A 71,687-nucleotide genomic window follows, 5' to 3' on the forward strand; every position below is an offset into this window, starting at 1 on the left:
TCACAGTTCTTTTGTTCACTTCTCTTAATCTTGGTCAAGCCTGTAAGTCCCATCTGACTTCTTTACTGGTAATATGGGTGTATTAGGGGGCACATAAAGGGTTCTAATGTCCCCTCCTCAAGTAGGTCCTGGATCAGTGGCTGCAGTCCTCGTCTCCCCTCCAGGGAGAGTGGATATTGTCATACCTGAACTGGATAGTTCTCATCAAATATTTTCATTACTATAGGTTTCATGTTTAATTTATCTCACTTTTTCGTTTTTGCCCACATCATCTCATGAATTTTCTCTCCATTTTCTTCCCTTACTTGGAGAAGTTTAACTACCATTTTCACTTTCTCTGGGAGCACTCCATTGTCAAACTACACCTGTAAATCCTGTCCTAATAAATTTCACCCTGCTTCTGGAGCTAATAGAACATCTCTAATTCCTACTTTTTTTTTATTCCTTCAAACTTTATTGACATTATAACTGAGGCTTTGAAACCTACCCCTTGTCAAGGTTTGAAAAAGACAAGTGTCAGCTAATGAAGGCAGGAGCTGCCCCTGAAATGGAAAATGTAAACCCCCTCCCTCCAGATTGTTATAATTTTGAAATTAAGGGGCCTCTCAGGCACAGATGTGGAACTAGGAATAACAGTTCTTTATTGAGGAAGAAAAAATAAATAAATCAACAATGCAGTAATACAAAATAATGCTGACAGAGTCGGAAAACAATCTGAAACCCTGGGGGTCTGGGTGTTGCTAGGAGTGCAATGAAAATAGTGGCTGCATTCCTCCTGCAGTCTTCCTGAAGACAGGTGTGGTTCTGTTGGAGCAGTGATCCTGTAGAATGGTGTAGGTTTCCTCTGAATATCCAGGGGTGGTGTAGATAGGCCTGGTCTACCTCTGGGAATCCAGTGGAAAAGGCAGCTGCTCCTCTGGGAATCCAGTGGAAGGGGCAGCTGCTCCTCTGGGAATTCAGTGGAAGGGGCAGCTGTTCATCTGGGAATTCTGTGGAAAGGCTGTTCTGGCATCCCAAAATCTCAGAATATATCCAGTTAGGAATGCTTGGTTTCTTTCCTCTGGGGCGGAGCATCTCACAATGGGATGATGCAATAGTTATCAGTCTTGCAGTGATATATAATAGCCCATTAACAGTAGATGTGTCCCCAGAGGGAGGATTGTTTTGTGGAAGAGATAAAGAAAAACTGCCCAATTAACAAAAGATAACTGCCACTCCTCTAACAGAAGGGAATAGAACACATACATTACCTTGCAGTCTAGGAAATTATCCATGCCTTATTCTATTTCCATCTGCATCACAATGAAACCTTACACGCGGTTCTCACTTATGACTAGGTTTCCCTGTAGTACACAATGGCTTTCTCCATCTTTCTGCATTACCTATGAAGTGCAACCAGGTCCTTGAGCAAAAACAATCCCATGGATGGGTTTGTCTTTGCCTGAGGTGGGATTAATCCAAACAGTCTTTCCTAAAATACCTTTCGTGTGTACCAGAGGGACTTTGTCTCCATCCACTGTGTGCAGGGGTTCAGACTGGGCAGGACCAGCTCGATTGATTGACCGTTGGGTGTTGACCATCCAGGTTTTGCTAAGTTCACTTCCCAATTTCTAAAAGTTCCCTCACCAAGTGCCTTCGGGGTAGTCCTAAGTAGTCTATTGCATTGTTCAACTTTCCCAAGAGCTGGTGCATGATGGGGGATATGGTACACCCACTCAATGCCATGTTCCTTGGCCCAGGTGTTGATAAGACTGTTCTTGAAATGAGTCCCGTTGTCTGACTCAATCCTCTCAGGGGTGCCATATCTCCACAGAACTTGCTTTTCCAGGCCCAGGATGGTGTTCCAGGCAGTAGCACGAGACACAGGGTAGGTTTCCAACCATCCAGTGGTGGCTTCCACCATGGTCAGCACGTAGAGCTTGCCCTGGCGTGTCTAGGGCAGTGTGATGGAGTCAATCTGCCAGGCCTCCCCATACTTGTACTTGGACCACCGCCCACCATACCAGAGGGGCTTCACTCGCTTGGCCTGCTTGATGGCACCACATGTCTCAGAGTCATGGATAACTTGAGAAATACTGTCCATGGTTAGATCCACCCAGCTTTGAGTTCAGCAAGTTGACTTGATCCAACTTCCCCTTCCGTAGCTTGGGCAACCTGTCATTTGGGGCTCTATATCGCTGCTTTCCACTTCTGGTTCATCCCTATGATGCGACAGGAACCGTCAGTGAAAAGAGCGTAGCATGTTTCCCCTCGTGGCAGCTGGTTATACGAAAGAGCTTCTTCAGCCCATGTCACTGGTTCTTGTTCCTCTTCATCAGTGAGACCAAAGTTGTCACCTTCCATCCAGTTTATAATTATCTCCAAAATCCCAGGGTGATTCACGTTTCCAATACAGGTGCACTGTGTGATAAGAGCAATCCATCTACTTCATGTAGCGTCAGTGGTGTGGTGGGTGGTGGGAACCTTTCCTTTAAACATCCACCCCAGCACCAGTAGTCAGGGTGCCAGGAGGAGTTGTGCTTAAGTGCCTATTACCTCTGAGGCAGCTTGAACTCCTTCATAGGCAGCCAAGATTTCTTTCTCTGTTGGAGTGTAGTTGGCTTCAGAACCTATGTAGCTTCGACTCCAACATGCCAGCGGTTGACCCTTAGTCTCCCCAGGCACCTTCTGCCAAAGGCTCCAGGACAAGCCATGGTTCCCAGCTGCAGAGTAGGACACGTTCTTCACCTCTGGTCCTGTCCTGAGCGGTCCAAGGGCTACTGCATGAGCAATCTCCTGCTTAATCTGGACAAAGGCTTGTTGCTGCTCTGGGCCCCACTGGAAATTGTTCTTCTTGTGGGTGACCAGGTAAAGAGCGCTTACGATCTGACTGTACTCAGGAATATGCATCCTCCAAAAACCTATTGCACCCAAGAAAGCTTGTGTCTCTTTCTTATTGCTGGGTGGAGACATTGCTGTGATCTTGTTGATGACGTCTGTAGGAATCTGTTGCCGTCCATCTTGCCTCTTCACTCCCAGGAATTGAATCTCACGAGCTGGTCCCTTTACTTTGCTCTTTTTAATGACGAAACCAGCTCCCAGGAGGATTTCGATGATTTTCTTTCCTTTCTCTAACACTTCTGCAGCTGTGTTCCCCCACACAATGATGTCATCAATATATTGCAGATCTTCTGCAGATGTTCTCACCCCTTTCTAGTGCAGTCTGGATCAGTCCATGGCAGATGGTGGGGCTGTGCTTCCACCCCTGGGGCAGTCAGTTCCAGGTATACTGCACTCCCCTCCATGTGAAAGCAAACTGAGGCCTGCATTCTGCTGCCAGAGGAATGGAGAAAAATGCATTGGCAATGTCTATAGTGGCGTACCACTTTGCTGCCTTGGACTCAAGCTCATACTGGAGCTCTAACATGTCTGGCACAGCAGCACTCAGTGGTGGAGTCACTTCATTCAATGCACGGTAGTCCACAGTCAATCTCCATTCTCCTTCAGATTTTTGCCAAACAGCCCCACAGGCCAAATGGTGCTGTTGAAGGGTGAGTGGGTCTTGCTGAACACCCCTTGGCTCTCCAGCTCTTGGATCATCTTATGGATGGGTATCACAGCATCTTGAGTGGTCCTATACTGTCGTCGATGCACTGTGGAAGTGGCAATTGGCACCTGTTGCTCTTCTCCCATCAGGTGTCCTACTGCAGATGGATTCTCAGACAACCCAGGCAAGGTGTTCAATTGCTGGATGCCCTCTGTCTCTACAGCAGCTATTCCAAATGCCCATCTGAGTCCCTTTGGTTCTTTGAAATACCCACTTCGAAGGTAGTCTATGCCCAGAATACATGGGGCCTCAGGGCCAGTCACAATAGGATGTTTCTTCTACTCATTCCCAGTCAGGCTCACATCAGCTTCCACCAAAGTGAAATCCTGGGATCCCCCTGTCACACCAGCAATAGAAACAGACTCTGTCCCCACATGTCTTGATGGCATTAATGTACATTGCGCACCAGTATTGACCAAAGCTTTGTACTCTTGTGGTTCTGATGTGCCAAGCCAACAAATCCACACAGACCAGAAAACACAATTTTCCCTGGCCTCTACATGGCTAGAGGCAGGGCCCCTCTAAGCCTGGTTATTCTTCTTTCCCTGGGCATATGTGTTGGATGTTCTTTCAAGGGGATCGGACATGTCATCATCATCATACCTGGCCGTTCGGCTACGGGCAACTGGAGCTGCTTTCCTTCTGGTGGAGCTCCCTCTCTGAGCCCTGTCTTCCTTCAATTCACGCACCCGTTGTGCCAGAACATCAGTAGCTTTTCCATCCCACCTCCTCAAGTTTTACCCACAATCACGCAGGTAGAACCACAGCTCAGCTCATGGGGTGTACCTTCTCTCACCATCTGGGAAACATCTGCCTTGGATACCAGAACCTCGGATCTGTACTGCTGAAATTTGGAGAAGGTCTTCTTTAATCTCCTCTCTAAGCTTCCTATGGTTCTCCTCTATCTTATCCTCTAAGTTCTGCAGACATGTACAGCATCTGCATATGCTCGGAGCTTCCTTGCCATGTCAAGCACAGTCTCATCCCTCTTCATGATGGCTGAGGCAGAAGCATATTCATGTGGCCCAAGTCGTGCGAGTTTTTACCACATCACAGACGTGCATGGTACTAAGTCTGGGTTCCTAGTTGTTACATCATCTGAGAAGATAATCTCTGCCACTGCCATTTCTCTCAGGCGTTGGATCCCTTGCTCTATTGTCTTCCACTGAGTTTGCTGCATATAGAGATCATCTGCACACAGGTATCTTTCTGCTACACTTCTTAGGACCCGTTCCCAGAGTCTGTGAGAGTTAGCCCCCCTCATCATTCCTTGGTCTATGACAGGATCCTGTGACAGGGATCTCAAATGCCTGGCTTCAGTGCCATCCAGAATTGTAGCCTCGCCTACAGCATCCCAGAGACAGACCAGCCAACTAATTATGGATTCATCAGACCTTTGAGTGTTATCCTTCCGTAGGCCACGAAGGTCCTTCAGAGAAAAGGACTCAATATTTGCATATGATCTTTCACCTGCTGCTTTGACTCCTGATTTTATGTCAGGAGGCATTGAGGTTCCTTCTCCTTCATCATCAACATCATCCACTGGTCGATTGGTCTTGTCCGTGCATTTCCCACTTCTAGTACTGGTAGCAACAGCCATGGGTTTAGATGCTGGCTTAGGCTCACTGTCTGGTTTGGCTGCTGGCTTCGAGCCTGGAGTGTTAGCTGCAGCCTGAGTCACCGGGACAGTTGCTGATTTATCTCCCTGCCCCCCTGCCTCTGTCTGCTGCCCGACAGTATCTAGCAGTGTGCGATAAGCATATGCCAAGGCCCTGCTCACTGCAATGACCTTCCTCTCCGTAGGCTCATCCTGGTACTTCTCTTTCAGATATTTCCCCACCTCAGCTGGGTTCTGAATTTGTTCATGGGGAAAATCCCAGACTATAGGATCAGAGAATTCCTTCAGGATTTGGCCCATATCCTCCCATTTCCCACACCACTTAGGATTTATCACACTGGGGTCTACTCCTGAGTCAGGGGTCTCATCGGGCCCTCTAGAAATCTCAGCCCTCATTCTAGAGAAGCAGTAGGCTGCATAGAGGAAGGTTACCAGATTGAATACCAGAAAGATGGTTTCTTTAACATTGAGGGAAACTGAACATCCTTCACTAGTGATGCAACTGATTCATAGGAGAAGGAGGAAAGCAGAGGCTGAAAAACCTCATTCCCTCCTGCTCCCCCTGCAACAAACTGGATGCATAACCACAGCCATGAACCATTCATACCTGGAGCAGACCCTAGCATGTTTATAAACTTCTTGCACATCATTGCCACCAAGCCCAGCAGGATAGTTACTCTGGTCACTGCCCCTCTGTAAAAACTACGTATTAGGGGCAATACTAAATCTATTTCTGGATAAGAAAATAAACCTAGGGACCAGAGAGGTATTAAAATCTCAAAAAACCCTAGGGACCAGAAATGCATGCAAATCTTCACCCCAATAGACATTATGAATTCAAAAAGCATGGCTAGTAGCTGATTTAAACCAACACAGAGTAATAGCAACCAAAATGCAGTCAAAACAGGGTTTTTCCACTCTCTCTTGAGCCCCACATTTGGGCACCAATACTTGTCCTGGTTTAGGGCAAATTTGTTTAGAGAATCTGCAAAGGAGGGCCCCTCCAGAAAGCAAAACCCACACGGACCCTCCCCCCAACCGGTTCGGGAAAAAATTCCTTGAAGAGAGGTGGAAAGAACCTGTTTATTTCAGGCACAGCACCCCCAGCACACAAAATGAACAATATCCAATGACACCGCTCTAAGAAAGATGACAAAATCAGAAAGTCTCTCTCGGGGGTGGTTGCTCTGTTCTCAGTCCCTCCAGCGCTGGGGCAGCTGCTGCAGCCAAAACGGTGCAAACTCTCGATGTTCCCATATCCCAGTCCGGAGCAGGTTTGAGATGGTCACAGAAACAGGAGAGGAGAAACAGTCCAGGAAGGAATTTGGACTGTTTAGCTAAACTAGCTAATAAGCAGAAGTAAAAGCAAGAGCAAAAGCAAGAGCAGAAAAGAGAGCAAGCAAAGCAGCAAGCTGAAAGCAAGAAGTGAAAAACAGCCCTATGTACTGCCCTTCTCTGTGTCCCTGATAAGAGAAACCCAAACAAACTTCCACTCTTCAGAGCCAGTCTCAAAGGCACAGAACATATGAATGGGGATACAAGCATCATAACGTCACCCCAGGACACATGGGCTGCCTCTCATCAGTTGAGAGTACTGGGGCTCTGTGCTTTCCTTGCTATGGAAAAGAATCGTCTGACTTTTCAGATACCCATTGCCAAAATAGGTACTTTTGCAAAAAATTTTCCTCTATGCAAGGGTATCTCTCAGAAAAAAACTGCTTACTCTGGCTTGTCTTGGCCTCTGATGGTCATCTCTTATCTGCCCCTATGTCCAGGTTTAGAGCAAATTTGGGGAAGAATCCCCCAAAGGAGCTCTGGTGGGAAAAGCAGATCCAATCGGCCCCTCCCCCCAACTGGTCGGGAGGAAGAAATACCTCCTTGGCGAAAGGTGGAAAAAAAACCTCTTTATTAAACAATAAGACCAAAACAGTATCAAAACAATGAGACCCCTTGCCACTCTAAAAGAGATGACAAACTGAGAAAACTCCAGGTTCAAGCAGCAGCTCACTCAGTCTCTGATCTGTCCCTCCGGTGTTGGAATTGTCACAGGCCAGGCCTGGCCTGGTGGGCCACAGCTGCAGCTGCTGGTGCTCTCCTGGGTGTTCAGTCCAGAGCAGTTTCAAGAGGTCTAAAGAAAAAGGAAAAAAAAACAGTCCAGGGAACTTTTCTACCTCAGCTAGCTAACATTAACTAAAAAGCAAAAGAAGAGCTCTCTGCCCCACTGTCTGTCTGTAGACAACACAGTCAGGAGCAGAAATGTGGAGGAGTAAATGCAGTGTCTGAAAACAAACTGCGCACTTCTTCTCTCCCCCCCTTCACTCTTAAAGGTACAAAACTTAATATTATTCAACATAAACAGAATGAGACGACTGGGGATAAAAGCATCATATAGTCAACCCAGGACACCCTGAAACACTGGGGCTCTCTTCTTCCATTCCTATGGAAAAGAACCGGCATTCTTCTCCAGGGACCATGGCTAAAATTAGAATTTGGCCTCCCAAATTCCATATATCCAAGGATTGCTCCTAGACAAAAAAAACCCAGAACAAACAGGTCAGGCTGGCTCTGTCCTCTGGTGATTTTCTTAGACTATGAGCTGAATGTTTTCATTTGGAAACACCTTGGAGAGGGCACAGAGATCACTTAAAAAGGGATTTTGAGGTCTTGGGCATATGACCACTACATATGGACAAAGGAGCTCTGTGCTCTGTGCTGTTGTGGTGGTTTTGCATCATGGAAGTGATGTCCTAAGAGAAGCTGCAAGCAGCTTCCTCTGTGTCTTGCAAAAAAATCCATCAGTAATTAGCTTTGAGAATTGACCATCTGTTCAACCACTAAGGAAACTGTGCACGCCTCTGTGAAGACACATGTTAAAGATGAGAAAGCCTGGGAGGGTCTCTTTCCCTTCTGGCTGGCAAAGAGGTAACAAGGATGATCCGGCCCCCGTCTCAGCCAGTCCGGGCTGGGCGGCTCCTGCCATGGAGCCGAGCCCCTTCCCAGGGACCCCGCCAGGCCCCGTCGGCTGCCAGGCAGGGCAGGGGAAGCCGCAGGGCCAAGGCCAGGCCGGGCCACGGCTGCAGTTGCGAACATCTGGGCACTGCTGAGCCCTGCCCCGCTGCCAGCCCGGGCCCAGCCAGGATCCGCCAGGCCCCAGGAGCAGCCCCGGGCCAGGCCGACTCAGCCAAGATTCTGCCACCGTTGGGGTTCACCCGCAAGCCCCGGGCAAGCCCCGATGGCTTCTCCTCCCGGCTGTGCTGCTGCTGTGTTCTTGCCTGGCTGCTGAGATCCTGGCCCTGCCCCAGCGCGGCCCATCCTGACACAGCCCCAGCGCAGCCGCAGCAGAAACCTCCATCATTAAACAGCTCCAGCAGCAAGCACCGAGCCCAGCCGGGGTCACAGAGCCATCTGCAGGCCCCGGGTGAGATATGAACTCTTTCAGTGCTTCCATCCTCCCTCGAGTGAGAGAAAAGGACAAAGTGCAGGCACATAGAGGAGCAACATGAAGATGCCAGGGTCAGTGAAGAGGAAGTTGAGTCCCAGATGGGAGGGATGAGGAGATGCCTTGATCTTGGGGCTGAAATCCTCTTGTAAAGCTATGGAGAATGATGTAATTGATACATCAGACTCTCTTTTTTCCTATAATGCATTGAAAAGTACAGGGAGATGACTTGTTCAGAATTGCCTCTGTGGCAGCAGGTCTCTGGCCACAGAGAGAAACAACTTTCCCAGGCATCATGGTGGGAAAGTCTGTAAGAAGATCAGAGAAAAGAATGAGAAACAATTCTTATCTTCACTAGCTGAACCTAGTATTGTAAACATATGGAATGTGTTATGGAGATTTACCAATGGGAGGTTTCTTAAATAGCCAATGATGATGGTATTTGGATTGGAGGACCAATTAGGACCACCTGTAGCGAACTAGACTAAAAAAGTATGGGTTTCTTAAAGATTATTGTCAGCCTTCTGTGAATCATGGAGTCGAAGTCTATTAATACCTGGCTGTGGGCCCTTGACGTGAAAGGCTCCCATGCTAATGGAATCAAATGCTGAAGTAGCTGTGATCCCATGAGAAGTTTGAACAAGGAAAGAGAGTAGAGTGACGAGACCCTGTGCCCTCAGGGACAGAAGAAGATCTCTGTTCCCAGAGATGAAGATGATTTCAGAAATAATGAAGAGAACCTTGCTCTTAAACAGTTCATCTTTAAACAAAGACCCCATAAGTTGACATGGCCCATAAACACAGCTGGGGGAAAAGATGTGGAAAAAATGGGAGGGACTTCACAATTGCAGATTTTCTGGATGGCTGCTTTTCATGGAAATTGAGAGCCATGAGAGAACAGTTTTCTTATGGAGAAGTCTCCATAGCATGAAAGAGAGACTCCTCTCCCTAAAGGAAATGAAGAAAACTATTCTAGAGGTGGTAAACTGACTGGAAATTTTAGGTTTTGTCTCCTTATATTGTCGATAAGAAAGAAAAGGTTGTAGGGAGAGAAGAAGTGTTCTCAAAGTTTTCTGATTCTGATTCCTATTGTTCTTTTAATTGCTAGTATTAACATTGTGTTACCCCCTTTAAATACTCTTTCTTTTAGTTACTATTATGAATTTTTCTTTATACCCTTTAAAAGTTTTGAGCCTACTTTGCCTTCCTCCGAATCCTTCCTCACAGCAGATAATGAGTAAGTATATTCTAGTGAGTGCACCGGTAATTAGCCAACACTGAAACCACCACACTAATTGAAACATTTGCAAAGAAATCTCAAAAAATACTAAAAAAAACTTCCTGATGAACTGCTCCAGACAAGAGGGAAATCAAGGCAGAGCCATGGTTTGCCAGGACTTGCTTGATCCTAATGGGCCCATTAGTTCATTTGGAGCTGAGCCCTGGAACCTCAGGGCCTGAGAGGAGATGGCACAAACCTTTCCAGGAGTCCAAGACAGAAAAAAACAACACAGCATCTAAAAGCATGATTGGGTCCAACTGAGACCAATCCCCAACACAGGCTCCTTATGGAGTCCTTGGAGGAGAGAACTGGAGGCCAGGATGGCACAAGAAACCTCTTAGAGACTCGGTGTGGAAAAAAAAATCCAAAGTACCCTAAAACTTTGAGTATCTCAAAGTATTAATGAGCCCCACTGAGTGTCAGTACAAAGCTCTCAAGGGACTTGTTAAAGCAGAAAATTGAGACCATGATTGTACAAAGTTCTAACAGAGTCTGTATCAAACTGGAAATACCAAGTACCTTAAAATAACTGAAGTACCCTGAAGCACAATTGGCCCACAAAGTGTCATTACAGATTAAGGTTCTCAAGGGACTCATTAAAGGAGATACTGGAGGCTGGAACTGCACAATCTTTTTCATAGTCTGTATCAAAAGGGAAAACACCAAGTAGTTTAAAAAACTGAAGTACCCTAAAGTATTAATGAGCCCCACTGAGTGTTGTTACTGACAAAGCCTCTCCGGGGACTAATTGCAGCAGATAATTGTAGGCCATGATTATTGCACAAAAATCTTAGAGACTCCAAGGCAAAAGGCAAACCCAAAGTCCTTTGAAAAACCTGCAATCTCTGCAGGGAGAATGAAGGAGCCCCCAGAGCCATTCCTGACCCAGGCTCCCCAGGGACTCCTTCCAGCAGATCCTTCAGGCCACTGGGATGTGGGCTAGGGGGATATGCTGAGGGCAGGACAAGGGGCTGACAGTGCCCAGAATGGCTGGGGCTGTGCCAGGAGCCCCAGTGCCTAAGGACAAGGTGTCTCCTCACGGCCCTTGGTGGCACAGACCCTACTGCTGTGCCCCAGGGCACCAAGACTTGGCTACTCTTTGTCCTTACCTGTCATCAGTGATTTCAGTTCTCTGCTGTGCCTGGGGACACTTTCTCAGTTGTGTCCCTCAGTGGGACCCATTAAAAGTCCAAGAAACTTTGGAGTTGGATTCTGACTTGGAGTTCTGGAGAGGTTTCTTCAGCTCCCTCTCAGGGACTGATGTTCAGGGCCTGAGCACAAAGCCCCAGAGGCTCATTAATGTCCTTGTGCTGTGTCTGTGCTGCTGAGCTGGGCTAGGCTCCTGGCACAGAGGCAGCTCCTGGTAACCAAGAAGAGCTTCAAAAGCACATTTCTCTTGATGAGCAGCTCTTCTGCCAGCCCAGCAGGGCTGGGGCACTGCCTGCAGCCACCCTGGGCACAGCACAGAGGCACAGAGAGCTTCAATCAGTCAGGGCTGGGAAGGTGCTGAGAAGTGCCAGCCCATGGCACAGGAACCTCTGGCTGCAGGACAATGCAGCTGCAGTTCCTGGAGTGATCTCCTAAAGCTGGAACATCCCAGTGCCTACAGACCCTGTGAGTACATTCTCTGATTGTCTCTTGTGCAGAGTAGCCAGGGGTGCCCAGGGCTGTCGTGCAGAGCAGGGTCCTGCAGCCCAGGGCGCTGTGCTGGGGCAGGGACTCTGCTGCCTGCCAGGGACAGCTCTTAGTCAGCCCTGGCAGCTGCTCCCAGCACTGGGGGACAAGGTCTGGGTGGGAGGAGACAGCTGGTCAGGTTTGGAAGTGTTCTCCTTGTGTGGTGATGATGCTGCATTGTCTAGGACTGCTCCCATCCCGGCATTTAACTGCAGAACATTTCCAAGTAGATTATACAGGGAGCCTAGCAAGGCAGGGGCAGCAGGAAAGGGGAAGTCCTGCATTTTTAATCTATTGTTTTGGGTTACCTGAATGGGAAATTGACCATAGATATTCATTTTAGTTCAGCTTGAGGCAAATAAAAAAAAAAATTATCTCTGATCTAAACAAATCAGGCAGTGACAGAAATCAGCACAGGGCCCCTCCCAGGCAGCATCAGTGTCACTATTCCAACCTCCTCAGGGTTTCTCTGAAGTTGCCATCAGAGCCTGCAGAGCCAGAGCCTCCCCTGGGCAGTGTCTGAGCTGAGAAGGGTCTGCAGGACAGAGCTGAGCCCCCAGGGCAGGGCTGGGCTCTGGCAGCACTGGCAGGGCCCAGCCCTGGGCACAGGGAAGCAGCTGCTGGCAGGGACAGCTCCAGGCATCAGAGCCCTGGGTAGGGAGAGGGGAGAAAGCACTCCTGAGCAATGCTGGAATATTTAAAATCCTCTCCAAACCCAACTATGCCATGATTACTTTTGTTACAGATCCCCATGCCAAGGCACAGCAAATGTCCAACAGCAGCTCCATCAGGCACTTCCTCCTGCTGGCATTGGCAGACACACGGCAGCTGCAGCTTGTGCATTTCTGCCTCTTGCTGGGCATCTCCCTGGCTGCCTTTCTGGGCAACGGCCTCATCATCAGCGCTGTAGCCTGCGACCACCACCTGCACATGCCCATGTTCTTCTTCCTGCTCAACCTGGCCCTCTCTGACATGGGCTCCATCTGCACCACTGTCCCCATAGCCATGCACAATTCCCTCTGGGACAGCAGGAACATCTCCTACTCAGGATGTGCTTCTCAGCTCTTTTTCTTTCTGTTCTTCATTGGAGCTGCATACTATCTCCTGACCATCATGTGCTACAACCGCTACATGTCCATCTGCAAACCCCTGTGATGCCGAATTTTGCCCCAAACAGGCAGAGTGACTGCCTAATCAGACTTAGCTTAAGTCAATTAAGCAGGAGGTATTTTTATTAACGACGCGTCGGAGAAATCACAAAATGGATTTCTGAGTTCATATAGCAAAAGCAAGCCTTATATACAATTTTGGGTATAGGATTACATCAGATCAGATACATAATCATGCATATTCATATGGGGCGTGGTGTAGGCGGAGCGTGGGCGGAGCGTAGGTGGAGACATCTCTTTTGGGGAATTTTCAGGTGGTCGTTCCTGTTGCCTTCATCATAGACGGGGTCTTTCCGATGAGTCTTCCTCTTTAAACTTTTGAACTCCTTTCCTAATTTGGTCAATTCCCGGTGTATTTGGCTTAGATCCCGTGGCTTGGCAAAACCCTTAGGGTCGTTTCGACATTGCTGGCTCTACACCTGCTTAGCCCATTAGTTTCTCCTATACCTATCTCTTCCCCTGTCATGATGCTCTACCTCTTATCTAATTTGTTGCTCTGTTTTCCTAGTTCTGTGCTTTCTCCGTGTGTTCTAGTGCTAGGCCCTTCTTTACATGCCTCTCATTCCATGTTTTAACCCATTACTTCTGGAAGGCTATCTGCTTTAGGGCTTAATTTCCCCCCTTTTTCTTGTAACTTACGAATTCTTTCGTCAAGTTCTGGTTCCACAGGACGCTGATAGGCTCGTACCATTGCCCAAATCATTTGGGTCCTTTTCATTATGCTCCTTAGTCTCCACCACAAACAAATGTTTTAACAAATGTTTGTAAGAGTTAGTAATAACAAAGCTACAATTACTACTAGCATTGGGTGCACGGGTGCACCAGGTAATGGAAGACCTTTGTAGCTGTTGGGGAATATCCTGTAAAGATGTCCCACCAGTGATGCTGGCCTACTTGTTCTACTTCGGTCAGGACAGAATAGTTGTTTGATTCACCTTTTGCACCAATTTCTTTACTTCAGGGTGTGCAAGCATTGCTTTGAGAATCTTGACGTCCATCCCTATTTGTAATTTCGGTATCTCTTGATATAGGTTGAAATTTGCGTTAATTAGCTGTTGGGTAGTTATTGGGACAGTGTAATGAAAATCACAACCTACGATCTTGGTAAAGTTGCATACACAAAAGTTAGTATTATTAGTCTCTTCTTGGCAATTATCTATAGTGACGTTGCCACAAGCTGTCCTTATGCAAGCACACCCGTTTCCTATATAGTAAACTTGTGATTGTGTTCTATCATGCGGAAGCATTTCTAAGGTACATACACTATTTTCAGCATCTAAGCATAAATCTTTGGCTTCTACCACAACATTTTCGCAAACATAGCCTAATTGTCCTCTAGGGATACATGTTTCTGTGCTAACCGATTGCCACCTATTTTTGGTGTAATCATAACTGGCCCAGACGCTATAGTCTATTGGCCTGACAATGACATCTTGGTGTATTGTCCCTAGAGTGAGGATGGGAAAGATAGCTCTTTCCTTAGCCGCACTAATGGTGAGGACATAAGCTTCAATGTGTTCTTGTTGAGGCTCATAAGTGAAGTTCACTAATTGCCAAACGCCATCTCACACTGTGCTTTTCCTTCCTCAGGACCACTAGATGCTACGATCTTTCCCGCAGGGTAGAGAAGGGGGTGAGGGTTATAGGTTATGTTTTGAGGATGTAGCTCCCCAAGTGAATCTTCTCTATAAATCACCGAGTTTCGGGGTTGTGATCCAGGTGGATCTTCTCTGAAGTCACTCCACTGACATGAAATTGGGCCCTTTTGCTGGGTCCAGGCAGTGGGCTTGCCCATTCTTACTGGACTAAAGGTAATTAGGTTATGTTCAGAGGCTGGCTCCAAGGGTTCAATTGTTAGCACTAGCCGCCTTGTTTTCCTTTCTTCTACTGGGTCAAGCTCTCGACACCCAATTTGGATTTGGTCTCCCTCGTATGCTACCATGGGGGACTGATGCCATATCTCACTCGCGTATGGCTGATTGTTACGTAAGGCATAAACTTCAAAATGGGGTCCTCTCAATCCCAACTCCGGGTGGATACACTGGTGTGCATGAGACCATGGGTCTATTGGGGAAGAGTCTTGGGGAAGAGCTATACTTATCGAGAGTCCAATGATCAGAGTTGCAAAGGTTTGAGGTGGAGTCAGGATCATGACGTCTGCTCCTCTTGTTTGTTCTCTTCCTCTTGTTTGTTTTCCGGAGCTTTCTTGACCCGTGAATAATGGATCCACGTAGGTCGCTCCTTGATCCGCACCACGGTGAAGATAGTCAGCAGCACTTGGAAAGGTCACTCCCACTTTTCTTGTAGGGGTTTTCCTAAAAGATTCTTAACATACACCCAATCACCGGGATTAAACGGATGCAACTTACAATCAGGTTGTTTAGGTTGGTGCTCTATCATCACAGTAGCATTTTCATCGAACTGTTTCCCCACCGTAATTATATAATCATAAATGTACTGATTACCGATTTGGTCTATTGCATCTCCATTTACAACTTGCATAGCATAGGGTCTACCATACAGAATTTCAAATGGACTTAACTTTTCTTTTGATCTTGGTTTGACTCTCAGTCTGAGCAGAGCAATAGGCAAAGCCTGATACCACTGCAAATTAGTCTCCTGGCATATTTTGGCAATTTGCTATTTGATGAGATGATTCATCTTTTCCACTTGCCCACTGGCCTGTGGTCGGTAAGGCGTGTGTAATTGCTATTTGATTTGTAATGCTTTACTTATTGCTCTCACTATTTTGCACAGAAATGTGTACCTCTATCCGAAGAAATGCTCTTCGGTACCCCAAACCGTGGAATAATTTCATTCAACAGTACTTTAGTCACCTCTCTTTCCTTATTTGTCTTACAAGGGAATGCTTTAGGCCACCCAGAAAATGTATCAGTTAATACCAACAAATACCGAAATCCCCCTTTTCTTGGGAGTTCAGAAAAATCAATTTGCCATACTTCACCCTTGATTTATGGCTCCTTGGTGTACCTTGGTTCTCGTATTCGGGTTATTTTTCAGACACCGCTCGCACTGGGATGTAACGTGTTTTACAGTAGTAAATAATTTTGGTCCTGCTATCCTAGCTCGCAAATGTTGGTAAAGTGGATCTAGGCCCCAATGGGCCTTTTCATGCTCTGTTTTCACAATCTGCCACATTAGGTTCCCTGGTATTATCAACTGTCCTGTCTCTAATTGTCCCCATCCACTGTCTAAGAGTTTACCTTTATTCCTTTGGATCCATCTGTGATCTGATTCCTGGTATTCTGGCTTGATATCAGTATCCAGCTCTCCTGGTATTAGGGCTACTATTTCTACTTCTCCAGTCCTAGTGGCAGCCAATTTAGCTTCCGTATCTGCCTTCCCGTTCTCTATTTCTGGGATAGTGTTACCTTTCAGATGTCCTTTACAATGCATTATGGCCACTTGTGCTGGGAGTTGGACCGCCTCTAGCAATCGCAGAATCTCTTCAGCATGTTTGACTGTTTTTCCTTGTGTAGTCAATAGTCTTCTTTCTTTCTAGATGGCCCCATGAGCATGTACAATGGAGAAGGCATATTTAGAGTCTGTCCATATATTAATTTGCATGTTTTCCGCCAATTCCAGGGCTCGAGTCAGAGCTATCAGCTCTGCCTTTTTGGGCTGAAGTCCCTGCAGGCAAGGGGTTTGACTCAATTACCCTTTCTGTAGTAGTGACTGCATAGCCAGCCATTCTTACTCTTTGCTTCACGAAGCTGCTGCCATATGAGAACCAGTTGTCTGCATCTTCGAGCAGCTCTTCTTTGAGATCTGGGTGACTGGAGTAGACGGCTTCAATTGTTTCCAGGCAGTCGTGTTCGATGGGTTCTGCTGGGGCTCTTCCTTCTAGAAATGAAGCTGGGTTCACAATGTTAGTTACCTGAATGGTTATGTCATGTGATTCAGCCAAGATGGCCTGGTATTTTAGGAATCTGGAAGGCGACAACCAATGGTTGCCTTTCTGTTCTAGCACGGCCGATACAGTGTGAGATACTAACACAGTCACCTTTTGGCCCAGCGTGAGCTTTCTGGCCTCTTCTATGTTAATTATCACTGCAGCCACTGCCCTCAGACAGCCTGGCCATCCTTTACTCACTTCATCCAATCGCTTGGAGAAGTAGGCCACAGCTCTCTTGTGTGTTCCCAACTGCTGTGCTAGGACTCCTAGGGCCATCTCTTGTCGTTCATGGGAGAACAGCCAGAATGGTTTTGATACATCTGGGAGACCTAAGGCCGGTGTTCTCATTAGCTCCAGCTTCAACTTCTTGAAGGCCCCTTCCGCCTCGGGAGTCCAAACTAGGACATTCTTGGTTTCCTTTAGCAAATCATACAATGGTTTAGCGAGTATCCCATACTGGTAGATCCATAGCCGACACTAACCTGTCATCCCCAGAAAGGTGCACAGATCTCTCACTGTCCCTGGTTTAGGCATCTGACAGATGGCCTCTTTTCTAGCTGCTCCCAGGGAACGCTGTCCTCTGGAGACTTCGTATCCCAGGTACACCACTTCTTTTTGCACCAACTGTGCTTTCTGTTGAGAGACTCAATATCTCAGAAAGTTTAACAAGGAAATAGTCCATTCAATACATTCTTCCTCTGTCACTGTTGCTATTAGGAGGTCGTCTACGTATTGCAGAAGGGTGCCATCTCCCAGCGGCCTTTCCCACTGTTCTAATTCTTTGGCTAACTAATTCCCAAAAATCGTGGGAGAATTGCTCCATCCGGATGTAATGTCTTGGTTATTTCGTTTACTGCTCTCAGATCCTAAACTAGTCTATAAGCTCCATTAGGTTTCTTTACTGGCAGGATTGGTGTATTAAAATCCGATTCACACTCTATCAATTTCCTTTCTATCTTCTAACCTCAGTGGGTATTGTTTCCTAACTACCGGCCTTGCTCCAGGCATAAGTTCAATAATGATAGGTGTGGCTTGTTTTGATTTCCCGGGTATATTGGTAGCCCATACTAATGGATATGTCTCACTCAGGATACGCTCAACATTGTGACTTTTAGGCTTCGGTTCTATACAGCTGATTGTTAGGCTTAAGGCTGTAATCAGTTGCTCTTCACTTACTTGAAATCCCAATTTATCTTTGTTGAATTTTATCATGGCTCCCAAGTTCTCCAATAGGTCTCTGCCCAATAAGGGCTTTGGTGAATTTGGTAAATATAAGAATTGATGAATTCCCATTTGTTTCCTAATATTGTATTTAATGGGTTTTAAAAGTTAGGCTTTTCTGGTTGGCCTGTTGCTCCCACAAATTGTACAAATTGATCACTTTTAGGTACCAATTCCTGATTTAAAACCGAAAGAGTTGCTCCTGTATTAATCAAAGGTACTGTTTGAACTGTGCTTTCAGCCCACTGAGTTAATTGATCTACTATAATTAACAAATATTTCCACCGACTTACTTTACAAATTCAACCTGGATCTTTGGAAATAGCCGTTAGGCTGTTTTGCATCCTCCAGAGGGAGGGCTTTAAACACCCTTTTTTTTTTTTTTTTTTTTTTTTACCTTTTAACAGGTGAGACACACCTGAGTAATTTGCTTTTGAATTTCAAATATCCCCATACATCCAAAAAAAACATTTTAAAAAGTGACCACAAAAGGCTTTTGCTTCCCAGTATGTCCGTCTATATAAGTTATCTAAGATCTAATGTGCCACTGGTTTTGGCATCATAATTCTATCATCAGGAAAAACTCTTTATAGCTGCCAATTCTACTAGCGGAAGGGAAAGAGTCTCGTGCTGAATTTCTATATTTTTTGTAAGGTCATAATTTCAGTATCTCCCTTTCTTAAGGTCGCTCTTTTTGCTTCTTTACCAGCCAAATTATTTCTCTGACTCTAATATCCCTCCCCCTCTGGTGTTCCTTTATATGAACTATCCCCTCCCCTATATTAACCCCTTCCTTTGAGTGTTTATAAGTCCCCTTTCCTTCCAAATTTCTCTAAAAGTATGTACTATACTAAAAGCATATTTGGAGTCTGTATAAATAGTCCCTTCTTGCCCTTTTAAAATCCACAAGCTTGCTCTGACCAGGAGGGACTAAAGGGACCGGACTCCTTCGCTCTAAACTTTTCCACTTCACCTGAATGCTAACCCATGTCATTAATTTCTAGATCATCTTCTTTAGGTGAAGAATAAATTTCAAGTTTTCTTTCACGGGGTTTTATCTGTAAATTTAGGGCTATTATTAGATCTCTGCCTAACATATTCTCCTCGGCCTCTGGTATCAACAATAAATCATTTACTCCAAATTTGTCATTTGTTTCAATTTTCACCCCTTTTATTATAGGAACAGGGAAAGCTTCTCCTGTAATTCCGATTACTGAAACTTGCTCACCACTCACTTCACATCCCTGGGGTAATTTTGTCACTATTGACCGAGAAACTCCTGTATTTACTAAAAATACAAATTCCTCACTCTGAGGACCTACTCTTAGCTTTATTATCAAGGGCTCTTCTAGGTGTAATTCGATCTTCTTCGTTAGACAAAACTCTGCCCTCTCTGATTTTCCTGAGAAGTTTTCTCATCTTGCTGTTTCTTCCTGCAATTTTTTTGCAGGTGCCCCTTTTTATGACAATAAAAACAGGTAGGTCCCACACCCTTCTTTTTCTCATTTCCACTACATGCATCACAGCAACGTTCCTTGGGCTTTGGACCTTTCTTATCCCTTTCCAGGGCTAGTACTAGGGGATCCTGAGGGGCTACGTTAATTTCACATTCTTTTTGCCACTCAGGTTTATTCCTTAGGGTGAAGAACATGTCTGCGTACATTATTTCATCCCATTTATTGAGCCGGCGGAGGAGGAGTATTAGTTGCAAAATAGTGTTATAATTAGTTGTTCCCTCTGGTGGCCATTTTTCTCCGTCATCAAGACGGTACAGGGGCCACCATTGTGTACAATACTTAAAAAGTGTCTTTTTACTTATGTTTCCCCCTGGAATCCCTCCCAGGTCCTTCCAGTGTCTTAGGATACATCCTAAAGGGGTTTTCATATTTATATCTTTACTCTGTTGGCTTCCCATGGCTATTCTCTGTATTCGTGCTCTTTTCCACAAGTACTATATGCCAATATACCTTAACACTTCATTCACACAATTTCCATTCGCTTCGTCCAGGAAATGCGGATCGGGACTCCGCTCTCGTTTCGCAGCGATGCTGCGTCTCACTCACTCCACACACACACCCGTACAGTGAGAGGTTCCTACCTTATGGTCTTATGTCAAAACAGGCTGTTTTACCGGGTTTGGTCACAAGAGGTCGCCGATAGACCGTGAAATACCGGGTTCCCAAGTTCATGCACATACATTTCCAATCTGTTTACATAGAAAGTAATAAAAGTGTCCCCTATAAGATTTTACAACGGACACATAGAACAGACGCAAAAGGATCACCGGCTGACAGACCTCTCAGAAAGCAATCTTAGTTTTCAACCCTTAATCCACAGTATTATAACATTAAATACAATATTGAAAACAGTTGCCCACACAGTAAAAACAGACCAAAGATACCAAGATAAACAAATACTCCTTCCAGCAGGACTTTAACCTGCGTTTTCTCTTTTCCTTGCTTTTTTTTTTTTTTTTTTTTCTTTTTTTTCTTTTTTTTTTTTTTCTTTTTACGTTCACAAAACCAAATGCTGGGACTCTAACCCAGTAGCTGGGACTCTAACCCAGTAGCAGGACTTTAACCTGCATCTCTATTTCTGGGACTCTAACTCAGTAGCAGGACTTTAACCTGCGTCTACGGGACTTTAACCCGCATTTACGGGACTTTAACCCGTATCTACGGGACTTTAACCCGTAAAATCAGGGATTTTTACCGAGGCGTCCCTCCGGCTTACCCTGCGAGCGGTCACGTCTGACCCTCGTTTCCCAAACAAAGCGCTTTATCCCAAAACCAACAAACAATTCAAATACCTCTTAAAGCCCATAGGCAATTAAAATACCTCTTAATTGAGCAGGAGATGCAGCCAGCGTCCATCCGAGAGCACCGGTCCAGGGAAGGAGCTTCTCCCGACGAAAAGCCGTCAGGGGCGCCCAGAAGACCCCGGCCCCGGACCCGGCTCGGGAGAGGACCCTTAAGGCTTGGATCTCCTGTCTGGTGCCATATCTCCTGGCTGGCTCGCCAGAAATGATGCCGAATTTTGCCCCAAACAGGCAGAGTGACTGCCTAATCAGACTTAGCTTAAGTCAATTAAGCAGGAGGTATTTTTATTAACGACGCGTCGGAGAAATCACAAAATGGATTTCTGAGTTCATATAGCAAAAGCAAGCCTTATATACAATTTTGGGTATAGGATTACATCAGATCAGATACATAATCATGCATATTCATATGGGGCGTGGTGTAGGCGGAGCGTGGGCGGAGCGTAGGTGGAGACATCTCTTTTGGGGAATTTTCAGGTGGTCGTTCCTGTTGCCTTCATCATAGACGGGGTCTTTCCGATGAGTCTTCCTCTTTAAACTTTTGAACTCCTTTCCTAATTTGGTCAATTCCCGGTGTATTTGGCTTAGATCCCGTGGCTTGGCAAAACCCTTAGGGTCGTTTCGACATTGCTGGCTCTACACCTGCTTAGCCCATTAGTTTCTCCTATACCTATCTCTTCCCCTGTCATGATGCTCTACCTCTTATCTAATTTGTTGCTCTGTTTTCCTAGTGCTGTGCTTTCTCCGTGTGTTCTAGTGCTAGGCCCTTCTTTACATGCCTCTCATTCCATGTTTTAACCCATTACTTCTGGAAGGCTATCTGCTTTAGGGCTTCACCTGCACTATGGGACCCTCCTGGGCAGCAGAGCTTGTGCCCACATGGCAGCAGCTGCCTGGGCCAGTGCCTTCCTCACTGCTCTGCTGCAAACAGCCAATACATTTTCCCTGCCCCTGTGCCATGGCAATGTCCTGGGCCAGTTCTTCTGTGAGGTGCCCCAGATCCTCAAGCTCTCATGCTCACACTCCACCTTCAGAAAAATTTGGATTTCATTGCTTGTTGTCTGTTTAGCTTTTGGCTGTTTTTTGTTCATTGTTTTCTCCTATGTGCAGATCTTCAGGGCTGTGCTGAGGATCCCCTCTGAGCAGGGATGGCACAAAGCCTTTTCCACCTGCCTCCCTCACCTGACTGTGGTCTCCCTGTTCATCAGCACAGCCACATTTGCCTACCTGAAGCCCCCCTCTATCTCCTCCCCATCCCTGGATCTGGCAGTGTCAGTTCTGTACTCGGTGGTGCCTCCAGCCCTGAACCCGCTCATCTACAGCCTGAGGAACCAGGAACTCAAGGCTGCAGTGTGGACACTGATGAATGGACGATTTCAGAAACAGTAAACTGCTGGAAAATTTATGCAAATCAATTGCAATAAAAGTCATCTTTGATACATTAAGTTGGTTTTAGTTTAGAGGTTCTTTCACTTTTTAATACATTTTTAATATTGCCCACAAAGAAATACAATGGTTTGTACCGTTTCTCATTTTGTTTCTCTCAAAATTTGCATTGGCCCCTGACTGTGTATATGAGGAGCTGTGCTCTTAATGGCTTAAGCAAAGTAAAGCATCTCTCAGCAAAGTTTTTACTGGAGATGCCCTATTGTTGCCTTCTCTGGAGCTGCAGCAGCAATGTCTGTGTGCAGAGCTGGGGCAGATCAGTGCTGGCCCAGCAGCTGTGCCCAGCAGCAGCAGCACTTGGTGTTGCCAGTGCTGCTGCCGTGGCCCTGCCCCGCTGCCCTGGTGGCCCTGGTGTTGCTGTAGGGCCTGAGTGCTCTCGGGGCCAGGCTCAGCCCTGGGGGTGGCAGTGCCGGGGCTGCAGCAGGGACAGGTCATGGGCACTGCTGGGGCAGCGCTGACACCTCAGGCCAGGGCCTGGGGGCTCCAGGCTCCTTGCCCAGGCTCTCTCAAGAACACTTCCAGGCCAATGCTCAGCACAGTAAAGCCCTGTGAGCAGCCCCAGGCTGGCTGTGGGCAGGCTGGGGGCAAACAGCATGACTGGGGCTCTGCAAGGGCCCTGGGGCAGACGGGAAGGAACAGCAGAGCAGGGGCTGATCCATCCCCAGTGCGCTGGACAGCCCAGGGCAGTGTCCCAGAGCATCCTCATGGAGCTGCCAACAACATCCCACCTCTGCAGCCCTGGCCTCTCCCCCAGCTCACACAGGTGCCCCATCCTTTTGCGCACAGACACGGTAGCACTGGCTCAGCAGCCCCTGTTTGCATTGCACACAGCAGGGGCAGCCCCCCCATGCTGGTGCTGTGGGGACATGAACCTGAGGGAGCACAAATGCCATCAGCCCCTGGGGCCAGCAAGGGCTGGGGGACACCAGGGAAACCACTCAGCTTTGTCTTGGCCTCTGCAGTCAGCCAGAAAGTTTGTTCCCATCAGCTGGGAGTTTCCTGTCCCACTGCAGACTCTGTTGCTCAGAGCCTGGGCTGCGTGGCAGCCACCCCCAAACTGCCCTGAGCATTTCCCTGGCTTCACCTTTGCTTTCTTTCCTTGTCCCTGATCCAGATTCCTTCCTATTGCCCATCCCTGTCCCCTCCCCTGCACACAGCCCATCCCTGTTTGCCCTTTCCTCTCTGGCCCCACTCCCCACTGCAGTTCCTGACTTGGCACCATGGGAACATCCCTTGGGCAGCTGGATCATCCTACAAGTGCTGCAGGAATTGTCTGCAGGCTCCTGCAGTCCCTGGTGCTGCTCCCTTGCCAGAGGCACCCCAGGCCAGGGGGGCACATCTGGGCTGCTGTGTCTGGCTCTGGGGCTCCCTGTTCTGTGCAGTGAGGAGGGGCTGCAGAGTCTCTGCAGGACTGACAGGATGGGCTTTGGGGCTGGCAGGAGAAGCTGAGGGACCTGGGCTGCTGGAGCTTCTGCAGAGGAGGCCCAGGGCTCATCCTGCAACTGCTCCAAGGGTGGTTCCAGAGAATCCCAGAATCAGCAAAGTTGGAAAAGTCTTTGGAGATCATCAAGTCCAGCCTGTGCCCTGACTCCACCTTGTCTGCCCTGGGCCTCCTCTTCTCCAGGATAAACAATCCCAGCTGCTCCCTCAGCTGCTCCTCACATGACTTGTGCTCCAGACTCCTCCCCAGCCTTCTTGTCTTTCTCTGGACATGCTCCAGCCCCTCCATGTCCTTCCTAAATTGGGGGACCCAGAACTGGACACAGCACTCGAGGTGCTACCCCACCAGCGCTGAGCACAGGGGAAGAATCCCTGCCCTGCTCCTGCTGGCCACACCATTCCTGATCCAGGCCAGGAGCCATTGGCCTTCTTGACCACCTGGGCACTCTGCTGGCTCATGTCCAGTCTGCTGTCCATCAGTCCCTGCAGGTCCCTTTCTGCCTGGCTGCTGTCCTGTCACTCCGTCAACAGCCTGTAGCACTGCAGGGGTTGTTGTGGCCAAAGTGCAGGACCCGGCACTTGGTCTTGTTAAACCTCACGTTGTTGGATTTGGGCCCTGTATCCAGCCTTTCCAGGGCCCTTTACAGAGCCGTCCATCCTCCATCAGATCCACACTCCCAGACAACTTGGTGTCAACACGGTTTCATTGGGCCCCCGAGTGTCCCAATTTTCTCCATGATTCCATGAGGCCTCTCAGTCTCACAATGTCCCTTTGGTTCCATGGGACCCCTTGGTGTCACAAAGTGCCTTGGATCCTTGGGCCCTGCAGTGTCACAATGGTGCCGATGTTCCCCAAGGCCCTGTAGTGTCACAGTGGATCCTTGGTTCCACGAGGTCTGGCAGTGCAGCACTGCTCTCCTTGGTTCCACAGTGTCACAATGGCCTTTTGAACCCAAGGGCCACCATGGTGTCAAACATGTTTCTTTCATTCCAGGAATCTGATGCCGAATTTTGCCCCAAAAAGGCGAGAATAACTGCTTAAGAGACTCAGTCTAAGTCAGATAAGCAGGAGGTATTTTATTACGACGCGTCGGAGAAATCACAAAATGGATTTCTAAATCATGTACAGCAAAAGCGGGTTTTTATACAATTTTAAACAGGGATTACATCATTTATTACATGCATATTCATAGGCAGGCGGGGTCTTCCGGGAATTCCTGGTTTTCCTTAGTTAAATTTTAAGCTTTTCCTAATTTGGACTTCTTCCTGTTATCTTTGGCATGTTTTTCCATGGCTTGGCCGGAGTTACTGTTGTACTTGGCTTGATCCTAGCGGCTTGGCAGGTCACTTTAACTTATTGGCTTCCACTTCTGTTTCTTCAAATACTCTAATTCCAAAGTTTCTTCTGTGAGTGTATTTTAGATTACCTTATCCAAATATTGTGAGTGTGTTTTGCATTGCCTTATCTAAATATCTGATCAAAGTTCTTCCTGAAAGTGTATTTTAGGTTATTTATTAACTGCTGCGATTCCCTTGATATATTTTAAGTGTCTTTTAATTTTTTTATTTTTCAGAAGCTATTAGCCATTATAATAAATGGCTTCATTTCCCCCCTTTTCTTATAACTTACGAATTCTTTCGTCAAATTCTAACCCTGTAGGGCGCTGATATGCTCGTACCATAGCCCAGATCATTTGGGTTCTTTTCATTATGATTCTCAGTCTCCACCACATACAAATATTTGTGAGAGTTAATAGTAACAGAACTATGATTATTATTAGCGTTGGGTGCACCAGATAGTTAAAGACTTGTGTAGATGTTGGGGAGTATCCCACAAAGATATCCCACCAATGATGCTGGCCTACTTGTTCTACTTTAGTCAAGACATTCTTTATCTTTTCTGAATTATGTTCTACCTGCCATACCATTCGTTTGGTTGTTTGATTTACCTTTTGTATCAATTCCTTTACTTTAGGATGTGTGAGCATTGCTTTAAGAACTTCGATGTCCATCCCTATTTGTAATTTCGGTATCTCTTGATATAGGTCGAAATCTGCGTTAATTAGCTGTTCAGTAGTTATTGGGACAGTATAATGAAAATCACAACCTACTATCTTGGTGAAGTTGCATACAAAGAAGTTAGTATTATTAGTCTTTTCTTGGCAATTATCTATGGTGACATTGTCACAAGCTGTCCTCACGCAAGCGCACCCATTCCCTATATAATAAACTTGTGATTGTGTTCTATTATGCGGAAGCATTTCAAAGGTACATACTTGTTCTCGGCATCTAAGCATAGATCTTCTGCTTCTACTACAGCGTTTTCACAAACATAGCCTAATTGTCCTCTAGGAATACATGCTTCTGTGCTAACTGATTGCCACCTATTTTTGGTATTATCATAACTAGCCCAGACATTATGGTCTATTGGCCTGACAATAACATCTTGATGTATTGTCCCTAGAGTGAGGATAGGAAAGATAGCTCTTTCCTCTGCTGCACTAATGGTGAGGACATAGGCTTCAATGTGTTCCTGTTGAGGCTCATAAGTGAAATTTACTAATTGCCACCAGGCTTGGTGGTCCTTCTCAAATTGTGTAGTATGATTATCCTTTAATATTGTTTCTCTTATCTCTTGAGGTAATATACCTGACGTTCCTTCTCTCAGTATTCCTGCCGCTACTGATTGTACCCATTGTTGTGTCTGAGGGCACTGGATAGCTAGTGCAATTTCCTTGCTAAGTTCCCCTGTATAGTTAGCGAACTTCAAAAAATCCTCTTCAGTGTGGTTTGCTACCATGGTTAGCAATTTTGCTACTAGCGATTGTGTTTCTGCTAATGTAAGCATGGATGAACTGAGGGGCATTTTTAGTTTTCCTAAGTTCGACGTGACGGTACTTAATTTATTCACTAATACTTCTTGATCTATCGTGTTTAATATACCAAATCCAGTGCCAATCCACCCACTCAAATCTCTTTGTGCTCTTCTATGATGAGACCTTGTTGCTAGCCATGCACTCCATCCCTTAAGGCTTTGCTGTATAAACGGTTGGCAATCCTTCTGCAAATACGTAATATCGGTGTGGAAGTTCATCTGCACCTTTTTCAGGGAATAAGTGGGGTCTAACAATAATTTTTGTTCATTAGATTTTCTTATCACCTGAGGCCCTATAAAGGTTAGGTTATGTACTACTTTACATACCACCGGTGGAGTGGTTTCTTGGGGCAAGTCTAGATCTGGATACAATGGAATCACATCTTCCAGTAATGCTACCTTATATGCGACAGCACACTTAGGGAAGCCAAAACCCATTTCCAGGGCTTTCAGCTCCCTTTCACATGTGAACGTCATCGACTGATCCAATCTAAGCACACTGTGCTTTCCCTTCCTCAGGACCATTAGATGCTACAATCTTTCCCGCAGAAAAGAGAAGAGGGTGTAAGTCAAGGGTTATGTTTTCAGGATGTAGTTCCCCAAGCGGATCTTTTCTATAAACTACTGAATTTCGGGGTTGTGATCCGGGTGGATCTTCCCCGAAGTCACTCCACTGGCATGAAATTGGGCCCTTTTGCTGAATCCAGACAGTGGGTTTCCCCATTTTCACTGGACTAAAGGTGATTAGGTTGTGTTCAGAGGCTGCCATCAAGGGTTGAATTGTTAATACTAGCTGCCTTGTTTTTCCTTCTATTGGGTCAAGCTCTCGACACCCAATTTGGATTTGGTCTCCCTCGTACGCTACCATGGAGGGCTGATCCCATACTTTACTCGCATATGGCTGATTGTTACGTAAGGCATAAACCTCAAAGTAGGGCCCCTTCGGTCCCGTTTCCAACTCCGGGTGGATACACTGGTGTGCATTAGACCATGGGTCTATTGAGACAGAGCCTTGGGGAAGAACTATACTTATCATTAGTCCAATGATCAGGGTTGTGAAGATCTGCGGTGGAGTCAGGATCATGATGTCTGCTCCTCTTGTTTATTCTCCGGAGCTTTCTTGACTCGTGAGTAATGGATCCACGTAGGTCGCTCCTTGATCCGAACCGCGGTGAAGGTAGTCAGCAGCACTTGGAAAGGTCCCTCCCACTTTTCTTATAGGGGTTTTCCTAAAAGATTCTTAACATACACCCAATCACCGGGATTAAACGGATGCAACTTACAATCAGGTTGTTTAGGTTGGTGCCCTATCACCACAGTAGCATTCTTATCGAACTGTTTCCCCACCGTAATTATATAATCATAAATGTACTGATTATCAATTTGGTCTATAGCGTCCCCATTTACAATTTGCATAGCATAAGGTCTACCATACAGAATTTCAAATGGACTTAACTTTTCTTTTGATCTTGGTTTGACTCTCAGTCTGAGCAGAGCAATAGGCAAAGCCTGATACCACTGCAAATTAGTCTCCTGGCATATTTTGGCAATTTGTTGTTTGATGAGATGATTCATCTTTTCCACTTGCCCACTGGCCTGTGGACGATAAGGTGTGTGTAGTTGCCATTTGATTTGTAATGCTTTGCTTATTGCTCTCACCACTTTTGCACAGAAATGTGTACCTCTATCCGAAGAAATGCTTTTCGGTACCCCAAACCGTGGAATAATTTCATTCAACAGTACTTTAGTCACCTCTCTTTCCTTATTTGTCCTACAAGGGAATGCTTCAGGCCACCCAGAAAATGTATCAGTTAATACCAACAAATACCGGAACCCCCCTTTTCTTGGGAGTTCAGAAAAATCAATTTGCCATACTTCACCTGGGAATTTACCTCGATTTATGGCTCCTTGGTGTACCTTGGTTCCCGTATTCGGGTTATTTTTCAAACACCGCTCACACTGGGATGTAACGTGTTTTACAGTAGTAAATAATTTCGGTCCTGCTATCCTAGCTCGCAAATGTTGGTAAAGTGGATCTAGGCCCCAATGGGCCTTTTCGTGCTCCGTTTTCACAATCTGCCACATTAGGTTCCCTGGTATTATCAACTGTCCTGTCTCTAATTGTCCCCATCCACTGTCTATCAGTTTACCTTTATTCTTTTGAATCCATCTGTGATCTGATTCCTGGTAATCTGGCTTGATATCGGTATCCAGCTCTCCTGGTATTAGGGCCACTATTTCTACTTCTCTAGTTCTTGTGGCAGCCAATTTAGCTTCCGTATCTGCCTTCCTGTTCCCTATTTCTGGGATAGTGTTACCTTTCAGATGCCCTTTACAATGCATTATGGCCACTTGTGCTGGGAGTTGGACCGCCTCTAGCAACTGCAGAATCTCTTCAGCATGTTTGACTGTTTTTCCTTGTGTAGTCAACAGTCCTCTTTCTTTCCAGATGGTCCCATGAGCATGTACAATGGAAAAGGCATATTTAGAGTCTGTCCATATATTTATTTGCATGTTTTCCGCCAATTCCAGGGCTCGAGTCAGAGCTATCAGCTCTGCCTTTTGGGCTGAAGTCCCTGCAGGCAAGGGGTTTGACTCAATTACCCTTTCTGTAGTAGTGACTGCATAGCCAGCCATTCTTACTCCTTGCTTCACGAAGCTGCTGCCATCCGAAAACCAGTTGTCCGCACCTTCGAGCGGCTCTTCTTTGAGATCTGGGCGACTGGAGTAGACGGCTTCAATTGTTTCCAGGCAGTCGTGTTCGATGGGTTCTGCTGGGGCTCTCCCTTCTAGAAATGAAGCTGGGTTCACAATGTTAGTTACCTGAATGGTTACGTCATCTGATTCAGCCAAGATGGCCTGGTATTTTAAGAATCTGAAAGGCGACAACCAATGGTTGCCTTTCTGTTCCAGCACGGCCGATACAGTGTGAGATACTAACACAGTCATCTTTTGGCCCAGCGTGAGCTTTCTGGCCTCTTCTATGTTAATTATCACTGCAGCCACTGCCCTCAGACAGCCTGGCCATCCTTTACTTACTTCATCCAATCGCTTGGAGAAGTAGGCCACAGCTCTCTTGTGTGTTCCCAACTGCTGTGCTAGGACTCCTAGGGCCATCCCTTGTCGTTCATGGGAGAACAGCCAGAATGGTTTTGATACATCTGGAAGACCTAAGGCCGGTGCTCTCATTAACTCCAGCTTCAACTTCTTGAAGGCCCCTTCTGCCTCGGGGGTCCAAACTAGAACGTCCTTAGTTTCTTTCAACAAATCGTACAGTGGTTTAGCGAGTATCCCGTACTGGTAGATCCTAGCCGACACCAACCTGTCATCCCCAGAAAGGCGCGCAGATCTCTCACTGTCTCTGGTTTAGGCATCTGACAGATGGCCTCTTTTCTAGCTGCTCCCAGGGAACGCTGTCCTCTGGAGACTTCGTATCCCAGGTACACCACTTCTTTTTGCACCAGCTGTGCCTTCTGTTGAGAGACTCGATATCCACTTAAACCCAGGAAATTTAACAAGGAAATAGTCCATTCAATGCATTCTTCCTCTGTCACTGTTGCTATTAGGAGGTCGTCTACGTATTGCAGAAGGGTGCCATCTCCCAGCGGCCTTTCCCACTGTTCTAATTCTTTGGCTAAGTGATTCCCAAAAATTGTAGGGGAATTGCTCCATCATTGGGGCAATACCGTCCAGGTAAGTTGGGTCTTTCTTCCTCTATCTACAGATTCCCATTCAAAGGCAAAAATCTTTTGACTCTCGGGAGCTAAGGGAAGGCAGAAGAATGCGTCTTTCAAGTCTAATACGGTGAACCAGGCTAAATTATCCTTCAGTCTAGTTAAAAGCGTGTATGGATTAGCAACTACCGGATGCAATGTCTTGGTTATTTCGTTTACTGCTCTCAGATCCTGAACTAGTCTATAAGCTCCATTAGGTTTCTTTACTGGCAGGATTGGTGTATTAAAATCTGATTCACATTCTATCAATAACCCCAGTTCTAGAAACCTTTTGATTATGGGCTCAATCCCCTTTCTGTCTTCTATTCTCAAAGGGTATTGTTTTCTTACCACCGGTCTTGCCCCGTTTTTAAGTTCCACAACAATCGGTGCTGCTTGTTTTGATTTTCCAGGTATATCAGTAGCCCATACTAATGGGTATGCCTCACTCAGGATTCGCTCAAAATTGTGATTCTCAGATTTAGGTTCCACACAGCTGATTGTTAGGCTTAGGGCTGTAATCAGTTGTTCTTCTTTTACTTGAAATTCCAATCTGTTCTTATTGAACTTTATTATAGCTCCCAAGTTCTCCAGTAAGTCTCTCCCTAATAGAGGCTTTGGTGAATTTGGCAAATACAGAAACTGGTGAATTCCCATTTGTTTCCCAATTTTGTATTTGATAGGTTTCAAAAAGTAAGCTTTTTCTGGTTGGCCTGTTGCTCCCACAACTTGTACGAATTCATCACTCTTAGGTACCAATTCTTGATTTAAAACTGAAAAAGTTGCTCCCGTATCAATCAAAAAGTCCAATTCCTTTTTACCTTCCCCTAGCTCCATTTTAACCAGTGGGTCTGCTAGGGTACGGCCCACCGGTCCCCCTCATTCACTGTCCTGATGTGCGATAGTAGTAGTGTCCATTGATCTTTCTCTTGATTGAGGGCACTCACGTTTCCAGTGTCCCGTTTGGAAGCAATAGGCACACTGGTTTGGCCCTATTCTAGCTGGGTGGGGTTGGAACCTCCCTCCCCCTCTCACTGAGTAGCCTCTACCCCTACCCCTGGTATTAGGTCCCAAATGGTTTGTATTTTGAGCTGCTACTGCTACAGCCACTACTCGAGCTAGCCTCTTATCTTCCTTTTTCTTTTCCTCTATTTCTCTATTATTATATACCTTCCATGCCTCATTCAACAACGCCTCCAGGTTTTTATTTGCTGGATGTTCAAGCTTTTGTAATTTCTTCCAGATGTCTGGGTTACTCTGTCCCATCATCAACCCTAGCAAGTGCTGTTTCCCTTCTTCCGTTGCTGGGTCCAGGGGTGTGTATTGTCTCATGGCTGCCCTAAGTCTATCCAAAAACTCTGACGGGGTCTCATCCTTTCCCTGCCTAATGTCATATAGCATTGACCAATTGATAGCCTTAGGGATCGCATTACGCAAACCCATCGCGATCAGCTTTCTATACTGCACCAGTTGTCGATAGTGCTCTTCGTTGCCCGGGTCCCATTCTGGTTTACTGCTGGGGAAATTATCTTCTAGTCTCCCTGATAATACTTGAGCATGTCGTTTTCCTGTCTCCAATACGAGTTCCCTTTCTGTATCCGTCAATTCTGACAGCATCACCTCTATATCTTCCCAATCAATATCTAAATTCTTTGCCATTAATTCAAACCTCTTCGCTACTCCCTCTGGATTCCTCCTGAAGTTCCTTGCCTCATCCCTCCAATTGTTCAGATCACTCGTGGAGAACGGCACCTTTACCCTAGTCCTTTCTCCTACCATTGGCATAAGTTGTCGGAGAGGAGCTATTGTATGATTACCTTCTTTTTGCTTTGCTTCCCTCTGTGCCACAGATCTGGTATAATACGAATGACTGGTCCCTTCCCCGGGATCTTCCTCCTGTGCCTCAATGTCTTCCCTATTCTTTCTCTTCTCTTTTCTCTTTCCCTTTCCCTGTTCTTCATCTTCACCTTCTATTTCTGTTAATTCTTTTCCTACCACTCCCCTAGCATGGTTTACACAGTCCAACCGCCTCTCGCTCTGCATCTGTCGCCTTTCTTCCCGCATCTGCCTGCGCCTATCCTGTTCCGGGCTACTGTCCTCCTCATCTTCTGTTCCCCTTCCATCTCTCTTATCCTCTATCTGAATTACTATATTCAGCTTCTGTGAGTTGTTCTCTGCCTCCCTTTCGCATATCTCATTGTCATTCTTCTCACTATACTTCAGCTTAGAGACGTAGCCTCCTAATGAGTTACTTTTATCCCCAGTCCTCGGTGTGCTGGTTTCTATTCTACAGGTACCTGATTTCCTAAAACCCCCATTCCTGGGTGTGCTACTATCCCCATATGGACTTAGTTCAGGCAGGCTGCCTGTCTCCCCTCGACTCTCTGCTTCGTGTGGACTGTCTTCTTCCCTCTCAACTTCTAGTCTAGGTGGGCTGTCAGCATCCCTATAGCTCCCCGACCCCTGTGAACTATCTGGTCCCTGTGGGCTGCTTTCCCTCTTGTCAATCCCCGATTTTAATGGACTATCCTCCTCCCAAGTGTTGTCTAGTTTCTGAGGGCTGTGCCCAAACTCAGATTTCCACCATCGTTCCAGCTCCTTTAATGGGCTAGGGTCCCCTTGTTCTTCCTTTGGCCTGGGAAGAGGCCCTTCCCATCCTGGGGCGAATGGATGGTATTCCCACAGGCTTATTTCGCTCTCCTTTCCACTATCCCTTCTTGTTAATTTAAGACATTGTTGCCCAATGCTACATGCATCACAGCAACGTTCTTTAGGTTTTGAACCTTTCTTATCTTTCTCCAGGGTTAGTACTAAGGGGTCCTGAGGTGCTATGTTTACCCCGCACTCTTTTTGCCACTCTGGTTTATTTCTTAGGGTAAAGAACATGTCAGCATACATCACTTCATCCCATTTATTAAGTCGGCGGAGGAAAAGCATCAATTGCAAAATAGTGTTATAATTAGTTGTTCCCTCCGGCGGCCATTTCTCATCATCATCTAACTTATACAACGGCCACCACTGTGTACAATATTTAAGGAGTGTCTTTTTACTTATGTTTCCCCCCGGGATCCCTCCCAAGTCCTTCCAGTGCTTTAGGATACATCCTAAGGGGGTTTTCATATTTACGTCCTTACTCTGTTGGCCTCCCATTGCTATTCCCTGTGTCTGTCTAACCAGATCAGCCTCTTTCTCGCATGTACTCTATACCAATTTATTTTAACACTTCAAACACACAATCTTCAATCGCTTTGTCCTTTTCCGACCTGGCTTCTCGCGAAGAACAGGAAATGCGGAGTGGGACTCCCTCTCGCTTCGCAGCGATGCTGCGTCTCATTCACTCTCACTCATACCCACACCTTTATGAAATAGTTCCTACCTTATGGTCTATATCAGAACGGACTGTTTTACCAGGTTTGGTCACGAGAGGTCACCTACAGACCGTGAGATACCGGTTTGCCAAACTCATGCAATCACAACTGTAGACAGTATAACAATTGCAGGGGGGTGACAAATTTCTTCCCAGACGTCTATCAACTTATTCTCTTCTAAAAGATTACAGAGAGAGCGACAAGATGTTTCCTGTAAGATTTTGCAACAGACACATACAAAAAGATCACCGGCTGACAGACTTCTCAGAGAGCAATCTTAGTTCTTAACCCTTAATCCACAGTATTATAACATTAAATACAATATTGAAAACAGCTTCCCACACAGTAAAAACAGACCAAAGATACCAAGATAAACAAGTACTCCTTCCAACCAAATGCTGGGACTCTAACCCAGTCGCAGGACTTTAACCTGCGTTTCTATTTCTGGGACTCTAACCCAGTAGGGATTCTTTTACCGGGGCGTTCCCCAGCTTTCCCATCGGGCAGTCACGTCTGACCCCCGTTTCCCAACAAAGCGCTTTATTCCAAAACCAATAAATAATTGAAATACCTCTTAATTGGAGCAGGAGATGCAGGGTACTCTTCGTCCACGGAAAGCACTGGTCCGGGGGGGGAGTCTCTTCTGACAAAAGTTAGTCAGGGGTGCCAGAGGGTCCCGACCCCGGACCCGGCTCGGGGAGGACCCCTCAAGGCCTGGATCTCCTGTCTGGTTCCATCTGGGTCGCCAGAAAATGATGCCGAATTTTGCCCCAAAAAGGTGAGAATAACTGCTTAAGAGACTCAGTCTAAGTCAGATGAGCAGGAGGTATTTTATTATGACACGTCGGAGAAATCACAAAATGGATTTCTAAATCATGTACAGCAAAAGCGGGTTTTTATACAATTTTAAACAGGGATTACATCATTTATTACATGCATATTCATAGGCAGGCGGGGTCTTCCGGGAATTCCTGGTTTTCCTTAGTTAAATTTTAAGCTTTTCCTAATTTGGACTTCTTCCTGTTATCTTTGGCATGTTTTTCCATGGCTTGGCCGGAGTTACTGTTGTATTTGGCTTGATCCTAGCGGCTTGGCAGGTCACTTTAACTTATTGGCTTCCACTTCTGTTTCTTCAAATACTCTAATTCCAAAGTTTCTTCTGTGAGTGTATTTTAGATTACCTTATCCAAATATTGTGAGTGTGTTTTGCATTGCCTTATCTAAATATCTGATCAAAGTTCTTCCTGAAAGTGTATTTTAGGTTATTTATTAACTGCTGCGATTCCCTTGATATATTTTAAGTGTCTTTTAATTTTTTTATTTTTCAGAAGCTATTAGCCATTATAATAAATGGCTTCAAATCTCTGAGGAGCAGCACAGGCCCCTTGCTTCCATGGGGCCCTGCAGTGTCACAATGGCCCCATCATGACACCAGGTTCTGCTCTGTCACAAAGCTCTGCATGGTTCCACAAGGCCCTGCAGGGTCACAGTGGCCTCTTGGTTTCATGAGGCCTCCGATTGCCACAATGAATTCCTTGGTGCTGCAGTGTCACAATGGAGCCCTGGCGACACAAGATCCTGCAGTGTCACCAGGGACCCTTTCGTTCCATGACGCACCACAGTGTCACATTTGTTCCCTCATTTCCCAGAGTCCTTGCAATGCTGCAATGTCTACTTGATTCCATTGTCCCCACGCTCTCCCAAGGGTCTCCTTGGTTTCACAGTGGCACAATGGCCCCTTGGTTCCAAAAGGCCCTGCAGTGTCCCAGTGGCGTCTGTGGTTCCAGCAGGACCCAGACTGTCACAATGGACTCCTTGCTTCCATTCAGCCCCACAGTGTCACAATGGTCTCTTGGCTCTGTGCTGCCATGTCACACACAGTGTCAGCATTGTCCCCTTAGTGCTACCAGGCCCCTTGCTTAGTGTCACAATGGCCCCTTGCTTCCTCAGGGCCTTGCTTAGTGTCACAATCATCAGAGAATCAACCAGGCTGCAAAGGACCTTGGAGAGCATCAAGTCCAACCTGGAACCCAACATCATCTTGTCACCCAGACCATTGCACTGAGTGCCACATCCAGTCTTTCCTTATACACTTCCAGGGATGGTGTCTTACCTGTTCCTGATCCATACGATTCCCAGGGTTTGGATGAGGGAAATGGTGGGTAAGTGGTGGAGACAAAGTGTTACTGATCTTCAGCTTTAAAGTTCTTGATTTTAATATTTATTCAGACTGCATTAGAAGGTGCTGGGGTCAATATCAATTGGACATTGCTGAAATCGCTCTATAAACAGGAAAAAAAAATTTAACAGGATAAATCAGTTCTCTCTTCATTGCTTTCAATACAGTATATTCAGTTTGAATACACTTCAGAAATGTGTCTAATTAACCAAGAAAGAATTGAAAACCTGGAGTATTCCCTGTGGCTTTTCTCGTTCAGGTGTTTTGAACAAATATTTATCAGCATTTTCCTATGAATTCCTGAACTGAAGAGCTCAAAAAAGAAGAGGCCTCTGCAGGAGGAAAATTCATCATCAAACTCCGAGTGGCTGAGAACCAATCCCCATCAGAACAGCAATGAACAGAAATGGGCACAGCTTGGTAGCTGCCACAGCTTTGGCATGGGCCCTGGGCCTGCGGCAGGAGCAGCTCTTGAGGACCCCAAGGCAGTGGCTCTTGTGCTGCCCTGGGCAGATGGGATGGCAGCAGGGGCTGCAGAGCTCTCAGCACCTCAGCCCGAGGGCAGCCAGGGAGCCTCCTTTGGCCTTGGCCAAGCACCTTCCCCCATGGCTGGGGCTGAGTCCGGTGGCAGCTGCAGCTGCTGCTGTGCCCTTGCCAGGGGCTGAGGTCGTGGGGCGGCGCCCAGAGCAGCCTGGCCTGAGCAGAACTGTGGGGCAGAGCCGGCTGGGCTGGGGAGAGGCCCTTGGTGCTGCCCAGAGCTCAGGGCAGCTGGCAGAGCTTGCAGGGAGCTGGGCTGGGCTCAGAGAGCCTGGCCCAGAAACCATCCATCTCAGCCTGGCTGAGCATGCAGGGGCAGGACTCAGGCCAGGCCTTGTGGGGCAGGGCCAGCGCCTGTGCAAGGCATTGCAAACAGGCAAGTGGCCCAGAGAGGGGGCTGCTCTGTGGCCTTGGTGGCATGGACAGAGTAGGGAGGGGTTCCAGGACATTTGCCAGCACCAGCCTCTGTGCCCAGCCCTTGGCAGCCCTGGCTGCTGAGCTCAGCTTTGGCCTGGGCTGAGGTTGGCTGTGGCCCAGCTCCATCCTCCTGCAGGGCTCAGGGCCTGTTCCTGGCCATGGCCAGCCCTGGCTGGCCTCTCTGCTGGCCCAGAGGCTGGCACAGCCCGAGGCAGGGCTGATGGGCAACCCGACAGGTGCCACGGGCTCTGCAGGAGCTGGCAGAGGCTGCCCAGCAGGGAGGCCATGGGGCACACAGCCCCAAGGCTGCTGTGGGCACCACGGCACAGGGGCCGTTCCCGGCCGCAATGCTCCTGGCCTGGGCTGGGCCTGCACAGGGGCTGGGCCACCATGGCTGGGCCAGCACAGGGCCACAAAGGGGCCACGCAGACGCTGCCGGGGCTGACAGCAAGGCCAGGCCCACACAAGCAATTGCTGAGCATGGCCTGTGCTGGCCAGGCTTGACTGTGCCAAAGGCAGAACTCAGCTGCTCTTTGGGGCTGCAGCAACAGTCCTGAGCCCAAAGAGCCTCCATGACTGTGCTGGAGACCAAGGCTGCAGGAGGGAAATGCAGGGCTGCTGTGGGATGGGGAGGGCATTGAATTCCAGCACACACCTCAGCTCTCTGATGATCCCGGCACCATGCTGGGCCTTGTTTCAGACTGGAGCAGAGCAGATGTTGAGGGGACAGGAGCCCTGTGGGGCTGTCAGGGACCTGCAGCTTGCAAAGTGCTCTGCTCTCCCTCAGGTGCTCTCTAAGAGATCCAATCCCAGCTGGGCACCTTTGGGCACAAGTGGCGCTGCGTGGGCCACATGGGCATGGGCACATAGCTGATGTCTGCCTGGAAAGGGGCACAGGTTTTAATACCTGTTAGTTTCCTAATATACAAGCAAATCTTTATTATCTCACTCACTTTAGTACTTTTAGGAGATGGCATATTTTTCCACAAGGAACAGGAATTTTCTGGATCTACTGGATTCTTGTACTGATTCCAGGAAAAAATATCAGTCTTCTTCTCTATGTTAGTCACCAACATTTAGTCTAATATTTCATGATCCTCTTCCTTCCAGTGTTTCCAGCTCTCATGTTTAAATGGCCATGTCTAAGGACATCTCTTCACTCAACCAGCCTGATCTATGACCTTCCCATTGATCCCAGATTTCCTTCTTCAGATGCTCCCTGATCATTCACTCACTTCTCAACTGAATGGCTTCATGCTTTGAACTTCAGGGAGTTGTCCAGACATTCTGATGTTCAAATATTTATCACATTAGACAACAACCTAATTGTCATTCTATCTATCAAAGAATTACATTTTCTTATGTCTCTGTCTAAAACTGTTCCAGAACAGAGATCCCCTGGGGATGGTGGACATGTCAAATGCTGCCGGGACATCACAAAGAGCTGAGGTAAGAGCTGTGATGGTTATTAAACTGTTCAAATGTTCAACTTGTGTTTGTTGGCAAGAAACCTTCCTGTGCCTCTGAGTGTCACCAGGCCCTGAGCCCAAAGGACACAAACCTGATGAGTTGTGGTTCCCACTGCAGGGGGACTTGGACCTTGGCTCTGCACAGGAGAGTTCTTCATCCCCTTTCTCTCTTTTCGTCCCTCTGGGCATGGAGGGAGCTCCTGACTTCAGCCTGTGACTTGTGTGTGCAAAGAGCAAATCTGGGCAGAATTGGGGCAGGAAGGGTTTGGGGGGACCTTGGGATCTGTGCTGGGCACAGAAGGTGTTTTCCATTGCTCTGAGACTGTCTGCTGTGGAAAGTGGATTTAATATCCAGCAGAGGAATGACTTTTGCATTTGATGGAGCTGTGCCTTCCCTTGGCTTTGTTGGCTGACAACAAATGAACGTCCCTCTGTGTCTCGGGCAGCTCCTTCTCCAAGGAAAGCAGGTGGGAGTTGGAGCCAAGGAGCTGAAAGCTGCAGGTGCAGCCTGGGCTGGAGGGAGCTCAGATTTGCACAAGGCTGCTCTGAGTGCCAGGGCTTGGATGGGGGAAATGGTGGGGTGGGGGGTAGGGACAGAGTCTGATTGATTGTCAGCCATGAAGGGTCTTGATTTTCATATCTATTCAAACTGCATGAGGAGGTACTTGGATTCAATGTCAATTGGAGATTGCATATATCAATGAATTAACAGGAAAACAAAACTAAACAGGACCTAAAAAATGTTTTCTCACTGTCTTTTTAAATATCATGTATTCACTTTGAATACACTACTGGGATCTACGTAACTACAAATTATTTGGAAACTGAGATAAAATTATTTTGCAGAGGCTTGGCTTGTAAGGTGTTGGAGTGTTATTGAGCCCTGGGACACTGAATTCCTGCACTGAAGAGCTGAAGGCTGAACAAGCCTCTGGAGCAGTGAAATTCAGCAGCAGCCTCCAAGGTGCTGAGGATGTCAGCAGCCCCCACTGAGGCTGAGGCCATCCTTGCCCAGAGACCGTGGGGGAATGGACAGACAAGGAGAGCTTCCCTGGGGCTGGGGCAGCACAACTCAGAGGCAGCAGCGGCTCCAGCTGGGAAATGGAGTGTGGAATGTGGCTGGGAAAGCCCTGCCTCGGCTGTGCCAAGCAGGACACACAAGCCCTGACTCTCATCCCCCAAACAATTCCCTCAAGGAAACATTTAAAAGGAATTACAGTTGTTTGTGTACTCTGAGTTGGACTCCCTGAAGAAATACCAATAAGAGATTCTCAGGAGCCCAAACCAACCAAACCGCCTTTACTGGCAGCTTTAGAAAATCAGAGAAACTTTGGCAAAGGGTTAATGATAACATGATAACATTGTAGTGGTTTTGGTTTGCTATTTTAAGATTTTTCCCATCTTGAGATTTCTTAATTAATGGATTGATGAGTGTGGTCGGTTTTAGTGTGGGTTAATTATTTATGTGTTTATTTTGTTGTGAGATAGGGTTACGAGAAAGGTAAAGCAGACTTAAAATTTTAAAAGGGTATGTAGAAAAATTTATGAAAAGCAAGTAGAAGAAAAAAGGTAGTAAGAATTAAAATAAATTATTTAGAACACTTTTTTTTCTTTACAATTTTTTTTTTTAACCTGACAATATAAAGAAACTAAACTTAAAAATTTCTAGTGGTTTACTATTTCTAGAATTGTCTTTTTTTTAGTTTTAGGGTGATAAGCTTTTCTTGTTAAGATTATGGAGGTTTTTTACAGGAGGAATTTTTTTTTTGTGGCACTTAATTTTGTCATGGATAACAGTTGTCTGGGGAACTTCGTTATTGTGAAGTTGTCTTTATAGCTACAAGCTTTTTTACAGCTTGTTGATGGGCCATGTTGACTTGTGGGGTATTGTTTTAAAGATGAGTTATAATAAAGTTTTTATTATTTACTTTTAAAATTATTTTTATCTCTGGGAATAGAGATCTTCTCTTGGGGATACTGAATTACTTTTTTTTTTCCTGTTTAAACTTCTCATGATATTGCAGGTTTTTTAACATTTGTTTATTTTAGCATGGAGGTTTTTGTTTGATACAAATTTCAATTTTTAAAATAGTTTTGTGAAGAAAAAGAGTTTTTTCTTTATAGTTTATAGGAGGATTTTAGTTTTAAGATTAGGGTATTTTTTTCTTTCTTTTAAATTAGGATTTCATTTCTTCTTTACTGACTTTGATGGTTTTATTTTTTTTATATGCTTGCATTTTGTTTTTTCTTTAACTCGAGGGAGGATTGAAGTATTGAAAGGGTTAACATCTGACCTGCCAGTAACTTGTGGTGGAAGTCGTGGTTGTGTTGTGCTACAATTGGTTTTATTGTTTGTTTTTGGCTTTTTTTATGTTTAAGTTTTTAGTTGTAAGGTTATTTTGTATGGGTTGTAGGTTGTAGGGGTTTTTTGTTTTAGTTGTGTTGGGGGGAGGGGACTTGGTAAGATTTCAATAGCTGTGTCTTGCTTTGTTCTGGTTGGGGTTTTGTAGCCTCTTGTTTTCCTGTTTGGTAGTTGTTGGGGTTTGGTTTGGTTAGAATAGGGCCAATGTGGAGAGGGGCAGCCTGGGGAGGGGAGCAGGGGCTCAGCCCATGGCAGGGTTACTTGGTTTGGTTTGATTTGATTTGGTTTGGTTTGGTTTGGTTTGGTTTGGTTTGGTTTGGTTTGGTTTGGTTTGGTTTGGTTTGGTTTGGTTTGGTTTGGTTGAGATGGGGGCCAGGGCCAGGGCCCACTGCTTCTTTGTTGACTGGAAAAGAAAGAGGACGTTCCTGGACTTTTTCATCTTTAACATTTGTGTTTCACAGAGACGTGTTCAGTATCTCAGTGGTTTAACAGATTGTCACTTACATGAAAAAGTTTTACTTTTTAAAATTCTTCTCATCTCAAATCACAACAGACATTAAGTCAACATAAAACACTTCTCAAAGCATTGACTTGAGCCATTCAACTTCACAAATTCTAAGCCTGTTCCATTTAATATTAATCAAAATTTGCAGGAGCACAGAAACAGAAGAAGACACAGAAAGAGAGCAAGGCGAAAAGATGCAGAGAAGCGCACACACAGTTACCAACTCCTGGATTCCAGCACTGTTCAGGTGGAAATTCCAAGAGGAGGTAGGGTCAAGATATGTGCTTGCCTTGTGGTCAGTCTTCAATACCACTTGGTCTTCCTGGGCCCTTCCTCCAGGTGGGCCTTGGGCTCATTTGGTCCCTCAGGAGCTGGGCTGGGGGCTGCAGAGGTGGCTGTGGAGCATTGCCTGTGCTGTGCCAGGGATTGGCAGACACTGCTAGGCTGGGATAGAGGCTCTGGAGGGATTGGGGTTCCAGGGCAAGGCAAGGCTGGACCTGCCCCTTCCTTCCTCACACATGAAATGTTTTGAGCCAAAAATCTTCTCCAGTCTTTCACAACAGGCAATGTTGGAGGTGGAACCCCAGTTCTGGCCATGGGAGCCTGAAAGAGAATGGCAGTTCTTTTCCATAGGAAGGAAAGCACAGAGCCCCAGTCTTTGGAAGGCTGGTGAGAGCCTCACAAGGCCAAGGACAGCCAGACTCGTCAGGAATGGTAGATTTTTTCTGGGAGCAGTCTTTGGATTTAGGGAATTTTGGAGGTGAAAACACAATCTCGGCCATGGACACCTGGAGAAGCAGGACAGTCCTTTCCCATAGGAAGGAAAGCGCAGAGATTTCCCCAATGTTTTGGGGAGAGATGGGAAGTGACCCTTGTGAAACCACTGCAGCCAGATTTGTACTGGCAATATTCCTATGGGAACAATCCCTGGATATAAGGAAATTCGGAGGAGAAATCCCAGATCTGACCATGGGTTCCTGGAGGAGAAGGAGAGTTCTTTTCCATAGGAAGGAAAGCATGGAGTCCCTGTGCTTCAGCAGCAGATGAGAAGAGATCCTCAACATGCCAGGGTCAGCTGGACCAGTCAGGTGGCCCCTGGGAGGCCAAACCAACCAGACCTGTCCTTTGTTCCTTTGGTTTTATGGGGCCTCACACTGTCACAATGGTGCCTTGGATCTATGAGGCCCCACAGTGCCATAATGGTGACCTGTTTCTATGGGGTCCAGCAGTGTCACAATGCTCCATTGATTACAAGAAGACCTGCAGTGTCACAATAGACCCTTGGTTCAATAGAGTCCCACAGTGTCACAATGGCCCCTAGGTTCCAGAAGGCCCCACAATGTCACAATGGTCCCACTGATTCCATCAGGCCTTGCAGTGTCACAATGGTCTCTGTGGCTCCCCAGGTCCCACAATGTCATGTGACTCTTCTTTTCCATGAGCCTTGCAATGTCACAATGGACCTTTGGACCCTGGGGGTTTGCAGTGTCACAATGGTCTCTTTGGTTCCACCGTGTCACAATGGACCATTGAGGACAGGAGGCCACTCTGTGTCACCCTGGAGCTTTGGTTCCATGCAGGCCTGCAGTGTCACAATGAACCCTTGGTTCAATGGAGTTCCACAATGTCACCATGGCCTCGAGGTTCCGTGAAGCCCTGCAGTGTCACAATGGTCTCCTTTGGTGGCCCAGTGTCACAATGGACCACTGATGACACGAGGCCCTGCAATGTCACAATGGACCTTTGGTTCCATGCAGCCCTGCAGTGTCACAAAGGACGTTTGGTTTCACAAGGCCCCACAGTATCACAACGGTGCTCTTGGTTTATGGGTACCCCCAGGGTCACAATGGTCTCACTGGTTCCATGAGGCTTCAGAGTGTCACAATGCTTTGCTTATTCCATGGGGTACCATAGTGTCACAATGATCTCCATGATTTCATGAGTCCCCTCAGGGTCACAATGGCCCCATGGTTCCATGAGGCTGTCAAGTGTCTAAGTGAAGTTAAATGCTGCTAAGAGTTGTTTTTTTGCTAAGTTTTTAAGTTTAATATAAGTTATAAGCTAAGTTAAATATTGTTAAGTGGTAGTCCTCTTTTAAATTGCTAAGTCATAGGTTATAATTTAAGTTAAATACTGTTTAGCAGCATTTAACTTCACTTAGACCTTGTGACTTAACCTTACCTACACGCCTGACTGATTCAGCTATCCAAGGCACTCCAACCCCTCAGAGAGCAGCATTTCTGCCACATTTCCCCAGCACAGGCGCTCCTGTGTGCACACAGACACAAAGAGTCAGTGCAAGGCAATTCCTCTGAGGGAAGGGAATGCTCACTGTGGATCCTTTGGCATCTCCCCAGGGGGTGAAGGGCTGAGCCTGGAGGAGTGGAGGGATCAGCCCAGGCTCTGTCCTTGTTCGGGATCCCCGAGTGCAGCAAACGGGAGAGCTCCCAGCTGGGAGAGGCCCCACTCAGAGGGAGTCGCTGGCCCAGGAGTGTCATTATAGGACACAAAAGAACACAAGCTCACATCGTTGTTCTCATGGTGAAGAAAAAAGGGGAACTTTATTTCCTGACTCCAACATTTACAGTTTTCCAAAAGTGACAGTGGATTGGAGGGTGACAGTGACACCTCTCCAATGACACTGGACAAACCAACAGTCCATCAACTGTCTCCTCCTCCATAAAGGAATGCAAAACAATGAGTTATTTATAGAAAGTGTGTGAGAAAGTTCACTACAAGAATGTCAACATCAGAAGGCTTAGAAAATCTTAAAAAACCAGGGCAACATCTCACCGTTTTTCTTTAAAAAAGAAAAAAAAAAGAAAATGAAAAATATTGTAAAGAAAACATGAACACTGTCCACTTGCAGAGGAATCATCAGAGTGATCACTCATCATCTGCATCTGAATCATCACTCAATGATTCCCCTTGATGCCTTCCAGATTGATCATGGTTTCCATCTTGCTCATCAACTGGATTCTGTCTCTGCAGTTGCAGGTCAGGTTGAACACACTTCGAAGGTACCCAGCGTACCCCAGTGTGTGTGAATACACAAGCATACCCGCACCCCAAAGCAATAAGGTCATAGGGACATTCCCACTGTTTGGTGACCTGTACCTTCACTCAAGGCTGATGTGCCTCGTCCGCAGTCTGCAATGAGAGATGGTGATTCAAAATGACAAGGTTATTTGAGTTCTGCAGCACAGTGAGATGATTGACTGTGCACAAAGCTTTTGCCAACCAACTGTGCGTGGTTTCACCCCGCATTCCCCGTTTTTGTTTTTGAAGAACCTGCTCCAGAGCACCATGAGCGCATTCTACAATATCTTGACCAGTCAGAGAATGAGGGATACCAAACTTGTGCAAGACACCCCACAACTGCAGGAACTGCCGCACCTTTTGCAATGCATAAGCAGGACCATTGTTGGTTTTCACAGCAGAAGGTATGCCCAGAACGGCAAAGGCCTGCCTCCAGTGGGCAAGGACATCACGGGCCTTCTCCCCAGTGTGAGCCGAAGCCCACATTGCAGAGGAGAACGTGTCCACCGTGACATGCACATACTTGAGCCGGCCAAACTCAGCAATCTGGGTGACATCGGTGTGTCAAAGCTCCAAGGCCCTAAGGCCTCTGGGATTTACCCCTGCCGGCAAAGGTGGAGCAAGTGCATGGCAGTCATCCCATGACTCAACAATGTCACGAGCCTTAGTTGGCATCAGCTGAAACTGCTTCTGCAAGGTATGTGCATTTTGGTGGAAAAACCCATGTGATGCCTTGGCCTGCATGAGTGTATCAAGCTGAGGCGCTACCCACGCTGGGTTAGCCAACTTGTCAGCCCTTGCATTACCTTCCACTATAAAGCCCGGAAAATTGGTGTGACTCCTCACATGCAGAACATAGAATGGATGAACCTGGGCCTGAATGGCACACCACAAGGTCTTCAGTAAATGAAACAAGGCAGGATTACTGACCTCCTTCAAAATCGAATGACCCAAACTCTGTGCGGTATTGGCCACATAGGCGGAATCCATGACCAAGATGAAAGGTTCCTGGGAAAATTTCCCAAATGCCATGACAGCAGCCCTCAGTTCAACAATTGGGCTGACCCATCCTCATGAGCTTCCAGAACCTGCCACTCAGATCCATCCCTCCAGGTAACAATAGCCTTTCCTGTTTTCCCTGAACGGTCAGTGAAGACGGTGGGTCCTTGCACAGGTTCCTGGGTATTTTTGGGCTGCAAAAGGATTTGTGTGAATTTTGCCATATGCAGTAACCTATGACTGGGCAGATGATAAATGATCTGCCCTGAAAAATTTTCCAGAGCACTCTGCAGGGACACACTGTTTGCAGAGCTCCAGTCAAAATCCCCCATTGCACCGGGAGTATGATCTTTGTGGGATCCACACCCATCAATTGCAAACACCGTTGCTGGCATTTGATTATCAAGCGAGCAATCAGCTCAAACAATGCAGTTGCCGTCTTCTGTGGCAGATGGGGCAGGAAAACCCATTCCAACACATGCAAGGAATTGGACCATTTGTCACTCCATTGGCCAATGATGCCCGTGGGATACAAATCTGGAGTGCTGATGAACACAGTGACATCAACAGAGGGATCAATGCGATAAACTTGGCAAGCTGAAACAGCTCGCTGAACCACCTGCAACGCCTTACATGCCTCAGGGGTCAGTGTGCGAGGTGACTTTAGATCAGAGTCTCTTTTCAACAAATCATACAGAGGAGACAGCTGTGCATCGGTTAGCCCCAAGTACAGACGTAACCAAGTGATGACACCTACCAATTTCTGAGCATCATTCAGTGTCTTCACAGAATGAACAAATTGCACCTCCTGGTGATGGATCATCCCTTCCAGAATTTTGACCCCCAAGTACTTCCAAGGTGGTTGTTTTTGAACCTTTTCTGGAGACACCTGCAGTCCATGAGCATGCAAAGCATCAAGCAACCGAGGCTGAATCCTCAGCAGCTCATCCTGGGTGGGCATACCCACCAGAATGTTGTCCATATAATGATACAGACGTGCATCAGGAAACTGCTTGTGAACAACAGACAAGGCAGGAGAATTCTGCATGCCTCGAGCAATGTCCTCCATTGATATCTCTGTGCGGGCTCAGCCTCGATAATCGCTGGCACTGAGAAGGCAAACTTCGGTCTGTCATCGGGATGCAAAGGAATCGTAAAGAAACAGTCCTTCAGATCCACAATGAGGACCAACCAGTCTGGGGGAAGCATGGTAGGCGATGGTATGCCCACCTGCAATGTTCCCATGCTTTCCATCACGGAATTAACCTTTCGGAGGTCTTGCAACAACCTCCATTTCCCAGATTTCTTTTTGATGCAGAAGACAGGAGTGTTCCAGAGACTGGTAGAAGGTTCCAGATGACCCTGTGTGGGAATCCAAAAAATTAGAGGATTTTGGGAAAGCTTCAAGATGCGGGCCTCAGACACAGCAGAACTGTGAGCAGAGCTATGCAGCAGCCATGAGATAGGTCAGCAGAAAAATTATTTAAACTGTAGAAAAGCAAGGGCAAATAGAACAATGGTCTGTGTATTAACACTTGTCTAGAATAGCTCTGTAAGCTACAGAAAGTTTATCTAGCAAGATATTAGGAAGATTAAAGCTTAATAATGGAGCTCAGTGCATTGTGTTTTAAGGCTTACAAGCAGGTATTGTATTCCAAATAAGAAAGCATTGTTTTAACCAAAGGTATGTGTGCTTATGGTGATTGGCTAGAACTGCTGTCAATGTGCTTTTGCCTTGTGTGATTGGTCAAGAAACTTATAAAGTAAGTTGTAACATTGAGTTCCTGGTCTGCTGCCTGGAATGTGAGCTGCTGGCATCTTCCCATTGTCATAACCATGTAATGAGACTGATGCTGAAAATTAAAGCAGCTCGAGGCACGTTCTACAGCAGCCCTGTCTGGTTTGTGGTTTGTACAAAGCCCCCCTGCCGGCTTCACCCTGGTCCAACTGCTCCTGCACCAGATTCTGAAGGGCGACCAATTTATCTTGAGGGAGAAGCCACTGCTTCTCCCAGACAGGTTTGTCCACCAGACACCAAATAGGAGGCGTAAGACACTCTGCACCCTTCACTGCAGTGGCCCCCATTAAAAATACATCCCGATGTGCACCCACCGACAGAATAAGATCCCTCCCCCAGAGGTTGGGAGGAGTTGAAGTAACATGAGGCCTAACCCAGGCTGTCTGTCCCTCTGGGTTCGCCACCAGCATCGGCCGCAGGCTCAAGTAGCATTGCGCTGTCCCTCCCAGACCTGCGACAGACATCCCCACTGGATCCAGGGGCCACTCTGGGGGCCAGGCAGCAAGGGAGAGAACCATGACGTCAGCACCGCTGTCGAGAAGCCCACGGAGGTGGATTTCCAATGGCGTCGCACCAGGAACAGACAGGGTACACAGCATCTCGGGACAGTCCTTGGTCAGGACAGCAGTCCAGCGAACTTGAGGCGGCCCAGTGGATCCAAAGCCACCAGCTACACGCAACCGGTCAGCTGTCCTGCCAACAGAGGACTTAAAAGGCACAAGTTGAGCAGGTCGCATCCCTTTCGGGATCGTGACGGGAGGGGGTGGGTGTGGAGACCATGGCATAAATCTGCCCTGTGAAATCTGCATCAATGAGCCCCAGGGGCACAATGATGCCCTGAAGGGCGGCATTAGATCTCCCCATCAGGAGAGCACTCATGCCCCCACCCAAGGGATCAAAGGAATCCAGGGGAACCTTGTGTATTTTACAAGATTCCTAAGACAACTGTTGCTGCGGTGCAGACATCCACACCTGCTGATTCGCGGGTGCTGGCTACAAGCCGGCAAAGGAGACCTCCATCGGCTCTGGGGTCTGGAGAGAAGCTTGTGTCTGGGCACGTCCCTGCTGCGCGCTCCGCTTCACATTTCCCGAGCCCGGTAAAGCCTGGCCATTAACATGAACAGTCCCCTTGCAGATACTGGACATGTGATTCGACCTACCACACCGACCACATAAGAACATGGGAAATCTGAACTTCTGTGCTTTCTTCACTTGCTTCTTGCCAGCCTGCGCAGTCCCCTGCTGTGGCCGCCCGCCCTGCGGTGCTGCCCAGACTGGCTGCACAGCGGCAGCCACGGCAGCCAACTTCTGACCCGAGGGGATGATGTCCGCACAGGCCGCCGCCATCTGAGAGACAGTAGGAAAACCAGGCAGAGCCACTATGACCCTACTACAAGCATCATTCCAATTACACCTCACATGGTTTGCAATCACAATCCTCTTTGCCACAGGACCAGGAACCTGCCTCTCCACAGACGCAGTCAGCCTTGCTGCAAATGCCATGAAAGGCTCATCATCCCCCTGGACAATGGTCACAAATGGCTGCCTCGGAGCAGCCATTTCCAGGGTCTGAACAATCGCTGCCGTGCCCAGTGTGTGGCACTGGTCAAGCACAAGGGGATCGAAGCCAACGTGCCCCTGAGCATTTTCATAAAGCCCTGTGCCCAGCAGCATGTCAGTGACATCCACATGCCTGGGGTCCTGTGGCGCCAGCGCAGCATTCTGCACCACCGCTTGGGCCGCCAAACGAACCCACTTGGTCTCAAAAACATCAAACTGCACAAAGTCAAAAAGCGAATGTGCTACACGACAGAGGTCATGAGGCGTCAGCACATCCATAACAACCCTCCAGAGAGTCTGCATAACCTCAGCAGACTCCAAACCATGCTGAGCAATCGCATCATGGACTTCCCTCTCCAGCTTATAGAAAAGCGGTTCATGGGTGTTATGAGTAACACCCCTGAGCATAGGGAAAGCCTGGAGACCTTCCAACAAAGCCACAGCACCTGCTGTGTCCCAGTCCTTGAGCCCCACAGGGACAAGAGGAGATGATTGACTGGGAGCCAACTCAACACCACTCGCCCCTGCACCCCTTGCAGCCAGAGGAGCCCCTTCCATGACCCTGCAGATGCTGTGAGGAGGCAGGCTCAGACATCTCATTGGACTTAGTTTTGGCTTCTTGCCAGAAACGCTCGGGGTTCCTCGGACGCACGGTCACCTGGCACGAGGGAAGTGTCCACAAATTCGGTGAGGAAGCGCCACGGCCCCGGGCACCCACCGGCCTCCCGCCAGCCGTGTTGGCATTCACACTAAAGGTAAATACCTCAGCGCCCTGTCGTGCCACAGCCCTGGCAGGGGGCGCCTTGGCGGGCACAGGTGCCAGCACGGCCTGCAAACCCAGTGTGGACTGGGACAATGTGATGGTGGTCACAAGGGTTTTCAGGATGAGAGAGAGCCAAGAATGTTGACTCCATGATCAGAAGGTTTGATTTATTATTTTATTATATATATACCACATTTTAACTGTACTAAAAAGTAATAAAAAGGAAAAGGTTTCTCGGAAGGCTAAGCTAAGAATAGAATCGAAAAGAATGAATAACAAAGATCTGTATCTCGTCAGAGAACAAGAGCAGCTCTGCCATGAGTGGTCAGTAAAGCCAAACATCCACAGGAGACTAATCACGGATCCACCTGTTGCATTGCACAGCTGCAGATAACCATTGTTTACACTTTGTTGCAGAAAGGTCTCAGCTTCAGGAGGAAAAATCCTAATGAAAGGATTTTAATGAAAAGATGCCTGCAACAGGACAAGACTGGCGCGGGGCCCTGTCCCCGACATGGACGAGGGGAGGGGTGCCAAGTGAGGTGCAGCCTTTGGAGCCGCATCACTGAAGAGCAGCACAATGGAGCCTGGCACAGCCAAATCCACCCCGGGGGAACCATCGCCATCCCCTGTGTTGGACCTTTCCCCTAACACACTGTCCCAGGGTGGGGAGAGAGCTCCACATTGCACAGAAACTCAAACTTCCCCTCGTCCATGTCCGAGACAGAAGGGCTCCACTGGGAACTCCGAGGGGTACAAGAACCAGACCCCTGCCAAAGATCCTCACACTTTTTCCACTGCACCAGCAGTGATCCCACGTCTACGGTGCAATCATCAAAGAGGGCCTCCATGAGGTGTACCCACACAAGAGACCACTCCTCCTTGGAGAACGGCTTTGCAGAGTCCGAAACTAGCTCTCGCTCTTGGGCACACAGAAGCAATCGCTCAAAATCATTCCAGGAAATAGAAACCTGTTTCCACTCCAGAGCCCCTCCTCCAGAGATCCAAAATGAGGGAATCCTCCTTGAAACCCACAGCGGTTGCCATTACCCCAAGAACAGCAGGCAAAGCACCAAAGAGGGGTGACAATAAAACCTCACCGGCAATCCAGACTTTGTCTCAGCCTAGGCTGCAGTACACGTTGGAAGTCACCAGATGTCACTAGAGGACAGGAAAGAACAGAAGCACACATGGCTGTTCTCAAGGTGAAGAAAAAATGTGAAGTTTATATTCTGACTCAACATTTATAGTTTTCCAAAAGTGACAGCGGATTGGAGGGTGACAGTGCCACCTCTCCAATGACACTGATCAAACCAACAGCCCTTCAACTCTCTCCTCCTCCATAAAAGGAATGCGAAACAATGAGTTACTTACAGAAAGTGTGTGAGAAAGTTCACTACAAGAATGTCAACATCAGAAGGCTTAGAAAATCTTAAAAAACCAGGATGACACAAGTTGGGCTAAACTTGACCTCTGGTGACTGCTTCTCTGGTGACTGCCCCTGCACCACTGGGGCTCACTTGTTTCCTTCCTATGGAGACCATTGTGACACTGCGGAGCATTGTGGAACCAATGGGCCGTGGTGACACTTAGGGACTTGTGGAACCAAGAGGAACATTGTGACCCCGCAGGGTACCATGGATCCCAGGGGCCACTGTGACACTCTGGGGCCTTGTGAAACCAAGAACATCTTTCTGTTCTCTTCAAACCAAGAACATGTGGCCCAGTTGGGCCTCACAGTCCCAAGGGGCCAGTGTGAAGCAGCAGGGCTTTGTGGAACTAAGAGGCTATTACTGCATTTCAGGGCATTGTGGAGCCAAAGGGCCATTGTGATCCTGCAGGGCACTGTGGATCCATGGAGAGCATTGTGGCATTGCAAGGCCCCATGGAATCATGGAGACAATTGTGACCCTGCAGGGTCTCATGGAAGGAAGGGGCCCTTGTGACACTATGGGAAGTTGTGGAACCAAGGGAATCATTGTTGCACTACTGGGCCCCAATGGAACCAAGGGGCCATGGTGACACAGAGGAGCTTCATGGAACCAATAGACCATTATGGCACTGTGGGGCCTTGTGGAACCATGGAGACCATTAAGATCCTTAAGGACTTGTGTAATCAAGTGACCGTTATGAAACCTGAGGGCATCATGGAAGCAAGGAGCCATTGTGACACTGGAGGGCCCTGTGGAAGGAAGGGAACATGAAATAGGTGTGGCTGCCTTGGCTTCCCAGGGGTCACCTGAAAGGTCTGCCTGACCTTGGAATGTTGAAGGCCATTCCCATCTGCCCCTGAAACATTGGGGCTCTGGGCTTTTCTTTTTATGGAAAAGAACTGTCCATTTTTTCCAGGCATCCATGGCCAAAATTATGATTCCACCTCCAAATATCTGTGTATTGAAGGATTGCTGCCAGACTAAAGTTGCCAGGACAGACAAGTCTGGTTGGTCATTGACTCCTGAGTGGCAGCACTCATCTATTTTCTAAACACTGGAAAGGGCTCTGTGCTTTTCTTTGTATGGAAAAAAAAATCCCTCTTTTCCAGGCACAAATGTTCTAAATTAGGACTCCGCATTTGTGATTTCAAATATTCAGGGGTTGCTCCAAACAAACCTGCCAGGACAGACAGGTCAGGCTTGCCTTGGCCGCTGATGGCTGCCATTCATCAGCTCCTGAAACACTGGGGCTCTGTGGTTGCCTTCCTATGGAGACCAATGTGACATTTGAGAGCCTTGTGAAATGAAGGGGCCATTGTGACACTGCAGAGCCTTGTGTAACCAAGGACAGCATTGTGACTCTGTTTGGCCACATGGTCCCAAGGGGCCAGTGCAAAGACGTGGTGTGGGAGTTAGCCCAGCTGTAAGTAAGAGTCAGACAGATTTTACCCTGGAAGAACTGGGCGTGAGTTTCAAGTTCTAGGAATCATTCGATTTACTTAGGGTGAGCTTGAGACTTTTCCCATAAGCCTTTAATGCTGTTATGCTAAGTTGTCCAAGTTCTACTCCTGTATTGGTTTATTGGTTACGTGTTTCTTCTACATGGTTATTATTCTAGTTTTCTAGCCCCAAGTGTCGATGTTGTGACTTCGTCTTTGTCTCAGGTTTTAGGATACTGCCCCTCGTACCGTGCTAGACTTCTCCATGTTTATTGTTTTTCTCCCTGTAATTAAAGTTCTTTTTGGGAAACTCCATCGAACCCACTCCTTTTCATTTTTGCCACCCTCGCCCTGCTGAAGTCAGGGACTCAGAGGGGTTTTTCGCAGCCACCCTCATTGTGACATTTGGCACCCGAACAGGCACCATGACATTCAGGGCTCCCTGTGTCAGTCACGTCAGCTGGGGTTAGCTGATGGATAGGCCAGTGCTCCCCGGGATTTTGGATGGTGCCAGGCATGGCGGATTCATTGTTGCTTCGAGGGACCTTGGCCCGGTATCGGCAGGGGCAAAAACGGTTTCACCTGCATAGGATTGCAGGTGCGTTTGGGGAAAGGTTAGACATTTATTGCCCATTTTGCCACTGTGTTTTTACAATATGCACCCAAGTCCCATTATTTATTTGGTGTGTTCTGGTGGCTGTTGCCCGTAAGGCGGAGAAGGAGAAAAATGGGCAGCCAGATGTCCAAAGTAGAAAGGAGCATATATGGATGCTTTAAGTTAATTCTAACAGATCGTGACAAAATATTTTCAAAGAACAAATTAAAATCAATCATGAGGTGGATCATTAAAAATTTTCCAGATGCCTCTGCTGATGAAATCCATACCACTGAATTTTAGGACTCTGTGGGACTTTAACTGTACAACCTTTCGATCAAAAGGGAGCCCATTGCAGCCCACATGCTCCCCATCTTCCATACCATCCTTGAGACCCTTCACCAGCAAGCAATGTCTCAAAAACTGAATCCGTTGGTCACTCCAAACTCAGGACCTCCCGTCAAACCTGCCTTTCTCAGACCTTCCACGATGATCCAAGATGGCAATGGCCACGCGGTCTTGGAGCATCATGCCCTTGAGACTCAAGATGGAAGGAGCCTGAATGTGGCTTGGGAGCCCAACCATCCTCCCTCCATCTTGGCTCCTCCACTTCCTGTTACACAACCTTCTCTTCCACCCTGAACGAACCTCCAGATTCTATTCCCACAACTGCGGGTCACGCCCACACTGTCAATCATTCCACCTCCACCCTGGGCCATGCCTCTAGAAGGCCAGCTTGGAAGTACGCCATCCTAAATCAAGGCCCTTCCTCCCCAACACCTGACAAAATGGCAGTGCCCTTTGCCTCACCCTCCAGCAAAAATGTAACTCCCATGGTCACAGATACTAAGCCCAACGGTCGCACTATATCTAATCCAAATGTTTCTCCTCCAAGTTATTCTTCCTCCCCAGAAGACAGTTTGGACTCCTCACAGACACCTCACCCCTCAACCCCAGAAGATCCCTAGGAAAGGATCTGGAAAGAAGCAGTTAATGAAGGAGAATGGAAAATATTCTCAAAACTTCTCATTGCCCTGGTATGTTATGAAAGAAGGGAGCAGAATCCCAGCTATCAGCCATTGGTTTGAGGGGAAATCAAAGATCTGTGTAAGCAGCTAAAGACCATAGGAAGGACTTACTTTGTTTTAATGGCCTAATGAGTGCCATGTTTACAGCACATCATAACTCCCTATGATTTAAAATGTATTAGGACTTAAAATGTATTAGGATTTAAAATGTATGTTGTTGTTGCCTACAGAATACAACCTGTGGGAAGGGGGATGGAAGTGTTTACTAAATCAATTAATAGCAGACTATGCTAATAATGAGGCTAGGCCAGAATTGGCAATCAACCATCTAGCTGGAGAAGGACAGCAAAGCCGACTAGATGATCAAGCAGCAGGTATCAAAAGAGAAGTATTGGATGATATCAAAGAGATGGCTTTGAAAGCTTTAATCCAGGTATTTCATCGTAGTACCCCCAATTTGGACTACCTTGGGTGCCTGCAGCTAAAGCTTTAGGACAATCAGACCATCATGGGTGCCTGTTAAGTAAGCAAACCAATGCTACCTCCCTCACACTGAGTGGCCTGCTCTCAGACATAGAGACCATCAAACATGCTACCTTGCAGAACAGCGATAGAATTTTTATTCTGGACACATGGGCATGGCTGTGAAGATTCTGAGGGCATGTGTTGCATGAAGCTCTCCAGCCAGAGCAAGTCAATCCACAAGAGCATTCAAGTACTGAATGAAGAGTTCAAGAAGCTTCAAGTGGAAAACAAAGACTGGGTCAATGAACTCTTCCAATCCAAGGGACTAAAGGGTTGGATGATGTCTATCTAAAACAGGACATTCAATTTTCTTAGCTGTTGTTGTATTGTTAATTGTCTCATGTTTGTTTGGATGCTTTTAGAAAGTCTTACAAAATTCTTTCAGTTCCATCTTTGATGTAAAGCAGAAAGAGGGAAGATACCCAACAAAGGCTCCTCATGGACTCCTTAGAGGAGAGAACTGGATGTCAGGATGGTACAAAAACCTCTCAGAGACTCAGTGTGGGCAAGGAAATCCTTAAAAGTACCTAAAAGTATTCTTAAATCCATAAAGTACATTAAAAACCTTAAGTATCTAAAGCCATTAATGAACCCCTCTGAGTGTCAGTACAAAGCTCTCCTGGGACTCATTAAAGCAGATAATTGGGGCCATGATTGTACAAACATCTCACAGAGTCAGTATCAAAAGGGAAACACCAAGTACCTTAAAAAAAATGAAGTACCCTAAAGTACTAATGAGCCCCAATGGGTGTTGTTACTGAGAAAGCCTCTCCAGGGACTAATTACAGCAGATAATTGGAGGCCATGATTGCCCAAAGCTCTCAGAGACTCCAAGGCAAAAGCCAAACCCAAAGTCCTTTCAAATACCTGCAGTCCCTACAGGGAGCATTAAGGATTCCCCAGGGCCATTGTTGAGCAAGGCTCCCCAGGGACTCATTCCAGCAGATCCTTGAGGCCACTGGGATGTGGGCTAGGGGGGGATGCTGACGGCAGGACAAGGGGCTGACAGTGCCCAGCCTGTCTGGGCCTGTGCCAGGAGGCCCCAGGGCCTCAGGAAAAGGTGTCTCCTCCCAGCCCTTGGTGGCACAGACACTGTGGGCACAAAGTCTTGCCTTCTCTTTGTCCCCACCTGTCATCACTTCCTCCAGTTCTCTGCTCTGCCTGGGGTCTAGGGACAGTTTCTCAGTCATGTCCCTCACTGGGACCCATTAAATGTCCAAGAAACTTTGGAGTTATATTCTGACTTGGAGTTCTGGAGAGGTTTCTTCAGCTTCCTCTCAGGGACTGATGTTTAGGGCCTGAGCACAAAGCCCCAGAGGCTCATTAAAGTCCTGGTGCCGTGTCTGTGCTGCTGAGCTGGGCTGGGCTCCTGGCACAGAGGCAGCTCCTGGTAACCAAGAAGAGCTTCAAAAGCACATTTCTCTTGATGAGCAGCTCTTCTGCCAGCCCAGCAGGGCTGGGGCACTGCCTGTAACCAGCCCAGGCACAGCACAGAGGCACAGAGAGCTTCAATCATTCAGGGCTGGGAAGGCGCTGAGAAGTGCTTGGGGCAGAATCACTGCCAGCCCATGGCACAGGAACCTCTGGCTGCAGGACAATGCAGCTGCAGCTCCTGGAGCCATCTCCTAAAGCTGGAACATCCCAGTGCCTACAGACCCTGTGAGTGAATTCTCTGATTGTCTCTTGTGCAGAGTAGCCAGGGGTGCCCAGGGCTGTCGTGCAGAGCAGGGTCCTGCAGCCCAGGGCGCTGTGCTGGGGCAGGGACTCTGCTGCCTGCCAGGGACAGCTCTTAGTCAGCCCTGGCAGCTGCTCCCAGCACTGGGGGACAAGATCAGGGTGGGAGGAGACAGCTGGTAAGGCTTGGAATTGTTGTCCTTTTGTGGGGAGGATGCTGCATTGTTCAGGACTGTTCCCAGCAGGGCATTTGACTGCAGAATATTTCCAAGTAGATTTTACAGGGAGCATAGTGAAGCAGGGGCTCCAGAAAAGAGAAAATCCTGCTTTTTTAAATCAACTGGTCTGGGTTGGAAATTGCACATAGATATTCATCACTCAGTTAAGGTTGGAAAATAAATTGTCTGTCATCTGAATAAACCAGGCAGCAACAGCAATTAGCACAGGACGCCAATGGCAGAATCAGTGTCGCTTTTCCAGATTCCTCAGGGTTGCTCTGACTTTGCCATAGAAGCCTGCAGAGCCAGAGCTGCCCCTGGGCAGTGCCAGAGCTGGGAGGGGTCTGCACGCAGAGCTGAACCCCCAGGGCTGGGCTGGGCTCTGGCAGCACTGACAGGGCCCAGCCCTGGGCACAGGGAAGCAGCTGCTGGCAGGGAGAGCTCCAGGCCACACAGCCCTGGGCAGGCAGTGGGAGCAAAATGCCCCCAAGCTGTGCTGGAATATTTAAAGTCCTCTCCAAACCCAACTATGCCATGATTACTTTTTTACAGATCCCCATGCCAAGGCACAGCAAATGTCCAACAGCAGCTCCATCAGGCACTTCCTCCTGCTGGCATTGGCAGACACGCGGCAGCTGCAGCTCCTGCACTTCTGCCTCTTGCTGGGCATCTCCCTGGCTGCCCTCCTGGGCAACGGCCTCATCATCAGTGCTGTAGCCTGCGGCCTCCACCTGCACACGCCCATGTTCTTCTTCCTGCTCAACCTGGCCCTCACTGACCTGGGCTCCATCTGCACCACTGTCCCGAAAGCCATGCACAATTCCCTCTGGGACACCAGGGACATCTCCTACACTGGATGTGCTGCCCAAGTCTTTCTGATTTTCTTCTTCCTGTCAGCAGAGTATTTCCTCCTGACCGTCATGTGCTACGACCGCTACGTGTCCATCTGCAAACCCCTGCACTACACGACCCTCCTGGGCAGCAGAGCTTGTGCCCACATGGCAGCAGCTGCCTGGGCCAGTGCCTTTCTCTATTCCCTGCTGCACACAGCCAATACATTTTCCCTGCCCCTGTGCCATGGCAATGCCCTGGGCCAGTTCTTCTGTGAAATCCCCCAGATCCTCAAGCTCTCCTGCTCCAAATCCTATCTCAGAGAATTTGGGCTCCTTGTGTTTTCCATCTGTTTAGCATTGTGTTGTTTTGTGTTCATTGTTTTCTCTTATGTGCAGATCTTCAGGGCTGTGCTGAGGATTCCCTCTGAGCAGAGACGGCACAAAGCCTTTTCCACCTGCCTCCCTCACCTGGCTGTGGTCTCCCTGTTCCTCAGCACTAGTACATTTTATTATCTTAAGCCCCCCTCCATGTCCTCCCCATCCCTGGATCTGGCCCTGTCAGTTCTGTACTCGGTGGTGCCTCCAGCCCTGAATCCGCTCATCTACAGCCTGAGGAACCAGGAACTCAAGGCTGCAGTGTGGAGACTGATGACTGGATGGTTTCAGAAGCATTAAACTGCTGGCCAGTTTCTGCAAATCACATGTAATAAAAGTCATCTTTGATACTTCTTGATGTTTTCATTTTGGTGGTTCTTTATCTATTTATTTTACTTTTTAAATCTTGTCCACTAATAAAAATAATTATTTGTGCCATTTTTCATTTTGTTTCTCTCCACCTTCCCTGTGGCCACAGACTGTGTCAGTAAGGGACTGCACTCTTTGTTGCTTTAAAGGAACTAAAGGATCTCCCAGCAGAGTTTTCTGCAGAGATGCCCTTTTGTTGTCTTCTCTGGAGCTGCAGTAGCAATGTCTGTGTGCTGAGCTGGGGGCAGATCAGTGCTGGCCCAGCAGCTGTGCCCGGCAGCAGCAGCACTTGGTGTTGCCAGTGCTGCTGCCGTGGCCCTGCCCCGCTGCCCTGGTGGCCCTGGGCTCTGCATGGGTCCTGGGGCAGATGGGAAGGAGCAGCAGAGCAGGGGCTGATTCATCCCCAGTGCGCTGCACAGCCCACGGCAGCGTCCCAGAGCGTCCTGATGGAGCTGCCAACAACATCCCCCCTCTGCAGCCCTGGCCTCTCCCCCAGCTCACACAGGTGCCCCATCCTTTTACGCACAGACACGGCAGCACTGGCTCAGGAGCCCCTGTTTGCATTGCACACAGCAGGGGGAGCATCCTCATGTTGTTGGTGTGGGGACATGAACCTGAGGGAGCACAAATGCCATCAGCCCCTGGGGCCAGCAACGGCTGGGGGACACCAGGGAAACCACTCAGCTTTGTCCTGGCCTCTGCAGTCAGCCAGAAAGTTTGTTCCCATCAGCACGGAGTTTCCTGTGCCACTGCAGACGCTGTTGCTCAGAGCCAGAGCTGCCTGGCAGTGTCCTGGGGTGATGTTATGATGCTTGTAACCCCATTCATCTGTTCTGTGCCTTTAAGACCGACTCTGAAGAGTCGAAGTTTTGTTTGGGTTTCTCTTATCAGGGACACAGAGACGAGCAGTACCTAGGGCTGTTTCTCACTTCTTGCTTTCAGCTTGCTACTTTGCTTGTTCGCTTTTCTGCTCTCGCTTCTGCTCTGCTTTTGCTTCTGCTTATTAGCTAGGTCTAGCTAAACAGTCCATATTCCTTCCTGGACTGTTTCTCCTCTCCTGTTCCTGTGACCATCTCGAACCTGCTCCGGACTGGGACCTGGGAACACCAAAGGTTTGGCTGCAGCAGCTGCCCAGCGCCAGAGGGACTGAGAACAGAGCAACCACCCCCGAAAGAGACTTTCTGATTTTGTCATCTTTCTCAGAGCGGTGTCATTGGGTATTGTCAATTTTGTGTGCTGGGGGGTGCTGTGCCTGAGATAAACAGGTTCTTTCCACCTCTTTCCAAGGAATTTTTTCCTGAACCGGTTGGCGGGAGGGTCCGTGTGGGTTTTGCTTTCTGGAGGGGCCCTCCTTTGCAGATTCTCTAAACAAATTTGCCCTAAACCAGGACAGAGGAGAAAATGGGTTTACATTTAAGTGTAAGCCACCACCATGCTCACCCTACTCCGCCCCCTGTAAAGCAATTAAGTGAGAATTGTGCTTCTGAAGATAACACAGTCTTTGCAAAGGACACTGGAAGTAGTAGTGCCAAGAAAATTCCCAAATTTGCAAAAGATGTCCAAGTCAATCCTAGTTACTACAATTACTGTCTGCCTTTTGGGAATACTGCCCTGCTGTCCAGCCATGTGGAGCTGGAAGAAGCTTGGTGAATTCAGCAGCATCCAGGGGAAAATCCTTTGTTTGTTTGGGGGATGATTTTATTTTTCTAATCGACATTACAGAAGGGAGCCTGCCTTTGTGCAGGCACAGGGAGAGTGAGTATTGAACCAAATCAACTTCCAACACAATGGGCCAACCCTCAAAGAGTCCAGTTTGTTCTGCTGCTTCCTTCACAAACACTCGTTGCCTGCCAGTTTGCATTATTCACATTTATGCTCAAGACTAAGGAATTTGGGATTTTAGACTGCTGCTCATAACCTGTCTTGACTCAAGACCCGTAACCTGTCTTGGGCTATTGAAAACAAAGAGTTGGCATCACTGAATCTCTGGTCTGTTTCCATCTATAAATTAGGAAATGTTTCCCTAAGCCTTGGTAGCAGTGATCCTGGTTCTACCTTGTGTTTTAAACAGGGAATTTCCTGGTTTATACTCTAAAGATTGATGGGGTTTCTCTGTGTCTTTGTAGGGGATGGAAAACCAGAAGGCTGAAGGCCCATGTGTCAAGGAGCCGGTGAAGGAGATGAACAATGGCTCAGAGGAGCCCCAGGCCACATTGTCTGCTAGCAAATGGTACTGAGCACTTTTGTCAGATGTGACAAAGCACATGGCAAGATTTACATGCCTCTTCCTCAGGAAAAACTTTCTGGCAGAGATGACCAATGCCACAGATTGTTTCCTTTCCCTACAAATGCTCTAGGATAAAAAATGTCTACTTCTGCATTGTGCTGAACACATCTTCTCTGGAGGGGTTTCCACAAAAAAGGAGAGACAAACAGACACCCATTGGTGGCAGCTCAGACGATCCAGTGCAGTGGCATGGGCAGTGTTGTGGAGGCTGGGAGAGGGCCAAGTTTCTGTTGCCTGACTTGGGACAAGTAAATTCAAACAGGGCTTTTTTTCATCTGAGTCATTTTCAGATGGGTGTTTTGATGAAAAATCTCAGTCTGGAAGCAAGATGCCATTCCACAAAGATGCAGTTCTCATCCGTGTGGTTTGGCCTGGTTGAATCATGGTTTTCTTACCCTCAAACACTACCAAGTTTGAGTAGTAAGTAGCAAGGCAATTCCTGAACAACTTCAGTCAACAGGTGTCTGAATGTGGACTTTTTGTCTTGATATTCCTGTCCTTCATGTAGTTTGCTCGATGAACAGCATGTTTAGTTTATTGCCCCCTGTGCTGCAATCAGCATTTATGACAGGAATTGCTCCTTGCTGTCTCTTCATGGCAGCTGCAGAGCTGCTTGTACCTGTTCTCCTCTGACAGCAGAGGGGATTTATTTAGCTCTGTCCTGCTCAGCAGTGGCAGGAAAGTGACCACATGCCTCAGTAGCACAGCTGGCATCTTCCCGTGCTCATGGAAGAGACAGGTTGATCAGGAGAATTGTTCCCAGTGGGGTTGTTAAGCTGTGCATCTGGTCTCTAGGGAAGCAAATGAAATGGGAGCGTAGTTCTGGGATGTCTGGCTTTTGTTTTTATCTCTGTTACTGATTTTCTGCATCCTTCAAATGTTGACCTGTTCATCTGTTGAGATGCACCTGAGCTACTTTTCCAGATTGTCATGTCTGGTTGCAGAGACACTTCTCCAGAGTGATGAGTTTCCTTATTCTAAGACACACACGTCCCATATGAGGAGGCATTTAAACCTGGAAGTAATGTCTCTCTTTCTCCACAAAGCAATGTGACCTGTGTGCCCTGGCAGCCATCTGAAGATAGATCAGATGCATCTCATCCTTGGTTTTCCTGAGTGAGCAGTGGTGAGAATGTCACTTGCAGATTGTCTCCTGTAATGATTGTCATGAGGTCCACGTTGTTCTTCAGAGCCTCATGACTTTCCAGCTTGAAATGACATAATTAGGAAAGCTGCTCAAGATGTTTTGCTCACATTTAAGTGAAGATATTGTCTGTGGCTGCAGCTGTCTCTACAGAGAGCAGCAGGCACAACTTTCACAGGCATTGTCTTGGGGAAGGCTATGAGAAGATCAGAGAAAAGAATGAGAAACAATTCTTATCCTCACTTGCTGCACCTGTTGTTGTGAACATGTGGAATGTATTATGGAGATTTGTTGACCAAAGGGTAATTTCTTAATTGGCCACTGGTGATGGTGTTTTGGATTCAATTGACCAATCTGGTCTGTCTGTATCAGACTGTCTGTAAGGGTGATGAGTTTCAGTATAGTATAGTATAGCATAGCATAGCATAGCATAGCATAGCATAGCATAGCATAGCATAGCATAGCATAGCATAGCATAGTATAATATAGTGATTGATCAGCCTTCTGGAATTATGGAGTCAATGCTAATTATTTCCACTATGGGGATGCCATGCTATGATAATTATCACCACCAGGTCCTCATTTGGTTTTATTTTCCAGGGTGAAATCTCCCTCTCATGGACACCTCCTACCCCGTGCACAAGCCCAGGTCACATCACCTCCATCTGTGGAAGAAACAGAGCTGCTCCAGAAGCTTTACCATCTCCTGGAAGCCAAGGGGTTTCAGACATGGATGGAAGGAGTGGAACTCCTCCTAGACCTGTGCAAAACCAGCCCCCAGCTCATCTCCACTAACATTGCCCAACTATGTAGGGTATCTTCACTGCTCCTTTCATTTAGCTCCTTTCCTAAGCCTGTAGCAGTAAAGTTAATTCAGTGTGTCTTGGCACTCTGTCCTGGCTGTTTGGGACACGCTGGTCCTTCTCACCCAGACAAATGTAATTCAGGTCCAGGCTTCAGGACAAGTTATTTCAGTCCAGCTGTATTTGTCTGGCAGGTGCCTATTGATGCTGTTCATCAGATGATGGCAGAATTTACTCCTGGTGTAACTGTTGCTCTCTCCTATTCCCAGTTGGGTTAAGTGAAGGGAATCTAGCCCCTGAAAGCATGGCAATTGTTCTCTAGACCAAAAATGAGTTTGCATAGAAGAGAAGTATCAGGCTTGGTTGGTTTAAACCCAGTTGTTTTTTTCAAAGAATACTTCTATATACTCCATCTTGTCTTACACAGGCACAGCTCTGGCTACTCATTTCCATCCTTGTTCCTATTCCTCTTGGTAAAGACAGTGCTCACCCTTCTTGGGGGGTCTTTTTTTCTCTTTGGAAAAGGAGGAAAACAGCTAAGGATGCATCTCTGCCTTCTCCTCCCAGTAGCTGCTTTTTCCCTTTTTCCAGGGAAAGGTGCCTGATAATGTGGTTGTCAAGGGACTGAATCTGCTCTAATGAGAGCTGTACAGTACATTACATTTCAGAAGTCTACCTGTTACTTAGAGAAATTATCTGGATCCTGGAAGAGTTGATCAGAGCCCTGCACTTCTCCAGACACTGGCTCTGAGACAACTCAAACTAAAGAAAACTTAGATCTCATACAGCCATAGTTTTGGCAAAATCATTACTGCCCTCAGTACTTGAGGCAACTGTATAGAAAACCAGGCATTGTAAACATCTGCTTCCACTCAAAGCAAAGGTACTCTTTAGCATTATAAAATGGAATTGATTCAATGATTTATAGATGGAGAGAAATATAGATGGAGAGAAATAGGAACTATTCTGTCCCCAGCCAAACCTCCTAAAACAGAAGAAAATCTTTCAACCAGCATGAGGTTGTGCCACCATTCCAGTGAGTGGCCCACAGGAAAACAGTGAAATTGTGCAAGCGAGTGCTGACCTGACAGAAAGGATCACTTTCATCTTTGACATTGCTGACTGCTACATCCACTCTTCAAACAGGGACATTTGAATCCAGCTTTCACATTGCTTCTTCTCTTCACAGATTTTTGAATATTTTGTCCTGAGAATATCTGACAGCCACAAGAAAGTGAAGCAGAGGGCGCTGGACATGCTGGCTGAAATCACAGGAGCCCTGAAAGATGCCTTGAACCCAGTGATCATTGGTTTGGTGGAGGGAATAACAAAGAACCTGAACTCAAAGGATCCCAGGGTTCGTGGGGCAGCTGTGAAAGCACTGGAAGAATCCATTGCTCATTTGGGTAAGGCTGAGCCCTGGCAGGGACTCTCCTCAGCTTCGTCTCTGTCTCTCCTGCACAAGAGAGCACTGAGTGCCTTGACAGCTGCTCTTGTCTGTGGAACACTGCAGCTGACACCCACCAGAGGCTGTGCAGGTGCAGTCCTTATGCACCATCCCCAACAGGCTGGAATGGGATCAGCATTTCCCAACAGTCCCAGGAGCCCTTGGCTCTGTGCTGCTTGTCTGAAGAGCAACTCCTGGACTACAGCTCTGCTACAGTTCAGGGGCAAAGGGGGTTTGGAGTTTGCTTGGGCCCCATCTGACTTCCCAAATGAACAGATTTGCTGTTGGCATGAAGGGAAGCTGACCCATCAGAGCTTCTGCAGAGCAGCCACCTGCAAGGCTCCACATGAGAGGCATTAGTTGCTTTTTTTCCACTTTTCTTCTTTGTCTTCTATTTTTAAAGGGGAACTTATGATTCACCAAGTTCATTTCTTTAGAACAAACAGGTATAAACCCAGCTGTCAATGATGCCTTGTTCCACATGTGGTTTTGCATGGGCCACAGCAATTAACTACATAGGCAAGGGCTGCTCTAAATTCCTTTGCCACGCAGATTTATGTCAGCTCTAAGAATGCTGCACTGGGGAAATATGCCTGAAAAAATAGTGTTGAAGAAGCAGGTTTTCAAGGGGAGTTTCCACTTTCTCCTCCCCAGCTGCTCTGTGATTTCAGGAACTGCCTGACTCAGTGCCTTTCTGTGACCCAAGTATGGGGCTCTTCCTTTTTTCTCTGGGATGCAAAACCTTTTCACTGCTTCCATGTGACTGAACTCCTGAGGTCCCTGATGTGAAATGTTTTAACACAGCTCCTGCTACAGCAGACAAGTTTGGATTTACAAATGTGAGAGGAGAGCTTTTCTTTTGGAATTTAAAACCCTGCCAAGTATGCTGGAAAGAAAGAAGAAAAGGATTCAAATATCCACAGAAATGTACTTCATTTTATAAAATGGGGCTGGCCCTGCCTTTTCCCTCCCCATTGTCCTTTCTCCTATGACCTGAGCAAAGTGAGCAGAAACGTGTGTTTCCCTTGTAGATAAAGTGTCACTGCTGAAAGAGTTCAGCTACCAATGGAATCACCTGAGTGGCCAAGCCCTGCTGGATGTCACCGAGCGTATCACATGTATGGCCTCCCCTTCTGAGCCAAGAGCTCTTCCCAGGGAGTATTTAGAGGGAATGCCTGTGAGCAGACAGCAGAGCAGCTCCTCCAAACCAGGAGGTGCTGAGCTTGTCCCTGCTGCCCCATAACCAAGGCAGGTGGGTTTGGCAGGTTTTCCCTGGCTGCTGCAGAGCTGGGCAGCACCTGAGATGGGGGCAGCGCTCGGCCTGGGGCTGAGCTCTCACTGGGGCATCTCAGAACCACCTCCAGCAAAGGGAGGGCTAAAAATGCCCCAGCTGGCTCCTCTCTGAGGAGCTCAGGGACATCTGTGATCTTTGAGGGGAAATGGTGGCAAATGCTGTTTCAGGGCATCAGTTTGTTTTGTCCTCACAGAATTCTTGTTGTTCTCTTGGAAAGTTTTGAGGCTGAACCGTGCAGGGCCTGGGGGTCACAGCTTAGGCCAGAACTCAACAGAGGTACCAGAGGCACGGATTTAGTGCAAGGCAGCCTCTGGGGCACAGGGACAGAAGCAGAGTGCTGAGGCTCCCTGCCTGTGCTGTCACAGTGGCCTTGGACTGAGCCTTTCAGGGTGTGCAAGCAGTGTCTGCCTGTGTCAGCGCTGTCCAAAATGCTACAAATGCAGCTGATAATTGATTCCTCAGAGGAGCTTGCTATGTCAGCAAGAGCCAAGGAATGGAAAAAGGATAATCTCAATATATAGTAGAGAAGATGATTGATAGCCATGCTTCAACTAAATCCACTGCTAATTATGCCAACATCTTTGAATGCAAGGTTTAATACACTTTGTGTCTTCATTAGGAATTGCTAAAGGGCATGTTCAGAGATTGGGAATTTCAAAGGCCCTTTAAAGAGCATTTGAATAAAGTAGATCTCCAGCAACAGGGAATTTAGTTTAGCAGTTCTTTTGATCTATTTTTCAAATAAAGGAATTAACCATAAATTATGAGTACTTTAGAAAGAGCAGATGTTGTCTCTGAGAATTAGTAGGAACACACAGCTGTTCCTCACATTCAGTAGTCACCGATGTCTTTAATTGCATTTAAATTCAAATGAATTCCCATTTTAAAATGGATACCATAACTCTTTTCCAGCTTAGCAGAATTGGTTTTGGTTACTTGCAGGAGCTCTTTCAATGCTGATGACTGCTGATGGATTAACAGCATAGAGAAAATGAAGTCTCTTCCACCACAGAGTATTAAATGCCTACTAGATAACATTTTGTCTGATCAGAAAATAAGAATGGTCTCCAAAGGACTTGAGGTTTTTTTTCTCTCAGCAAAATCTGCCATGCAAGAAGCCTGTTGGTAGCAAATATTTGTCTGTGTTTGATATAGTTCAGTTCAGAAAATGGGCAGAGAGATTTCAGAGACATGTTCTGGTTACATTTCAGTCCCCTGTGTAGCATTTTTCTTTCTCTATGCCCTTATTCAAGTGGACATTATAAGAAAAAATGCCATTACCATTGGGAGGGGAAATGGCATTAGAATGTGGAGATGCTTAAATGCCACAGCAATGGGGTCTGGGTAATTATCTAAGACACCCTGAGGTTTGAAACAGCTCTTTGTAGGAAGCCCCAAAAGCATTCTGCCAAAGACACCAGCTGGTCACTGATGTTTCTCATCCAGCTGTTAGGCAGCAGCCATCTCTGGTGGGCTGGAGTTTTGAGGTGTGTTCTAATCCTGCCCTTTGCTGTGTGCCACTGAGCACAGGGAAGAACCAGATTAGACATTTGGCACTTGACATCAAAGTTACAAAAATGGAATCATCCCTTTTATTAGAAATCTCTCCATTTCTCTCTATGGTGCATTTCCAAATCTTCAGTGTGGGTTTAGACAACTTCTTAATGGAAATCAAAGGCAATTGGACATTTCATTCATTGTTCATGCAGAGATTGTGAAATAATTTAGTAAAGGTAGGAAGTCTGCCACAGGGACAGGGCTCTGGCTGGAGCAATTAGTGCTGAGGGGTTGGTGGTTCTGATTCCAGGATGCTCAGCTGCTTTGCCCGTTTCTGGACCAAGGGGCTCTGGGTGCTATTTTGCTGCTCTTGGCCAGAGAGGCTGGCAAGAAGCAGAAGCAGAGGCAGATCCTTGTTTGCAGTGAGGCTGGTGGATAAGGAGCTGTGTCTCTGTCCCGGCAGTGCTTGTGCAGGGGATTCATGCAGGAGCCCTGAAGTCGCCCAGCGCGACGCCCTGCCCGTGCTCTGGCCCTGCCTGGAGAACAAGGCGCTGCCTGTGCGGAGCGCCAACGTCCGCACCGTGGCCACCAAGCTCACCTCTGCCCTCTGCAAGGTGATGGGCACCCAGCTGAAGGAATGTGCTGCCAGCAAGCCTCCACATGTGCAGGAAAACTTCTCCAAAATGTTGGGCTGGTGAAGGCGAGATGTTCTCCAGAAAGCTGAGGAAGCGCTGAGTTGGACACCTCTGGATTTGCCCTTTGACCTGTGCCAAAAATCCTAAGGAAGGGTGTGCATCTGCCCCTGCTCTCTCCATCACATTTCCTAGTCATGGCATGGGGGGCCTGAAGCAGCTCCAGATTGAGGACAAGGTGAAGGGCAGTCATGGCTCAGCCTCCTACAGAGGTGAAGGGGGAGCTGGGCCAATCTCTGCTGGGAGGAAGGGTCTTGTGGCAGCCCAGAGAGGCTGTGCACATTGCCAGGGAACAGCTGTGCCCTGCATGTGCCCCTGCAATGAGCTGTGCTGCTGCCAGTGCCCCTGGAGCTGTGGGGCTGCTGAGCTGTGGGGCAGGCAGAGGAGCAGGAGGGTGCATGTGCAGCTGAGACATTCCTGGAGAGCACAGGGCTCGGGGCTCCCTGCTGTCCCAGGGCAGCCCAGAGGCCAGGCTGGGCCTGTGCCAGCTCTGGGAAAGTGGCTCAGGGTTTGCCCTGGCATCCTCAGTGTCTGCCAGCAGGAGCATGTTTCCCTGTACACCTGTTTGGACATTTCCAGGAAATGTGTCCCAGGAAATATGGAGCTTCAGATACTTTAGGTTTGCATGGTGGCCTCTGTTAAAATTTGTGTCTCCGCTTTGCAGATCTAACTGGTTACAGTCTTACCGAGAAGTTTTCTCGGGACACTTCCGATGTTCCCCCACCCACAAAGTCCTCACCTCCCATCCAGAAGAGCTCTCTTTCCTCCAAGCTCAGGAAGAAGCTGATGCCTGTATGAAGAGTGTTTGAAGAATAGGATTGATGCGTTTGGCTTGATAGTTACAGATGTACATATGTTCTGATCTTTAGATATAGTTTTGAATTAATGTGTTTTGATTCTGTCTTTAAGTTTTGATGACATATTTTTAATCGTATATATTTTATTTTGATGATGAAAAAAAAAAATAAATAAACCAAGAGGAGAATGTGAGACCAGGACCTGCTAGCCCAGAGATTATGGGAGTGCAGCCCACTCAATGTGCCAGTGTCTCACCACATCCTTTCCTCATTGGGCCTCTCCTCTTCCTCTTTGGCCATGTTTTCTTTGTGTCATTTGTGCTGCTGTTTTCAACTTGTCATTGTAACAGGGCCACACATTGACATGTTTGGGGGACAATGGATCCAAAAGATCCTGTCTAGTCAAAGGTTTTCTACCTAGGTGTGTTCTGTGCTCACCAAAGGCCTGAGCAAAGAAACTAAGAGAAGTGTGCCCAAATCCCAAAGCTTTGCTCCTTTGCAATCTCCCACAGATCTGGCTCACAGGTGTCTTCAATCACAATTCCATAGGTAAGAAGAGGTCATGTATTTCACTGCAAAAAGATGCACTGCTTTCGCAAAGTCACCTGTATGTATATTTACCAGGGACAGCACTCATGCTGTGTTGTTTGCACCTTGTTTGCAGAAGGATGAGTTCATTGGGAGGCCAATAACAAGTGACAAGGGTTCCTCCAATCTGCACTGCAGCCTGGCTGCCATTCAGCCCAGAGCTAGGGGATCATTTGTTCCCATGGACCAGTGCTTGCCAGTGGAATGAATTCCTGCACAGCTGGAAGAAGCAATTCTGGATTCAGCTCCAGCTGTTGGTGGGCAGCATGATCATTGACAATGCTGCCCTTCCAGAAATTATTCTGCAGTTTCCTTTCATAGTAATTTGAAGCTTTTAAACTTCACATTTCAATTTGCTTTGCCTCAGGGAAAAACACTTCAGGGCCCAGTGCAAACTGTAACCTTTTGACAGCAAAGTCCTCATGGTTGCCAGCTTCTGATGTTAAACAATGTCACCTGGCTGCATGTGTTTGCTTGGCTCTGGGTCTAGTCCCAGCCTAGTAAAGCCCAGGCAGGGTGGCACGTTGCAGGGAAAATTGGTCCATGAGCTTATGGGGTTGCCATCAGCAGCAGAGTGAATGTGCCCTTTGGGGATTTCTCTGGAGACAAAATTAGGGACCTACTCCATGCCACAATATTCTCTTAGATCTTTCTAAAATATCCTAGAAAAGGCCGTGAAACTTCACATCTCCTTGCCCAGCTCCTGTTTGAAGAGGGGCATTTTTGTCCCTCCTCAAAGTCATTGCTCTTGCACATCAGAAACATGAACATCAACCAACAGGAATGATGCATGGTCCTGCTGCTGCTGCTGTAGAGGACTGGGCAGTGCAGACCTGGGTATTACCAATATGAGCACTTAATTAGCATTTCATGCTCCTTCAAGCTGTTCAGATACCAGACTTTTTGTTTCAAAGCAGCCACTGCACCATCTCTAGGGAAGAACAGGAAATGGGATACAGCGACTGCCAGCCTTGCAAGGGTGTAGGGGAAAACCTGAAGTGTCTGCATCAAAAGATGAATGGGAAGAGTGTAATTGCCAAAGCAAATGTTCTGTTAGGACAGCAGGAGCAGTTCTTTACTGCATGCTTGCATTTGGAATCTCGTTTTTGTATCTCATGCAGAAAAGGAGCTCTTAATAATACCACGCCACTTAAACCAGATTGGGATGTAGCTCTGTAGTGGTTCACAATGAAGCAGACTGCCTGCTGTGCCACTGCCAGCCCTGCTGAGCCTGCGAGTGACTGTAGTGTATCCCATGTCTGTTTTGCCTCCAAGCAGAGCTTGGTTTTCCTCATTAGTGTGGAGTAAATACAAGTGTAATAAAATGGACAATTAAACTGGCCACTTTGGAGGATATGCTCATGCTTTTGGATGTCAGTCCTGTACCTCATGCTCCCAAGGCTTGTTACTCATCAAGAAGTATTTTAACAAAAAAACCTCAGCTCTCATGTTACATCTGAAGAAAATTGCACAAGATCATCAAGAATTCTGCTGGCAGGAACAAGACAAGAGCCTTCCGACACTCACTTGCAGCTATCCTGGATTGCTTCAGCCCTTTGTGAAAAGCTGCTGCAGACAGAGTGTTTGGAGTTGGTTTGGGGCTGTATGAAAGATCTGTGGAGCAGTGTGCAGGGCTCTCCCTCTCACAGGGACACGGTGCCGGCAGGAGCGGAGCGGCCCCGCTCCCAGCCCAAGAGTCTGTGAGCTGAGCCACGCCGGGGAGACAAGGCAGCGAGGGGCTCCAGCCCAGCTGCTTCACTGCCCTGCCCACTCCATGGAGCTCTGCCACGGGAGAAAGCCGATGCCGGATGAGCCCCCGAGCTTCCATCAGCTGCTGGAACTGCTCCGTGACAGCTCCTGTTCTTCTGAGAGAGACCCCAGCGCCTTCTTGTAACACGTGTCATGGGGGGATTCTGTTTGTTAATAAACTGTTGGGAGTTTTCCACTTTCATCTATCAGTAATAATTTCCTATTGCTGGAAAGGGGTTGTTGGAACACTTTAGAGGAGACGACTTATTGCACAATATCCTGTCTGAAGTTGTCTCAAACTGTGTGAGACAGATGGCTTCACACAGGAGCGTCCCCAAGGCTGCTGAGGAGAAGGCACAGAGGAAGACAAACCCAGTATTTCTGAGGGAAACTCCTTGACACCAAACCAACCTGAGTTGTCAAACAGCAGACCTGATGAGACATGGGCCAAAGGGGAAACCTTTCAGTGTGTTTAGTCCAGGCTGGGTTATGCTCGAGGCAAAGGTGTGTCAGTGTGTTGGATAATACTCTTTTCTTGACCTAGAGATGGTGACACTGAGAGGTGTTTTAAAAACTTTTATTCCATTTTCAGTCTCATGAGAAGGGTGAGACAATACAGATGTTATAATTCACGCCATCACAATCAGAAGCCAACTACTTCCTAATTATAATACATTATAAGTGTTTCTTGATCTATCAGCCTTTTTGCCATGCCATGTTGTAGATGCCTTAAAGCCAATTTTTTGAAACTACTCCTCGTGGGTCCCACTACAATGCATCTTTCATAGCTCTGTTTTTCCAAAGTCTTATTTGCAAGGCCATCTTTTGAAACTTTTATCTAGCTCCATTTCTCTCCCAACAATATCTGTCCTATTCCATGGAAATTTTTAAGTTACCATTTCTTGTCTCAAGATTTATATACATATTCATACTGTGTGGGCCTTCTATTAGGCTCTAAAAACTTCCTACAAAACCATTTCCCACATCAGTGCACTTGGCTCCTTCTCTCCTCATTGTACCTGGCAAGCACAGGAGCCCAGAGCTCCTGCAGAACCCATCACAGCACACAGTGGGAGCAAACTTGTGTCCAGTCCTCACCTGGAGCTGTGGTGCCCAGCATTCCACCACACTGGAATGAGGAACTGTTCCTGCTCTTTCAGAAGGAGCTAAGGAGCTTTGGCCTTCAGATCAATTGTCTGCAGGCTCCTGCAGTGCCTGGTGCTGCTCCCTTGCCAGCGGCAACCCAGGGCAGGGGGGCACATCTGGGCTGCTGTGTCTGGCTCTGGGGCTCCCTGTTCTGTGCAGTGAGGAGGAGCTGCAGAGGCTCAGCAGGACTGACAGGATGTGCTTTGGGGCTGGCAGGAGAAGCTGAGGGCCCTGGGCTGCTGGAGCTCCTGAAGAGGAGGCCCAGGGCTCCTCCTGCAACTGCTCCAAGGGTGGTTTCAGAGAATCCCAGAATCAGCAAGGGTGGAACAGGCCATGGAGATCAAGTCCAACCTGTGCCCTGACACCACCTTGTCTGTGGGATCTCAGCACCTCAGGACTGAGGTGCAGAGTGGCCGAGACCACCCTTGGGGGGCTCGGGAGTCCTGGAATGCTGCCAGAAGTGTCTGGTGGCTGGACTTTGATCCTACACAGGAGACGACACCTGTATGAGGATGGGGGGATTTCACTGGGTGAATGGTGAAGGGATAAGTTAATTAGAGT

General features: G+C 47.4%; 1 protein-coding gene across 1 annotated transcript; it reads right to left on the minus strand.

The window, feature by feature from the left end:
• Positions 1-24,671: 24,671 nt before the first annotated feature.
• On the minus strand, positions 24,672-34,236 carry LOC134420537 (uncharacterized). Its single transcript, XM_063160690.1, has 3 exons — positions 34,137-34,236; positions 33,574-33,776; positions 24,672-27,723 (listed from the first exon to the last, which is right to left on the minus strand). Exon 3 carries the CDS (start codon positions 27,007-27,009, stop codon positions 25,828-25,830), a length of 1,182 nt encoding a protein of 393 aa, XP_063016760.1. The 5' UTR covers positions 27,010-27,723; positions 33,574-33,776; positions 34,137-34,236; the 3' UTR covers positions 24,672-25,827.
• Positions 34,237-71,687: the final 37,451 nt, after the last annotated feature.

This window comes from Melospiza melodia, chromosome 7, assembly GCF_035770615.1.
Source record: "Melospiza melodia melodia isolate bMelMel2 chromosome 7, bMelMel2.pri, whole genome shotgun sequence".
NCBI lineage: Eukaryota > Metazoa > Chordata > Aves > Passeriformes > Passerellidae > Melospiza > Melospiza melodia.

Coding starts and splice junctions, on each gene's coding strand:
- LOC134420537 (XM_063160690.1), bottom strand. CDS start 27,009: ATGGTCCTGAGGAAGGGAAAGCACAGTGTGCTTAGATTGGATCAGTCG.